Raw genomic sequence first — 72,089 nt, forward strand, 5'->3', positions numbered from 1 at the left:
ACAAAGATGAAACCTCCCACCACAGTAAAGGAAGTAAGGCGATTTCTAGGAATGTGCGAGCTTTACAGAAAACATATTCCATCATTTGCAAAAATTGCTCTGCTGCTCACCAACTTAACTAAATCTCGAGTAACATTGATCTGGATGGACGAATGCCAGAAATCCTTTGAGCATCCTGCCTCATGAATGCCCCTGTCTAAGTTAGAGGTCAGGTAGAACAGCCAATTATCCTCACTACAGATGCTAGTAACATTCATGTTGGTGAAGTCCTGAGCCAGATTCAATCAGATGGTACCAACAAGCCATTCAGGTGTTTCTCTAAAAAGTTGAACCTCTGTGAGACTCAATATTCAGTAATAGATACAGAGGCCCTAGCTGTAGTCCTTGAGTGCCGCAACTTCCATTCCCATTTTACTGTAATTACTGATCACCAACCTCTCACTAGTATATTTAAGCAGAAGACTAAATCACCTCGAATGAATCGTTGGATCCTAAAAATGCAAGAATAAAACTATGACATCCAGTATTTCAAGGGTAATAACAATTTTGTAGCAGATCAGTTGTCACGCCCAGTATTCTTTGAATAATAATTTAGGTTGTAAAGATTCATAATTCTGGAGTTACAGACCCTGGTTATATTTTGTTTGGTTTCATTCACAGTTCGAAGAGCAAATCTTAGGTTAAGTTATTTTGGGTTTAAATTTTGCTATCCTCTAAGGAGTAACAGACGAGACTGAGTAGCCCACAAAGGGTACTAATATCTAAACTGCTCACGCACTCTCAGATAAAATTACACTATCCCATTTCCCATAGTCCCTAAAACTTTTAAATAAGATCACGCTACCCTGTTTTCACATAATCTCTAAAATTTTGATCATTACACTGGTGGTCTAAAATTTTTCTAGCATTACACAGGTGGCATTAACGGTGGCAAATTCTGGACACTACAGAAATTCATGACTAGGCTGCTTGTGCTGCTCATTAATTCACTGGAAAAGGAATAGTGCCTCACTGTATCTGATGTACAATTCCTTAATTGCTATGAGCTAGATTTTTTTTTTTTATATATACGGTACTCAGTGGCCCATAAGATACCAGAAATTAATGGTGTTAACCAGATGTTTTAGCAAACATAAGGTACATTATTATTTAGATGTTGGCTGTACAGTTTACAGAATTAGTAGAATTTCATTTACATATCAACCATGTAGGTATGAATTACTCCAGAGTTCATGGACAGTGCACCCTAAACAAACCTTGCACTTTGGTTCCAGACACCTATGAACAAGCTCTTTGCCTGCCAAACATACAGAGGACATTATCAACACTGGGTCAGATGACAACATTCCACAAAAAAAGAGGAAGAAATCCCAGGAGTATGAACAGGAGGACATCTGCAGTGGTGATGGTTAGTATGAATGAAGTGGTTAGGATTACAGCAGCCGTAATCTTACACATACACTCACGTACTATGATTATGGCACTTAAAGAGCTTGTGTACATATCCCTCTCGCACTGTTCCGACGCAACCTGAGTCCAATCTCTTCCAAGTACTGAGTGACAGTCTCTCGCCAGCCCAGACCTCACGCTTCCCACACTCCTCACTCAATGATTCATGCAATATCAGAAAATTATTTCAATCATTTCATTACCCCGCCCTTATTATAACTGTATTGTTTTGAAACTTGTTTATGTTATATATTAATGAATGATTTTCTTAATGAACGAAAAAATGTAAAAAAAAAAAGGAATTACTATAGTGTATCATTCACTTATTTATTCAATGCTCATTCACTCACAGGCATATAAACATTTCAGCAATGATTATAGAATATTGTACAGCATTTGTCTGCGATCCATTTCGTAAAAAAATTACACTTCTAGCTATACTAGAAAATTTTTTATGGCACACGGAATAACAATAGTCGTTCATCATGCCTGGCCGCTCAGAGTGAACTCTTTCCAGGGTTGTCAGGTGCTCGTGTTTCGCGCAGATTGGGCGACTTTGGAAGATAATTTGCGCTTAAATTTGAACGGCTGCACGTTGTGCTTTTTTGGGGCGATTTTGAAAATGACTGGGAGCGTATTGGGCGATTTTGTGTTATGAATACGATGTTCATAAAAATAAAAATACAAGGACATGGTGCATGCTTGGTGTACAAGTATGACTCAGTAATCCTTACCCTTCCACTCCCCTCATGCATTGTGAAACTTCAGCCAAACAGCACCTCTACCTGACCTGACCTTCCATGATCCCATGTGTGTGTGTGTGTGTGTGTGTGTGTGTGTGTGTGTGTGTGTGTGTGTGTGCGCTAGCCTCTTGTTTTCATCCTCAAGTCCTCAAGACTCGAGGCTCTGCCAGCGCTGTTTCTCATTTCTTTGCCAGCTGCACTACTAGCCACAGCACACAGTACAAGACCAGTAGACTTCACTGAGGGCTACAGTTATTATCAAATAATGGGAAAGTGGGCCAAATACAATAAGCACTACGCACAAGAATGGGAAAAGGATCCAGTCTTGAAGGACTGGATAGGACGCATTCCAGGTGACGATGGAAAGGCTTTTTGTAAATTTTTTAAAATAACCTTCAGAGCACATCATGGTGACTTAATATGGCAAGCGACCACGGACAAACACAAAAGAAATGCTGCCCCTTTCTCGAATGCAAAAACACTTTTCCTGACAGGAATCACCAAACGAGATGCAGATCCATCTGTTAAAGTTGCAGAAACAAGAATTGCAACCCACATTGCATGCCACTCAAGCATTCTAACTGTGGATCACCTAGGAGAGTTAATCAGTGCCATTTCTTGCAAGGAGTTAGCCATCCACAGGACAAAATGTACGGCAATCATCAACCATGTTTTAGGCCCGTCAATGCTCAAGGATTTGTGTAATGATTGGTGAGAGCGAATATTCATTAATAATAGACGAGAGTACAGATATAACAACGAAAAAACAACTCTGCATCATGGTGAGGTACCACAGCTACATGAAGAATATCGTCACATCGTTTTGGGGTCTGCTAAATTTGCCCTCAGGCACAGCTGAAGCCATGACACAAGAACTCTTGAAGTTTCTGGAAAAGGTAGAACTCAATCCAAGAAGATGCGTTGGCCTTGCAACTGACGGGTGTAATGTAATGAGTGGGGTAAATAATTCAGTAATAAGCAGATTTAGAAAAATTAATCCCCATATCATGCATATAAAAATGCATCTGTCACTCACTGCAGCTGTGTGCCTCGTATGCTATGAGAGCATTACAAAAACACTTAGAATTTATGATATCAGCAACACACATATGTTTTTCAGAGCACCCAGTGACAGCAAAAGTACAGTGAGTTGTACAAGACAATCAACGTAGGAGAACCTTTAAAGATACTCCAGCTGGCAGATACACAATGGATGTTCATTGCACCATGCATCACAAGGATTCTGGAGCAGTACGACGAGCTGAAGTTACATTTCCAGGTAATATATATTTATTTATTTTCAAAAGCCTTTGCAATTATCTAAATACATATATACATCCATACAGAGAGAGTATTGATATGTATATATCTACGGTTTTCAGCTGGTGAAAGGAAACGACAAGAGCTACACTTCAGAAGTACTTTGTATGAAGACTGCAAACAGGGCATATTTAGCTTTCTTACAGCCCTTGGTGTGTGACGTGAACAGGGTCAGCAATGTAACGTTAGCAAACTTTTGGACGATCTGATGTTCCTATAACAGACCCTCCTGCAGTGGATTATGATGCCATGCACCTTCCCTACTTGGGACCATTTTCTGTGATACCTATGGGGTAGGTAGGACCCACAGGTACCCCGCGGTTGCGCGGTTCAGTCTGTACTCGGCAGTGGTAGCGAGAGGAGCCATGTCATCTTCCTCGACGTCGTCCGATTCTGTTCCACCGCGCAAAGGGCCGATCGCCTCATCGACCCCCGCTAAAGTCATGCCCTTTGTGCCAGGGAAAGAGCTTAGTGATAGTGCCATAGGACATACCCTAGACGAAACTGTGTCATCTAGGACATTTAGTGAAAGTACGTCGTCTGAGGGTAAAGAGAGCTACCACGTGGAGAGCGAGCTCCCTCGCCCTCCATCCCCTACTCGCTCTTCGATGCCAGGGAGGGCTCTCCAACTTCTACAGGAGGAAGGGATAGCCTATGAGAGTGATGATTTTGGTGATGAGGAGGCGCTAGATGACCCACCAGATCAGGAAAGTGGACGTGGACCTGGCGGACATCTGTGGAAAAAATGCCACAGAGCCATTTCCCCCATGCTTTCCCCGCCTGCTCGCCAATGTATCATCCTCCACCACTTCCCCACACCTCAGCCTACCACTTCAAGGGCAGAATCGCCTCAACCAGGCCCTTCAGGAGTAGTATTGCCTAGACGGGAGCCACGTGGTGATACGCAGCGCCAAGCATCTTCTATGGAAAGTTCCGTGTCAGGTGAGTCATCACCCGCTTACTCCCCCACCTCCCCCTCTCCTCCCTCTCCCTCTCCCTCTCCTCCTCTCCCCCCTGCCCGTGACCGTGCACGTGGTCGTGCACGAGTGATGGGAAAACGCAGTGCAACTGCCAGACGGCCTGCTCTACCACGTGTGGGTAGAGTGGATACATTTGTGTGGGAGGATGGTGCCAGCTTTGACTCTTCTGTGCCGGCATTTGATGAGGAGGGTGCAGGTGTGCAGGAGGATGTACTTCACCCCAGGCCTTGGACTATTAGAAGTTTATTCAAGGCAATTTTCACGACTGCAATTATGCAGTACCTGGTAGATGGAATAAATTTCCACCAGGCCATGTGTGTACGCTGGCTGGACGTACCTGCAAGCGAGAGCACGCACATGCATGAATGAATACCTGTTGAGGTGGGGGAGATGTTTGTGTGGCTCGCTCTGACCATGCTGATGGTGCACGTAAAAATAAACGTGTGGTCCACGACTATTCGTCAGTGGATGAACTTATTGGCACACCTGTCTTCGGGAAGTATATGGCAATGATAGGTACCTGATAATCCTGAGGTTCCTACATTTCAATCAAAATTACAGGCCTGCACCAAACGACAGGTTATGGAAAATAAGACCAATCCTGACAATGCTGAAAGAGTCATTCTCCAGGGTTTTCTGTCCGTTCTAGAAAATGGTTATTGACGAGTTACTGGTGTTATTCAGGGACAGGCTTGCATTTATTCAGTATGTGTCATCAAAGCGTCACAGATTTGGCCTCAAATTCTTTGTGCTTTGTGACTGTAAAACTGGATATGTGCTGGATGTAATAGTTTACTCGGCAACAGATGTTGATATACCTAGCAATGATCCTCATGGATTCTCTGCATCAGTGGTGAAAGTGCTGATGGAAAGGTATTTCAACAGACACCACATTCTGGATACCGATAATTATTACACAGCCCCGGCGTTGACAAAGTATTTGCTTGACCATGGAACTGGGTCCTGTGGAACTGTTAGGACCAACAGAAAGAATTTCCCAGTACTTCCTGCAAATACTGAGAAAGGAGCCCTTCTGACAAAGAAATATGGGAACATGTTAACCCTTCTCTGACATGATAAGAGACGGGTTAACATGTTGTCTACAGTTCATAACGGTGTGCTGGAGGAAACTGGTAAAACGGACTACAGGACCAGGGAACCCATGATAAAGCCAGATGCAGTCAACGATTACAATATCTCCATGCGGCTGGTTGATAATTCGGACTTGCAAATTGGTGAGGGCGATTGCCTACGTAAGTCCTGCAGGTGGTAAAAGATGGCGTTCTTACACCTTCTTGATATAGCCGTCCTGAACAGTTTCATGCTGTTCAAGGAGCTTGTCAGGAAACCTCTCTCTTTACGAGAGTTTGAGAGAGAGCTTGCACGTGAACTCCTTGAGCAATATTCAACTGCTCAAGTGACAGGTGCTAGGCAGGGGACATCGGCTTCAGTGGACAGGCTCAGCTGTCCTAAATATTTCTGTCGGCAGAAGATTGTGGAAATCGGGAGAACAGAAGCAGGTCATCTGGCATACAGTACAGGCGGTGCCACGTTTGCCACACAAACACCGTCTCCCAGCACGAAAAGAGACCTCATACCAATGTGCAGAATGCAAGGTCCCCCAAATGCTTCTCAGAGCACAACTCCGAGCGTAAGTACTGAGCAGGTGTGTGGGGAAGTGTAAATAATGTACAGCAATGCACAAGCTTGCGTATTTTCATGAGTGAAAAGTGTGATAGTATGAGTGAAGTATAGTAAGTGCTAAGATGTAAGTCATTTATATTAAGTTCTACAAGTGCAAATAAGTGATTTGTAGTAAGTGCAATACAGAAATTGATACTGTGTATTGGATATTGGTTTGAAAATTATTGGAAATACTTTGCGTTTGCCTACGTGTTACATGAAATAAAACCACTTGTGAGCGGGCCACAAAGACCAATACCTACTTGGCTATACCTAAATTATTTCACTCAATACTCAGAGAGATTGTGCCAAATGTGAGCATCAGTGTATCTGTGATGTGAAGTACAAATAATGTTAGTTGTGTGAAACATTTATATGATTTTCACTATAACCCTCATTAGTACAAAGCAGTCTGATTTACAGTACAAATAATTACCTCATACTCTACGATAATGTGTGAAAGCACAACTACATTTACTTGTCAAAGTGTAATTACGCATAATGGTGATGTACAGTGCAGTTCAGAGTGTCATAGGAAAGGAGAAATATTCCTTACAGATGAAGTGAATACAGAAAAACAAGATATTTCCTTTCCCACACACCTACGGGGCACAGAGGCATTATGGAGCGAGCAGTAAATCCTTGGGTGAGCCACATGAAGCGGGTGATGACTCATTTTCAAGGCGGTGAGTAAGGAGGAGTAGAAAAAACGAGTGGAATCTTCCGCATTCCTTCCAAGGATGAACAGGCAGTGTTACAATCACCACTCCAGGCAATGCCGCCAACACTAGCCGGCTGGGGCAAGGCCGCGGCCAGTGGCTCACGCTCGGAGCAGCGTGCCACAACATGAAAAACAACTAGTCTTCAACTCATCCCTACTCATCGACGGGACCACCTAAAGACCTTGGGATACCTTCACTGGAAAGAGGAAGAGTTGGTGAGTCTTATGAACTTTCATTTGAATCTCTAGCTATTATAGTTTGTCAGATATAAGGGTTTGAAGTAAGGGTATTTTTCCTAAAATCTCGGAAATCGCCTGTAGGGACACATTCGCTGCGGCCGGGAACCCCCCGGCGGCTAAGGGTTAAAGAAAGTATCAGAGGAAGTCTGTAGTAAAGACATAGAGGAACACAAAAGGTTAGGGAAATATGAGAGAAACAAGTCAAGGCCTCTAAAGGTAACCTTCCAGAGTGTAAACTCTGTGGAGATACTACAAATTGCAAAGAAACTTATGGAAAAAGAGGAGTTTAAAAATGTACGTATAAGAAGATGCCTAACACAAGAGGAACTGGAATTACTGGAAGAGAAGAGGGAGGAAACAAACACAAAAAATGAGTGAAGATCAAAGAAGGAGAAGAATACATTTTTTTACAAAGTAACTGGATTGCAGGTAAGAAAGTTGTACATAAATAGGAGGGAATAAAATGGAGGAAGGTAGTAGAACCAAGTCATGACAAGTATATAAAAATGATAATTAAATTGATGTACTCAAATATGGATGGAATGGTATCTAGATTATTAGAGATCAATGATTATATCAGAGAAAATGAACCACATATAATATGCCTAACTGAAATAAAAATAACACCAAGGATATCAAATGAGATCCTAAACTTAGAGGAATACAATATATGGAGAAGAGATAGTAACTTAAAAAAAGGAGGAATTATAACACTAACAAAGAACAATCTAAAAGTCAAAGAAATAAAACTAGATATACCCTCACAAGTAGAACTGATAGCAGTAGAGATTGATACATCTGAAGGGAAAGTCATTGTAGCCAGTTTGTACATGCCACTCAGATCAAACACATGGGAAAGAGGTGAATATGAGGATCTGGCAGGGAGTACACTTCAGAGTTTAAGAGTACCGGTATTACTACATAGAATGGAAGAGAAATCGGAAAGATTTTACTAACTTAAGATTTTAATACAAGTATAAATTGGAATACTCTAAATATAATGAGCCATGAATGCTGTTGGGACCAAATGCTCCTGGATTTCGTGCAGGAATTTTTCCTAACGCAACGTGTAAGGGAAAGTACCAGAAAAAGAGGACTCGATGTACCCTCAGTGCTAGATCTTATATTTACTAGACAAGTAAACGATATTGACAATTTAATATATCATCCTCCATTTGGCGAAAGTGACCATGCAGTACTAAATTGCAACTTCAGGATTGCATATGACATAGTTAACAACAATGAAAGTTACAAAATGAGCCTAAACTATAAAAAGGAAAACTATCATGACCTAAAGAAGTACTTCTTAGCAACTGATTGGGAAAAAGAGCTTAGAGGACAAGATTGAAACGCTATATATAAAAAATTCTATGAACTTTATGAAACAGGAGTCCAGAAGTACATCCCACAGCACAAAGAGGCAGAACAGAAAATAAAGAAATGGTTCAGTACAAAATGTAAAAAATCAAAAGAAAAAAGAGATTTGTAGTGGAATAGATACAGAAGACACAATAGTGAAAGGGCATATAACAACTATAAACAGGCAAGAAACGATTATACATGAATAAGGAGGGAAGCCCAAAAACAGTTTGAGGAGGATATCATAAATAAAAGTGTGATCAACTGAACCTATTATACAGCTACATCAGAAGCAAAACCAAAGTAAAAGATAAAATACAATCCATTACGGATGAGGGGATCACCTATACACAAAAGAAGGATATTTGTGAAACACTAAATAAGAATTTCCAATCAGTTTTTACAGAAAATAATTTTGAGATGGATTATGTGGAACATGCATGCCCACACATACTACCAGATATATTAATATCAGAAAAAGAAGTACAGGAGGAGTTAAGTAAATTAGACAGAGGAAAAGCAAATGATCCTGATGAAATTTCATGTTGGGCGCTATGTCAATGTGCAAAGGAGTTTAGTAAACCATTATCTTTAAATTTCAAGAAATCCTTGAGACAAAGTAAGCTACTTGGAAGAAAGCAAACATTGTTCCCTTATTCAAGAATGGGAAGAGACAAAATCCACTCAGCTACCGACCAGTATCTTTAACCAGTGTTGTAAGCAAGGTATGAGAAAAGCTTATAAGAAAAGCTTGGGTAAATCATCTAGAAGAACACAATATGATAACAGAAAGACAACTTGGTTTCAGAAAAGGAGAATCATGTGTTACTAATCTGTTGAGCTACTATGACAGTAACAGACATTACAGAAAAAAGAAGGATGGGTGGACAATATCTACTTAGATTTCAAGAAAGCATTTGACAGAGCACTGCATCTATGACATTTATGGAAAAAGTACCATCAAGGAGGAATCCGTGGCAAACTGTATTGTTGGATGGAAGACTGTCTCAGAAAAAGAGAAATGAGAACAGTAATAAGGGGAAATTACTCATCACGGAGAGAAGTGACTAGCGGAGTTCCACAGGGCTCAGTGCTGGCACCAATTATGTTTTTAGTGTATATAAATGATATAGACAGTAACACTGGAAATGAAAGCTATCTAAATATGTTTGCTGATGATGCAAAAATACAAAGGACAATTGCTAATGCAGACTCATGTAAAGAGCTACAAGGTGAATTAAATAAACTTCATGAATGGAGCAATACATGGCAAATGGAATTCAATGTGGACAAGTGTCATGTAATCAAGTTTGGTAAAAGTGGACAAAGACCTGATTGGACTTATAAGTTAGGAAGTAAAACCCTACACACATCAGAAAAGGACAGAGACCTAGGTGTGATTATCAATAACAGACTATCTCCGGTTGACCACATCAGTGAGAAGGTACAGAACATGTATACACTGCTTGGAAATATGAGAATAGCATTCACATTCATAAATGAAGACATGCTAAGAAAGATAATAACATCATTCATCTGACCAACCCTGGAGTATGCATCAGTAGTCTGGAGTCATCTAAAAAAAACACATAGACAAGATTGAAAAAGTACAAAGGGCTGCTACAAGATGGGTATCAAGCTTAAAGGATCTAAGCTACGAAGAAAGACTAGAAAAACTGAATCTGCCTACACTACAGGAGAGGAGGAAAAGAGGAGACATGATTATGCTTATATAAATGCATATCAGGGAAGGAGAAAATAGATATAAATGATTACATAATGTATGGGGATGCATCAGTAAGAGGACACTGCAAAATACTGCATAAAAAGAGAGGCGATAAAGACGTAATGAAATTTAGTTTCCCAAATAGAGCAATTGAATACCCGAATGCACTACCGAATGATATAGTGTGCCAAAACAATTCACATTATTAAGGATATGTACGATAAAAATGATTTAAGACACGGGACAGTACGAGGATGACTCATTCCTGTAAAGATACAGTTAGGTAAGCACACACACACACACACACACACACACACGGCTAGTGCTATATAGTACCGGTATATTACGTTCGTAATTTCATTTTCCTATGCATGTACAAAATGTACTGTTAAATATAATCATCTACTTTTTGTGGGATGTGGGATGCTACACAGCCAAGAGTAATGGTCAATATTTACAATTTCTCGGTTTAGGTATCATGTTGTTAAGAAGTGAGATTTGCCAGTTAGGTGCTCGAGAAATTTCTCGGCGTTTCGCATACAAGTAGTTCCAATATCGGTACGAGTTAGAGTTGCCAGTTTGTCTGCTGTTTCTGGGCTTAGTTATTTCGTATGTTATGCATCTGTTTTTGTGCACTTTTCCTTTATAATGTTTTATTTAAGTGATTGCTTGTTAAATGATTTAGAGTGTTATGTAATGTGAGACAATTCCGCATGTTTTCATGTGTCTGAGTTGGCAACTGTTGCCCGTCGAGAGTATACTCGTAAAATGTAGACGTTTCTCGAATAACGCAAGCTTATATAAGATGGGGTAGATATTATTACAAGTTTAGTCGAGTTTCAGGTCAGTTTGAATGAAGTGCGGTTGGTTTTGGAGTAGTTTGTGAAGAGTTGCTGGCAGGCATTAATGTAATTAGTCAGTGAAGATTATTTTCGGTACTTGTGAAAACAGTGAAGTGTTTATTGAAGTTTGTGTATTGTCAGAACTTGTGTTATAATAACGGTGAAGAGTTGTCACGCATTAAGTGCAATATCAGTGTTGTCAAATAATATGTGTAATAGCAGTTAGTTATGTGTGTATAGCTCCAGTGCTTGTGAGAACAGTGAAGTTTGAAAGAATTAAGTGGAATTATTTAGAAAATAAAGACAGTGAACTTTAAGAAGCCAGTCTTTATTTTTGCCTCAGCTGATCTTGTGTACTGCACACCTAAAGGCAGACCATAGGAAAAACAACTCACTAGGCAACGTCATTCCTGTACTGTACTACTGTTGTTGGAGCCTGTGGCAGTGTGGGGACTGGGACGTAACAAAGAGAATGAATAGGAGGAAGACGGAGGTGGTTAACGGTGCTGCACTCAGAAGTCCAAATGCATGATAAAAGCACAAAATATAACAAACAGCGGCAGATTAAAAAAAAATCACGACTGCATTTGGGGTTAGGCTAAGTGACGACGGTTTGGGCGCGTTTTCGGGAAGGACTGTACGCCGACAGCACCCACCGACCTGGCAACACTGACTGTTTCCTATCATTTCATTCTGGCCCGCCCAGAGCTCACGCTCCCCACATTCCCCACTCAGTGATTCAGCGGCATCGAAAAATGATTACAATCATTTCATTCCCCTGTCCTAATTTTTAACTGTATTGTTATGAATGAATAAATGATGTTAAAATGAATAAATGATCTTCTAAATGAATGAAAAAATACATAAATAAGGGATATAAAAAACATAATTTATCGTTCAGTATTCATTTACTCACTGACATATATACAGTACTAAAACTATTTTTTTTTTTTTTTCACAACAACAAATTGCTGTGAAAAAAGTAGTGTGAAGACTGTATGTGAATACATGTCAGTGAGTAAATGAATAGGCTACTGAACGATAAAGTATGGTGTTTCATATCCTTTTTTTTTTTTTTTATTCATTAGGAAGATCATTTATTCATTTGTAACATGTATCAGTTTCATAACAATACAGTTAAAAATTAGGGCATGGAAATGAAATGATTATCATTATTCTATGCCGCACAAGTCACTGAGTGAGGAATGTGGGGATCGTGAGGTCTGGGCTGGCGACTGGCGAGAATGAAATGATAGGAAACAGTTCACTCAGAAGGGCCAGGCGTGATGAACGACTATTGTTATTCCCTATGGCATAAAAAAAAATTCTAGTATAGGTAGAAGTGTCAGTTTTTAATGTAAAGGGTCGCAGATAAATGCTGTACAATATTCTATAATCATTGCCGAAATGTTTATGTCTGTGAGTAAATGAGCACTGAATAAATAAGTGAATGATACAATATGGGAATTCCTTTTTTTACATTTGTTCGTTCATTAGGAAGATCAAACAACAAATTGTTGTGAATAAAAAAATATAGCAAATTATATGGTAGGACTCAACCTACGTCGAAAGGGTGAGAGCAGTTGATTTCACTTGGACGAATCCTGAGTCAAAAGAGTGCAAGCGGTTGGATTTCACTTGGATGAATCCTGCGTCGAAAGAGTGTGAGCGGTTGGATTCTTCATCGGGCCCCCGTGTATGAAAGGGATATAATGAATGCTAGAGTTGTTAGGTGAGGTTAATATCGCTACAATTCAGTTTAAACTGCAAGAATTTAGTAGTTATGTTTGGTGATATCGTTAGGTTAGAATGAAATGATAGGTTAGGTCAGGTTAGATTACTGATGCTGAAATCGTAGTCCGTGAGTGTATACTTACAGCTGTCATAATCCTAACCATGGACTAGTATAAATTATGTTGATTGGTGCTATACCATATCCATATTGTATTGCCCACTTGTCAAAGTGCTGCTCCCATACAGTATTTTAGACACCTGGCTTTAGTTAGATATACAAACTGTGAAAAATTTTGAATGCATGATTGGTTACACAGTTCATTTATTCAACTTTGGTACTTGCTTCAGATGAAGACAAAGAATGCAGAAGCAAAGAACCTCCAGCAAACTCATCATGTAAGCCAGGATGCCTGCGTCTATTAACCTTCCAAATCCACTTAATTTCAACATTGCAAACCACACAAATGGTAGGTGATTCCTAAATCATAAATTCTTACATTTCTCTGAAATAGAAAACAAAGTAAATATTTCATGATTTAACTATTGGTCCACCAACACAATGGAATAAATAGTACTGTTCACTTTAAAAGTTTTTCGAGTGTGAAACTGAACTTGCTGAGGAACATGACTTCTTCTTTACTAATAAGATGCAAGTATTTTCAGCATATTGTTTATATATTTTCTCTTCTTCAGATGAAGATGAACCTGATGAATACAGGATCAAGTTGTCATCAGTCACACCACCCAGGTCTCAGCCTCAACTGTCAAGTTTATGCTTTCAACTGTGTGTATGTCATAACAGCAATTACCATAACAACTACCTAATGTTAATCGTGGAAAAAGTCAAGTATTTCCTTTAAAATGTATCCCTGTTTAGGCTAGTATTCCCAAGTCGTTATAGGAATCTAGTAAGTCCACACTAGAGACATTTCTTATAGCACTCTGTGTGACATAAGTGCAGTATGATGTCCCTGTTTATTAAATAAGTGTACGATTAAGAAGCCATAATGTTACTGGAAAGAATTCTGAATTGTGAAATGTTTTAGTTGACTGTTACATTAGCCTGATCATTTCACCAAACTCCTGCAGCAGAGAAAAATTCTTTGCATGTCTTTTGTGTTGGCAAGTCAAAATAGAGTGAGGTTCTTTCTTTTTCCAACAGTCCACTTACTTTTTTATCATTTACTTTTCTTACAGAAGAGAGAGACTTGATTGACAGGCCCCATTCATCCACACCAGTTCGTACATACCTAGGCAGGTCCATGGAGTGAGGAGCTCTCAGCCATCCCCAATTGTCGGCCCAAGACAAATGTCTCCTGTGCTCTCAACTTTCCTGAGGGAAGGCGCAGGCAGAACCTATGCCAGTGATCATGGTAAGTCACAAAGGTCCAACCAGTAATTGAGGATGTATATATATTTATTGAAGGGTTATATATATTGGAGGAGGGATCTTTACTTGTGAACAATGAAGTCGTCAGTTGTTAAATTTGTCACATGCAATTTTCATTGCCAGCTTTCTATTCAGGGAAGCTTTACAAATTTAAAATTAAAGTTACCCAATTCTTCTTAAAATATACAGGTGTTTCAAATCAAATGAACCCAGAAACTAAGAGAAACTCTGCATATTTTATATCTAATTTGTCATGCTTTGCAGTTTTATTACATATTTTTTATTTATTTATTTAATTTTTTAGAAAACAAGCTTGCTTGAAAGTCCACAAATGTCTTCAAGCACAAGGACAGATGCTCATAGGACAGATCCAGAGACAGGAAGGCCTCAGTCTCAGGCTGTAGGAACCAGTCAGTTACCTTAACTGGGGGGAAGTTCACTGAGGGAGTCTCCAAACAGAGCTTACGTGGTTGAAAGTAAGTCATTACAGACTGGTTGTATGTTCTGCCATGCATGCCTGTGGTATTTATTTGTTTACTCATTAGGAAATGTGCCTTTTGATTTCTGCATCATTGTGATCATGTTAATTTAGTAGTATTGTTTTGTTCACAAAGCCTCTTGTTTTTGGACAGTTTGTGGATGTTCTAAATTTGTATGGTGATACCTGCCCAAACAGACATCAGGGATTGAGGACAGTTGTAATTATTTATGCAATATTGTTCTTACCGGTATTTCCGATTGATTTTTGCAACAAAAAGATAATCATAGGTGTTGGGAGGACCTTGTACATAGTCAAAACCTGAATCCTGACACTTGACCTGACAATAACAAAGTCACTTCATTAATTATAAAAACAATCATTCCTTGCATTTATTTCTTGTCAGCCCATAGATTGCCCAACTCTTCAGATCGTGCAGTGGACACTTTTCCACAGTTTCTAAAATTTTATCACCATTACTTAATTTGACACACACAAACACACACACACACACACACACACACATACTGAATGTTACATATTGTTTCAATTATCTGTTGTCTTTGGACTGTAACAAGTTGCGTGTTGACGTACTGTAATGAGAAGATCAATGCTTAGTGCTACTTGAGGTTTGGCATTTGTAAATGCTATACCATATGCAACGATGTAGAAAGTTATATGGGATATGGAAGTACTTGTATGTCATATACGGCAACAGAGAGTATAGTATTAAATAAGTAAAGGCTCTTTCATATCATTGTACATTTTGTTACACATGCAAAAGGTCCCTATTATTGTCTTAGAAAATCATTCAGGAAACTGCCAATTCAGAATGTTATATGAAGTAATGTAGGCCTTGTCATTGTTATGTTTGTCTCTTAAACACACTCTGGACAGGTTCATCCTGTGGGACGCGTCCAGGTCAGTACTGTAATATCTTATGCCTCTCCAGCATCCCATCCTCTCCAACACTCACTACAACGCCTCTCAAACCATACGAAACACTTCCATTGAAATTTCCCCTGGCTGCACCAAAGCTACCCCCATACCTCACCTACACTTTGAAACTAAAGTCCTACCAGTCAGAGATTCTCTTGACATGAGAGACACACAGTTCTATACAGCAGCCTAAGCACACACCTTCCACTTCTCCCATCTGCTCCAAATCATATTTAGTCAGTCGCTCTCCACTTCTCTCCTATATTCTGCCTTTTTTCCATCCTCTTGCAACCTTTCTGCCCTCCTTGTATGTATGTATGTATATTATTATTATTGTTATTATTATTATTATTGACACTTCCAAGTCAGTGTTAGTTTGAAGTATGTTACCACCAAACTAATATTTTTCATTTATTATATTTTGTAGCAACCATGGCTCAGTGGGTTGAAGTGCTCCACTCTGGCCGAAGGGTCAGAGGTTAGAGTCAACCCAAGGGTCATTGGTAGACATCAGGAAAGGCATCCGCTCATAAAGTGTTACGCACTCCAAACTTAAGTCCTCTGCCCAGGGGCAACACCATAGCCCTTCTTGACAAAAGGGGATAGTGGGAAAAATTAATATGCTGGCAAATTATTTTAATTTAAGCTAAGATTACCTTTAGGATAACACTAACTACTCCCTCTTGCTCCCAGCCAATCATGATCCCTAAAGGACCCCAATGGAAGTGTGCTGTAGAGGCCTTATTGGGTTATCCTTGGTTGGTTTTGGGCATGGCTGATACTTATAAAGAACTTGTTCTGTGGTTAATGTGCCACTGTGTGTGTAAATCCCAAACCGATGATCCATCCAGCCATCCATCATCCAATCCTATGTTGCACCATGAGGAGCGGAGGAGCCCAGGGTTAGGGAAGTTGGTCCTGACATTTAAGTTGAAAGTTTATTATTATTATTATTATTATTAAGACGTGGCAAGACTGTATGAACATTGACTGGTCTTATTACCGGTTGTATTTTTCGGAAATTTCTGTAAAATAAAAATATAATTTAGAAAAAAACTCTTTGCTTATTCCTTTTCACAGATACACAGATATGTGTTGGTTTTGGTAAGTTGTATCAAGGTTGCTACTGGGTTACATGAAGTTGTGGCAATGTTTCCTGAAAGTTGCAAAAAACGTTTTACTGCCATGTTGTGGCAACTTTAAGAAAACTATACAAGATTACACTGTCAACGTAGTGCCATAACGTTGTGGCAACATAAACACAATGTTGTGGTGACAATGCTGCAACGTAATATTTGTTTGCTGGGAATAACCAATTGTAATTCAGAAAAGTTATAATACAATGCATAATCTAATTTTCATGTAAAAATAGAATATTCAAGATCATTGATCGACTAACCATTCTTTGTTTCAGTGTTCTCTGCCGAAAATTAACTTTAAAATTGTAAAATTTATATACTTAGGCAAACATTCAACAAACAGCTGGAAATGGCGTGATAAGGGTTTGACTATACAGACCCAATTCATGTGTGCTAGCATTGGCAACAATATTCTGTTTCACTTATGGTTTGCCAGAACTGGAATGGAAGAGTGTTGAGTGTATTAAGCCAATGCAGGTCACATACGATTTGCTGCAACCCTGCAGTGTCGATGCTAATCCGGAATGAGCTGATATTGGCCCAATAACCCCATGTTTTCTGGGAAAACATAATTCTGAAATAATCATTTACATATCAACATGGTAAAATGATTTTAAAGAAAAAACAAAACATGAATGCGTTTTCATGATTAAGAACCACTAGTACATTAGTTGTTTAAGTAACAAATACTCTATTGGCATTTGTTCCTTTCTCATGTGTACTGGAATATACTTAACAATGTGTTCAAGAGCAATATATATATACACAGTGGAGTCTCTTTTATCCGAAATTCTTTTAACCGTAATGTCATTAACCGTCAGTTTTTCTAAAACGTTCTCATTTTGATTAAGGGCAAAAATCTGAAATCCATCCAAAAATTCAAACACAGCGGGCTTGTTTCGCGCCACTAGCGTTAGTTTACGGTTGCTCCGCTAGTCACTCCCTCACCTGCATCCACCACCTCGGAAGATTTGTATGATGTGGAAATGACTGAATAAGGAAACAAAATATGAAAAAAAAAAAAAAAAAAATAGGTTTAAGACTTGATTTGTTCGAATTGCTTACAGTGAATTATTTAATTGTTTTGCTGAAGGTTTATTTAAGATTATTTGAGTGAAGATTTATTTAAGTTGACAGTTTCTATTACAGTTACAAATGTGCAGTTACATACATAGTTACTTCAGTGTATTAAGTGTTTTGGTGATGGATGAGTGGCTTTTGGGGTGCTGGTGGTGGTGGTGGGCTAGACGTCACCAGAAATGGGTGATGGGTGAGTACAGTACTGTTCCCTTGTATCGTACATATTATTACAGTATATTTTATCTGAGAAAAACGATTTAACGAAACTTTGAAAGTCCCATGATTTTCGGATAAGACTCCACTGTGTATATACTGTATATATATAAGTCATTGGCCATGCATGCGTCTCGGACTCTGGTGAGTGTACTGTAGTGGTGATACACGAATCCATCTCATTCAGCTGCTGTCTACTGAGCATCAAGTCACGGCCTTCCCAACCAGAGCCAGTTAAGCTGTATATAATTCACTATGGTCTGATGGACATTATGACTTTAAATATTATTACAGGTTGAAGAAATTATTATAATACCCAGGAAATTTCAAAGAGTATGCCGTATAAATCAATAAACTTATAAGAATATGCACTTAGGCTCACAAATGGCTAGAATATGCATTTGCATATGCACATTAGGGTTATAATTTTTTTTAAAACAAAAAGTAGCCTGTATCATAAATTGATGAACTTTGTTTAAAAACAAAGAAAAAAGTCCTTATTCCTCTCAGTTTTACAAAAAGGTCACCCCAGTTAAAAAAAAAAAAAAATGGATTACCATATATTTAACGTTACCAAACACAAGTTTTGCAGGGGTGTAACCGGTAGACTCATGGGATACAGACCGATATGCCATCAGCAACGCAGGTAATTTCTGGTCCCATTCTGTTTGTCCATCAGTGCAGTACTTAGCCAGTTCTTGTCTCAGGGTCCAGTTGAATTTCTTTACCATCCCATCTGACTGTGTCCTTAGGGTGGTCGTCCTGATCTTCTTGATCCCCAGTAGCTTCCAGCGCTCACAGAACAAAGCATACTTGAAATTTCTACCCTGGTCTGAATGTAGCTCTTGTGGCATCCCCAAAAGACAAAAACTGGTCAACCAACACCTGAGCAACAGTTGCAACCTCTTGATCGGGGATAGCATAGGCTTCTAGCCACTTTGTGAAGTAGTCCATGGCGACACATATATACTGGGTTCCCTCTTTCAGTGAGTGGCAGAGGTCCAGCAATGTCCACCACAACTCTTTCCACCAGTGCACCCACTAGGTACAGCTGGAGAGGCGCGCAACCATGTTTCTTGGGTCCCTTCTTGGCACAACATACATCACAGGCCCGACACCACTCTTCAACATCCTGACACATGCCAATCCAGTAGAATCTCTTTCGCAGATGGCTTAGAGTTTTCTTCACTCCCAGGTGCCCATTAGTGATCTGGTTATGAGACTCATTAAAGATCTTGGACCTCATCTTCTTTGGAATCACCAGTTGCAAATACTTGCTGACGCCATCAGGTGTCTCCCACCGATGCTCCAGTAGTCCATTGTTGAAATGTAGAAGGTCCCACTGACTCCAGTAGCTCTTGGTCACAGGGCTTAACCTGGAAACTTCTTCCCAAGATGGTCGCACTGTTCTCGATGCAGCCACTCTAGCACTGGTTGTAAATCTGTATCCTCCATCTGTGTCTTCAGGTTTTCTGCATCTGATGCTGGACCTGTCACAACCGTACGGCGGCATTGCTTCCCAAGATTCCCATTCCTACTTCACTCATTGCCGTCTGTTCTTCCATCTTCTCACGCACTATTCATCCAGGTTCTCCTGCATTTCTTCAGTGATGAGGCTTCTTGGGAACCATTGGCTGGTTGTTGCCTCTCCTCACCATCCTACGCTAGTTTACCCTCATCCCTCTCAACTGGACACTCATAGCTGGAAGTCTCACCTCACCACATGTCCAACACCTGTCTGTTGCAGTCGTGGGTTTCCTTGCACTGCTTCATTCTTGCTCCTTCTTTCATTGGTAACAATCCATGTTCTGGTGTCCCAGCTTCGCGCAGAACCAGCAACCTCCTCTGATCTTCTCGTGTTCTCTCTTTCACTTCTTGCAATCCACTTTCCGATGGCCTGGCCTTTCACAGTACCAGCACCTTCCCTCAAATTATTCTGTTTCACATATCTGCCCCTTTCTTGTCTTGAACTGCATTACAACCTGTCTGAAAGGTGGATGTACTCGACCTGATGTAGAACTCAAATTCTAGAGCCCTGGCTAATGTTTTTTGCATGCATCTTGGTTGTGACTGCTTCACTTGCACTTTCAGTTCTTCACTGTCAAGAGCATCACTGAACTGGTCTCTCAAAAGAATAGCCAACAGGTTAGGTGCAGCTCCAGGGTATGCTTTATATGCCATACTGTCCAGGTCACGAGCAAGCTGCTGTAGGGATTCTCCTCGAGCCCGTACATGGCTCCGGAATCTTGCTATGTAAACCCCAGTCTGGTACACTCGGCAAGATTTCCAACTGGACCACCTGGTTGCGGGATTAGGCTAACGTGGCACAGCGCGCCGTGTGTGTGTGTGTGACAATTTTTCGAATGGCTAAGCTTCATCCTCTGAATTATATTATGTGGCCATTGTTTTATCTTATGATATAGGCTAATAAATATTATGTAATTGTTTGGGATAATGGGCTGTGCATTATACTGTTTATAGTCTGAGTAATATAAAATAATTTTCTTGCCTTGTAGCATGAACCACGATACAGGTTGAGTTGTGGTTCAGAAACAGAGGGCAAGTTCACCCAGAAATGGCGTGATGTAGGGGGAAGGAGGGAATATGGGAGTGAGTGGCCAACAGTTATATATGATTAGTCGTTACAGTATAGTTGGTAAGGTGTCAATGATATCCTGTATCCTAAATAATAATAAACCTATTTATTTTTATTATCTTTATAATTATAGACCCGATTACACACTAGGATACCCCCTCCCTCGTTAACGGAAAACATGCAGCCGTTTCACTGCCTCGACTCTCTCTCTCTCTCTCTCTCTCTCTCTCTCAAACTCCTCAGCTGGCTATCAGTAGACACACACACACACACATTATCAGTTTGTGCTGAAGAGTAATGACTTTGCATTTAGTATGTTTACCTAAAATTTAATATTGTGTCAAACTATAAGTGCAATACATAACCACCTCACATTAAGAAAATGGAAGAAATTTAATCTCTCTCTAAGTACGTAGAGTTTCTTCCATTCTTCTGAAATCAATTTATTTTTCTTAAAGATATGAAGATAATCGTCTGGCTCACCCAGCATTGTGTTAATTAGCTTCCTAAACGTATGCTATGATTCGCTATGAGTCATGGAAAAATTGATAAAGTTACGGTGCATTTACCAAATGGGCGAAAACATCTGAGATTAACCGACCGCCTGACTGCTTGGAATCGTAGCGTAGAGTCGTGTAAACATACCAGTGACCTTTGTTCCCTTCCCATAATTGTTCAGTTTTCTTTATAGCTCACACTAACTTGACATCACTGACATCGGTACTGTAAAGGGTTGTTCAATGCCGGAAGTTATTAAGGGGTTAATGGGATATATTACTGTTTGCATCAACACTCTCTCTTTCACATGAAACACAAAAACGAACAAAAGAATGAGCGCTAAATGTATGTTTAACTTTCATCGCAGAGACCTTAGCAATTCATATTCCTCCAGTTTATTTTTAAGTATTTTTCTGACTTTAGGTTAGGTTAGGTTTGATTAAATTATTAGGTACAGTTAAACTCGGTTAGGTTAGGTTTAGTTAAGCAGGACAGTCCCTTCCACCCTTATGCTGAGGAATAAAAACACTAGAGCTGTCACAGCCGTACAGCTAAAAACAACGGGGAAACTGATTTAACAAGCAAAATTTATTTATGGGTAATGCATTACAGTATCAGTGGTTCATGGGCTATGCAATTACCGGTAAATGTCATTTTCAGGAAGGCGTCAAGAATGAACGAATTTCAAGAATTAGCGAGGGTGCTTGGAACGTAACCCTCATTAATTTGGTGGGGGTGGTTACTGTACTGTATGATACCGTGCAACAGTGTAATCAATACAGTACTATACCTGAATCTGAAAAATATAGAAACTAGTGAACATACGGAAGTGTAATGAAACATTAGGCCTACAAGTCAAAGATAACATTTCCTGGACTGCTGAGATGATTCCGGACATCTGTCAAACAAAGATTTTCGTAAATGGGACTATTTCTCTAAACTGCCGAAATATTGGATCTACCGAATAATCAGCTGCCGAATAATAGGACTTTTACCGTATACTGTATATATATATATATATATATATATATATATATATATATATATATATAACTTTGAAAGCAGTGATAAGAAACGGGGAAGTGAGCATGGAAGTGAAAAAGTTACTATATGACAGTATTGTGATACCAACTCTAACGAACGGAAGTGAAGCTTGGACATTGTTGGAAGGACACAAGTCAAGAGTGAGAGCAGTGGAAGTGAGTTATTTAAAAGGAGCCTGTGGAGTCACGTGGAGAGACAGGCTGACGAATGAGGATATAAAGGAGCGTTGTGGTGTTGATGTGGATGTGATAGGAAGCGTTATGAGGAACACACTGAGGTGGTTTGGCCATGTGAAGAGGATGGAGGGTGAAAGATTGACGAAGAGAGTATATTTGAGTGAGGTGGAGGGGGGAAGAGGGAGGGGAGGCCGAGGATGAGATGGAGGGATGGGGTGGAGAGGTATACGAGAGAGGGGGGTGCGAGTTGGGAGCAGGGCAGTGAAATGGCGGGGGACAGGGGGACTTGGAGGCGATTTGCTTGTGGCCACCCCAAACGAGATTGAGGCGTTTGGCAATATATATATATATATATATATATATATATATATATATATATACTGTATATATACTGTATATATATATATATATATATATATATATATATATATATATTTATATATTTATATACTGTATATATATATATATATATATATATATATATATATTATATATATATATATTATATATATATATATATATATATATATCTCTATCTATATATATATAATATATATATCTATCTATATCTATCTATCTATCTATATATATATATATATATATATATATATATATATATATATATATATAGTGTGTGTGTGTGTGTGTGTGTGCGCGCTAGTATAAAAAAAGAATGCACCTCTTTTTTCCGTTTGTTATTCTTTTTCTAGTGAAGTCCATAACTTTCTCTATCGTCAACGTTGACAATTGGCGTCGTAATGATTTTTACTTTTTTTTTTTTTTTTTTTTTCATTTCCACACCATTTTTTTTTTTTATTCACAATGTTATCACTTCGCCACGAATGATTTATTTATATTACGTTTTTACTGCTAACAGAGGACAATATTCACTTTAAGCCTAGTTGTGAAGGGATTTGAGAAGGCTGTATGTAACCTCTCCATATATATACCAAGTAAAACATCTGCAGGCGATCTTGGACATCGCAACTTCCAAAACAGTACCAAATTAATGTTGGAAATACTCTTATCATGATTCGAATTTTCGGCCCATCTCAGGCCATCATCAGATATTACAGTTGTCCTATGTAGTCAGCATGACTTGATGAAAAGAAAAAAACAGGACTTTATTAAACCCTAAAACTAAATAAAAGCAAGTATAATCAACCCTCCTCGTATAAAACCTCAAAAAGATTTTTTTTTTTGGCCATCACCCTGAAGGGGCATTAGGCCAGCAAGAATCAATAATCATGAAAAACAAAATAATGATATGAAATATTTGCATCTATTTCATACCAATATTAAGTTATTATTCATGATTATCAAACATAATAAGTAATAAAGAATACATCAGTATGCATGGATAGTACCAGGACAAATACTTCCATCTATACATCACATGTAGACTCATTACTATACTACTACAAAATAATCAAATAATTATCAAATTTATGTAAAAAAAAATACATAAAAAGAACAAATACAAATTTACTGCTCCTGAACAAAAGAAAAAATCATACACATTTATATAAATGTAACCTCCTCCTGCGGTTCACAAATCTATAAAAGTGTATTGACGTATTTACATATGTATAAAAACCATATCCGTATATACAAAAAAATAAAAATAAAAAAATAAATATAAATAAGGAAACCACAACCGAGTTCATAAAATAAATCACAACTCTCTGAGTAATCTGGTCTCTTTCAGGAAAGTCATCAATTTATTAGTCACACCAACATCCTCATCACCCAAGACAGAATCAAGCATGAAACGGAGCGTGTTTGTCCGACAGTAGGCAGCCAGAGAGGTACGTTCCCCGGCATACCTACTGCAGTACAAAAGGATGTGACTAATAGATAACACCGCATCACAGGTGGTACAATGCGGTGGAAATTGTCTGTTAATATATGGTAACATATGTGTTATTAGGGTGGAATTCATGCGGAAGCGGGCTAAAGCGACCTCCTCCCGTCTGTTTCCTCGGGAGGAACTGGACCAATCATATATGGTCCTTTTGACTGATGGAATTGCCAGGTCGGTCCACTGACTTTGCCACAGAAGATTAATTGATTTCTTTCCGAAAGAGAGACTAGACTGTAGTTCACGAGGAACGTCCAAAGTCTCCTCGAGTTCTACAGCCGATTTAGCTAGTACGTCAGCCTGCTCATTGCCGTTAATACCGCAATGACCAGGCACCCAGATCAGAGAGAAGGATTTAGCACATGTGTGCAGCTTATTGATAATGTGGCCCAGGACCTCATGTGAATCAGTCCTACATGAATGAATTGCCTGAAGGGCGGACTTAGAGTCCGAAAAACTGACAAAACTGTTGTGATCTGAACACAAAGCAAAGTCTATAGCTTGATCTATGGCAAATAATTCGGCTGTGAATACAGACATATGGGGGGGCAAGTGAAAACGGATCCAGCATTCCGAAGACCACACACTTGCACCCACACATTCATCCATCTTAGAGCCATCGGTGTACAAGTTGAATGATGCTAGGTTTCTAATGAGGATCATCCGGAACAACTGTCGTACCTCCACCTCCGGCGCCTTGTACTTTGTGACGGGGAGCCAGTCAGTGTTGAATGTGGTGGCAAGTGACTCCCAGGGCACTATTTTTTATGTTAAAACCTGATCCCCATTAGAAATGTCGTACCCTAACACCTCACAGAGGAAGTGAAGCCTCACAGCCACCGGCTTGAGGGTCGCATACAGCAAGTATTCCCACTGTAGGAGGATCCGACAGGTCAGAAGGCCAAGTGAGCGTTTACGGTGGGTGGTGATACCATAAGAAAATAACAGGAGGTCACGTCGTAGACGGAGGGGAGGCACATTAGCCTCCACTTCCAAACGCTCCATACGAGTACATCGAAGGGCTCCGAGACATATACGCAAGCATAGGTTCTGAAGCACATCAAGTCTACGGAGGACAGCATCCAATGCCGACCCATACACCTGTGAGCCATAGTCAAGCTTAGAACGGATAAGGGACTTATACACCATCAATAAAGACGTTCTGTCTGCTCCGCACGATTTACCGGAAAGAAACTTAAGGACGTTTACTTTTTTACTACAAGAAGCAAGCAAATGATTAATGTGTGCTCTCCAACTGAGCCCACTGTCAAAATGTAGACCCAGGAATCTGACTGAATTTTGAAAAGGTATCTGCTGATTATCTAAAGTTAATTGCAAAGGAGGTACGTTAAGTTTACGAGTAAAAACAACACCGACACATTTAGGGACAGAAAATTTAAATCCCCACTCCAGGTCCCAATGCTGAACAGATTCAAGTGCCAGTCGAATCTGCTGTGCCGAGGATTGTGCATTGCAGGAAGAGTGCCACACTGCACAATAATCAGCATAGAGTGAGTATCCAAACATCCTGGGGACGGAAGCGGACAACAGAATGTCATTAATGGCAACGCTGAACAAAGTAGGGCTAAGCACACTTCCTTGTGGTACCCCATTCTCTTGGACAAATATGTCTGAAGTTACGTTACAGGGTAACCTGACAGAAAACGTTCTGTCAGTAAGGAAGTTCCGAAGGAAAATGGGCAAATTACCTCTTAAACCATAAGCGTAGAGTTTACATAGTATTCCGTTTTGCCAGATCATATCATAAGCCTTATGAATATCCAGAAAAACTCCTATCATGAATTCGCGATTGGCAAAAGCCTCGGCTATGCAATGCTCCAGGTGCATTAAATGATCCAGAGTGGACCTATATTTACGGAATCCACTCTGTTGATCATTTAACACACCCTTCAACTCTAAAACAAAAAGTAACCTTTTATTAACCATACGTTCAAAGACCTTGCATAGACAGTCAGTTAACGCAATAGGTCGAAACGAGCTGGAACTCACAAGGCGACTGTCTTGGTGAGGTATCGGTATGACGTGCGCGTAGTGCCATGAGTTTGGGAACGTGCGAGACGCCCAAATCTCATTGTATACCGCTAACAGCTTACTCAGGTTGGCCTGAGTAAGATGCTGGATCATACCATACGTAATGGTGGATGGACCGGGACTGGAGCCTTTACAGGATTTAAGGGCAAGGAGAAGTTCATCTAACGTAAATTCGGAGTTGTAGCTGCTCTCTCCGTCTTCCGTGGCAAAGTCTAAGTTTTGCAGCTCAGCCGTACACTTATGGTGGAGAAAGCGAAGATCATAGTTGGTTGAGCTGCTTACCTGGGCAAAATGGTCAGCGATAGTATTGGCAATATCCACGGGATTGTCAATGACATTCCCAGCCACCTGAAGTGTGGTGATTGGTGACTGGGTGTACTTGTTGTTTAGTACATTTATGGTGGACCAGACCTGACTTAGTGGGGTGGAGCAATTCACCGTGGACACAAAACTACGCCAGTTAGTCCGTTTTGCCGCTTTAATTGTCCTCCTTGCCTCAGCCTTAGCTGCTTTGTAGGCAATAAAGTTTGATTCTGTTGGCTGTTTCTCAAAAGTTCTGTATCTCCTATTGTGCTTTGTGAGTGCTTGTCGGCAATCTGGTGTCCACCACGAAACTCTATGCTTGTTTGGAATTGTAGATGTCTCGGGAATAGCAGCCTCAGCTGCGTGTATAATGGAAGTCTATAGTGTGAAACTTTCTCGTCAGTGTTATCTCCTGATATATCTAGATTGGCGACCCGTGAGTAGTACCCCCAATCTGCTTTCTTAAAGTTAAATTTAGGTGGTGGGGGAGGCCGAGAATCGACGCGTGCATAAGAAAGACAGATTGGAAAATGATCGCTACCCATCGAGTCATCATATGGGTCCCAAGAGATGTTAGTGTGTATATCGGGAGATGACAAGGACAGATCTATACATGACATGTTACCAGTGCGGTCATCTACACGAGTCACTCTACCATTGTTTAGAAGACAGAGGTTTGACTGCAGTATGAGGTCGGCTACTTTCTCCCCTCTGCCATCACTCCTCAAGCTTTCCCATTGACAGTGATGGGCGTTAAAATTGCCTAAAATTAATTTATGACCCGGAAGTTGATGGGTTAGTGAAGTGAAAGCATCACCATCAATGGGACCACAGGGAGGACAGTAGATAGAGCAAATAGACAGATACGTGTTATTAAATTTTACTCTGCACGCGACAGCTACCAGAGTAGAACTTAGAATCACTTCCATTTGTGGGTGTGATTTGTGGGTTTATATGGCGACTCCATGACCATCATATCTTCTATACGAATGGTAGTGTTTGAACTGTGGAGCATCTGGGTGATCCACCAAGCACGACTCCTGTAAACAAACAACGTCTGGCCTGTGTATAGATAGCAAAATTGCTATATTGTGGAATTTATTCCCAAGAGTCCTACAATTCCATTGTAGCACAGTGAATGTGGCGGTTTAAGATTTACGAGAGGGGCCAATGTGCTTAGCTTTTTTATACCGCCCGCCGCCAGGTGAGTGGCTACCGGGGGACCTATCCCGGTGCTTACTAATGGAAACCTCCATACATTGATCATCAATAACTAGGCTCCCAGAGCTCCCCGAGGAAGAACTAAACTTTTTCTCCCTCGCTGGACCAGGAGCAGGAAGGACATGAGGACGTGGCTGTTTTGAAAGGGTGGTCATATTACTCTTACTAGAGTTGTCAGACTTCTGTTTAGGCTTTACTGACTGAGAGGCAGCAGCAGCCTGAGAGTAGGAAGTTGCAGTGGGGATGTCAGTTTCAGAGCTGGATTGGACAAGAGGCTGAGATGGAGAAGTAGAGTGTGAGGCAAGAGGAACAGGTTCAGGGTCAGTCTGTGTTTCAACAGAGCACATCACGGGACGGGACATTACCGCCGAAGCATAGGACCTATTCGGCGTGGGAGTTGCATGCAACTCCTTCACCTTTTTCCTAGCTTCGTAGTAGGAAATGTCGTCAGTTGCTTTCACTACACAGACCTCCTTCTCCTCCTTCCACTTGGGACAATCCCTAGAGGAAGTGGAGTGTGCACCCTTGCAGTGAAAACAACGTACCGTCTCCGATGGGCAGTGTTCAGCATCATGTCCCTGTGTTGCACATTTGCCACACACTGACTTGGAAGCCCGACAAGTCTTGTCACTGTGCCCATATAATTGACACCTTAAGCAATGAAGTGGATTGGGGATATAAGACCTTACGTTAACAATTTCGTAGCCAATTTTGACATGGTCCGGGAGTGAAACTTTGCCAAAAGTCAAGACAATAGTAGCAGTCTTCGTCCTCATGCCTTCGGAATATCTAGTAATAAACCGGGCACCGATTACGTCCTGCTGAGCAAGTTCCCATATGATCTCGTCCTCTTCCATAACCATGAGATCCCTGCAGGTGATAACACCTTTGCAGGAATTCATGGAATACGGGATCCTCGGCTCGACATCATATTCGTGGAACTTACGCAGTTTCATTAAGTCTTTAACCTGGGATGTGTTTACAGTTTTGATAAGGTCTCCATTACCAAGTTTTTTTACTTGTTCCACCTGCCCAACACAGTAATCAATCACTTTCTTGATGATGAAAGGATTGATACTGCTCAAGGAAGTGGAACTGAAAGCATGGAGAGTCACAAACTGGGCATTATGTACAGGAATGTCAAGGGTGGTTCGAGTCTGGGGCAGTTCTGTCTGGAGGCTGTCAGTCTGTGGTTCAGTTGGGGGTCGGTCAGGACTGCCTCCCCGGCAGTAGGGGCGTCCGACATAGTACCACTCCCCCCTAACGGGGGAAGTGGGAAGGAGGAGAGAAAACAATCAAGGGACAATCAACCTGGGACCAAACACCTATGTCTGAGGTTGCCCTCTCAAACCACTCCAGGGAGGCCCGACCGTGTCAATTCACGCCCCAGAGCGATCAGTGGGGGGGACCCTCCGTGGGCAATAAGCAAAGGTAAACTTAGAAAAAGACACAAACACCTATTGTGTCTCTAACAGGGAGGGGAGGAAAATGAGTACTATTTAGCCTAACTTTATTTAAAAAACACCCTAGTGGCTGAAAAAAAACAAAAGCTAATGCCGGTGAGGCAGCCCTATGCTAGAGGAGAGCTAGAAAACACGTCCACACTCTCCGCGACCATGCAAAAAAGTGCATCCAACAGAAATGCCAAGAATCACTCATGGAAGACCCAAAGAAAACTACTCAAACCCCCAACTGAAGCAACACTCATCTGTTCGAGCACGAAACTCAACCCCCCTCCCCAAACTGGAGCAAACAAACCAAACCCACCTATAGGTTCGAACAGAGAAACCATTAAGTACTATTAGCTACATTAATTTCAGGTCTATACTTTTCTATTAGTAATTTTTCTCCTAGTAAAGCATCAGTTGAATTACTGAATTTAGTTACTATCTGAAAATCACTAAGAGAAAGGGTGGTCATGGGTTAATGAATGCTCCCTAATAGCTGAAAATGCCATCTGATGTAAATATTGCCCTGTCCTATAGCTCTTTCCCATATGTTCAGATATTCTTATTTTGAATGAACGACTTGTACATCCAATATACCCAGCCTTACAACTAGGACATGTAAATTTGTAAACAACATCTGAACACAGAGGAGTAGGCACTCTATCTTTGTGATTGAAAAAAATTTTTAGTTTAAAGTCATTGGTAAGTATAATCCTAAAATTTACAGAAGGAAACTGTTTTTTTTTTTTTTTTAATTCTTTGATTACCAGATTGCGAAACTGATAACCGATTTTTCCATAGAAAGGTATTTTAACATATTTTACTAATTTTTTCACCTGATGATGGCCTGAGGTGGACCGAAAATTCGAATCATGTTAAGAGTATTTACAACATTAATTTTGCTACTGTTTTGGAAGTTGCGATGTCCAAGATCGCCTGCAGATGTCTTACTTGGTCGATATGGAAGAAGTACTCTGACATCCTACCGAACTTTAGAAAAGTTACATTTTAAAATCAGCAAAATAAGACATGACAAGTTTTTTTTTTTGTTTTAAATGTTGGGAGAATGACATCCTTCCCAAATTTTTGAAATTTAAAGTATATACTAGAGATTTTCTTAAGACAGATATTGATAAACAATGGCAATTTATTTTGTTGGAAAGCGAAATTAAAGCACAAAGTCGTAAATTAAGCAGTCATTTAGAAAAACTGGAAAGATGCAAACTAGCATTCAAATCTCAAGTTAGCTTTAGATTATTGGGTGTTTTTACATAAAATCTATGAGTATGTGGGTTCTGTATCTCACTAAATTAATGCCAGGCACTCCAAAAAGCTACAAAATTTAGGTATACAAAATATTCATTTTAATGAGCAAAGCATCTTCAATATTTCAAGCAGAAGATTAACACAAAGGGAGAGGAAATTATTAATGTTGGGTCTGGATTTTTGTATTCCTTTCTATAAGACAGATTGGTTGAAGCATTATATTTCTTTAGAGAAACTTTGTAATAATGTTCTGGATTGTGCCAAAGGAGGTCTCATGTGTATTGGATTAGATAAGAACAGAATCATTGACAAGATCAAAGATCTGGGTAACAATAATTACAGAATAGGGAGGAGGAAAGCCAATGATGTTCATTCTTCAGTATTTAGGAGAGAGGATATTGATTTACTTAAACAATTAGGGCAAGATGACTCCATCATTATTGTGAAACCAGATAAGGGGAGGGGAGTGGTTATAATGGATAAAGTAGATTATCAAAGAAAAATGTCTTGCATCCTTGTGGATCATACAAAATTTAGACCACTGAAAGGAGATATTTTTAGTAACGTTTTTAGAAAAGAAGATAAATCAAACAGAATGTTAAGGAATGTTTAGGGCAAAATTAGAATAGATAATTTTAAATCACTGTATGCATCAGGTTCAGTACCAGGAATAATGTATGGTAATCCAAATATTCATAAACCAGATGTTCCACTTAGACCTATTGTTTCCTCTATAAAAACTGCTGGATATAATTTAGCTAAATTCTTGCTTCCTGTTGTGTCTCCCCTGCCTACTAATGAGTATACAATTTCTAATTCAAAAGCATTTGTGGATGAAATTTTATCTTTAACACTTCACACTCATTATATTATGACCAGCTATGATATAGTCTCTCTGTTTACTAATGTCCCTTTGGCTGAAACCATAGACATAATTCTTGGTAATTATAAACGAAGTAATATTTATGGTTTGGATGGAACCCAGGTTAGACAGCTATTAGAATTAGCTACATCAGAATCATGTTTTCTTTTTAACAATGTTCTTTACAATCAAGTAGATGGTATTAGTATCAGGACATGGTCCTGACCATCCCCCTTTGCTGAAAATTTTCAGTGCCTTCACTTATGCATAGAGTAAGTCAGCATACTCTCATAATACCTCGACCTTCAACTGTCTACACCACATTACATGCACATTAGGTAAGACACCTTCAATTTCCATTTCCCTTCCCCCAACAATGGTCGCTGCATTAATATCTGCAAATCCGGTGGTATCTCGGATTGCCACCACCGGCAGGGTAGGGCTGGCGGCACAGGGTCCTCACGGTCGCTAACAAGCAACTGTGCCGACAGGAGCCATTGCAAACATAGTTCATGTTCATCATCAAGGAAGTGCAGGTTTGGCTCTATACTTCATCAGTACCTGTGGCCTTAGTACCGATTTGAACGCAGTTCACTTTTTTCATCAATCATTAGCCCTTATAGCCCTGTTCCTCACCGAACCCCAAATCTATCCCGGTACAGAAATACCTCCATTTTGTTTTCCTGGCTATCTCCTCACAAACTTCCATAATAAGGGTGGCACCTGTTGTTATATTAAATCTGAATTTGCAGTTGAGACTTTTGAACTTCACTTCGACTAATTTTGGTTATTCACTGTATAAACCAGATTATCTAAATATTACCAAATATACCTGTGTGGTCTATTGCTTCCTCATTGCTTCTTCTGAACCCAGTGTACTTGACTGCATAATGCATATCCATACAGTTGACTAATTTTAACCTCACCCTTAGCGCTGAAACTACCATTTTGGGTGATTTTGACGTACATAATTTAGAACAGTTATTGCATTCTGCCAGGACTGATGATATTGGTCTAGAATGCAAGCTGTTTGCAGAATCATTTAATCTTACACAGTTGGTAAAGCAACTAACCAGAATACCAAATAATCCTGACCATAATGCCTATCTCTTGGATCTGTTCTTGACAAATAATCCAGATCAATACAGGATAGAAGTAATGTCACCACTTGGGTCCTTCAATCACGATATCATCAAAACCTCATTAGTCGGCTTCCCCAGACCTCCCCGTTTTGAACCTGTCAGGGTGACCCAGTGACACTTTGATGGGGCAAACTTGGATGGATTCAGAAATTATCTTGCCATGGCAGTTATTCTTCTCTAGCAACATCAATTCTACCCAGTCCCACATTAATAACTTACAGTAATACAAGCTGGTATGGAATTGATCATACCAAGTCAACAGTTCACGAAAAGACTGGACTCCCCAAAATGCTTCATTGACAGTTGTGCCAGAGTGACAACCCAAAAGCCATTAGCAAATAACTTACTTTAAAGTGAAAAAAAAAAAAAAATGAATCACTCAGTCAATTTACAATTGCTAGAAACCATTCAAAAATAGTAATAAATCTCACTAAATCAAACTTTCTTCACATCCAAGCATCCAAACTACAAAACAGTCCTAATGACAATAGAATATTCTGGTCAACTCCCAATTCTTTCAATAATAATTTTAACATGTCATCACCCATTCACCAACTAAAATCATCAACCGGTAACATTCCCAATGATCTGCATGGTAAAGCAGATATCCTTGTCAGTACATTTGCTGGAAATTCTACCTTGGAAGTCAGCCAGATCGTCGCAGTACTAAACTTGACTCTCCCCAAATTGCTTCACTTGAAAAACAGATAATTTACCAACCAACAAATTTGCAGGTCCAAATGGAATTTCTCCAACTGTTTTGAAAAAGTGCTCCCCAGAACTTCTTCCTTTCCTGTCTAAATTATTCTGACCATGCATATGTACTTCTTCATTCCCTAATTCTTGGAAAGAAGCCAATATCCATCCAATTCCGAAGAAAGGAGGTTCCTCTGACCCCTCTGATCACAGACCAATAGTCATCACGTCATCTCTTGGTAAAGTATATGAAATTATAACGAATAAGCAGAGTTAAACATCTTGAATCCAACAGCTTAATTAGCGATTGACAATATGGTTTTCGGCACGAAAGATCCATCACTGATATACGCGATCTCCTGACTAACACCATCCATCAGTCAGTTGTCCAACATGGAGAAACTTATGCAGTAGCCCTTGACATTTCTAAAGCTTTTGGCAGAGTGTGGCACCGTTCCCTGGTATCCAAACTCCCTTGCTATGGACTAACATCTTTTGTTACTCTGATTTCCTCATATCTCTGTGAGAGAAAGATAGAAGTAAAAGTAGATGATGTATATTCCAATTTCCACTCAGTGGATGACGGTGTGCCACAAAGAACTGTTCTTGCTCCAACTCTATTCCTAATTCATATTAATGATCTCTTATCTGTCACCCATAATCCCATCCATTCATATGCCGATGACTCAACACTTCACAATTCATTCACATTTAAACACCCATTCACAAAGTTTAATATCTCAAACTCACAACTCAGTACAGACGTATCCATAAATCAAGACTCATCTAGGATCACTGAATGGGAACAGAATAACCTTTTCTCATTTGATGCTAGTAAAACCTATTATATACAGTTTACCAATGGACAGATATTGCCGGGTTCCTGTATTACCTTCAATGCTGCTACTGTTCCTGTCTCTGAAATTATTGAGATACTCGGTGTTTCACTTATCAATGCCCTAAGCTGGACCTTTCATGTCAGATCACTTGCTAAAACTGCCTCAGAGAAACTTGGTTTACTGTATAGAGTTTGTAGCTTCTTCACGGACGAGCAGCTAGCTATAGTTTACATGAGTCATGTGTGCTCTCAGTTGGAATATTGCTCACCCTTGTGGAATGGATGTGTAGAGGTTGCACGAAAACAACTAGACATAATTCAGAACAAAGCTGTTAGAATTATCAGTAACCCTGCTATTACAAATAAACTACCTTCCCTGCAGGTAAAAAGGAATGTTGCCTCCCTTGCATTATGTTACAGATTGTTTTGTGGCAAATGCTCGGAAGCTTCATCCATTGTGCCATCTCTCCATGCCTTCCCCTGTGGTACACAGGTATCTGGTAGCGGCCATGACTGGAATGTCACACTGCCATATTGCAGAACTTCTGCCTATCAGAAATCTTTTATTCCCCAAGTTATATCTCTTTGGAAAACGCTTCCCCAGAGTTGTTTTTCTTCAAACTTCACCCTACATCTGTTCAAGTCCAACTGTTACAAATTTTCTATGAATGGAGGACACCAGTAATCTCCTGTATGGATTATTCTTTTTATTCCTGTTTTTCCTTCCTCGCTTGTGTTACTAAAAAAAAAAAAATAGCGTTTGAGTCGTTTTATTCACAAGGTTCACACCACAAATATGATTGCCTCAGTTAAGATGAATACTTAGCCTTGAAAAATCTTAGTTTTCATTCTTCATTAATAACTGTCAGACTGGACAAAGGGAGTGGTGCAGTTAATTTGGACAGGAATGACTATGTTCACACAATGCTAAATATTCTGCATGATGCAACTAAATTTACTAGAGTAAATGATGGCACATTTAAATTAATACTAAGGTCTGAGGACGAGGCTTACAGGTTACTCACAGAGATGGTATGACTGAGTGGATCACAACCAGGTATAAAACGTAGGCTCCCCAAAGTCCAAAAAGTGGACAACCAGTTTTATCTACCATCTTTATCTCTTTTCTATCGCTACTTTAATGGTCACTGCTCCATTGAACTGTCTGCTTGCATTCCTCCACCTCTACGACGGGCGCGTAGCACCCGTCTGGCAGCAAACTCTCATCCCTTTTCTGTCCAACTCTCTAATGCAAGAGTTAACCGTTACTCCCAGTCTTTCATTTATGCAACAGGTCAGCTCTGGAACTGTCTCCCTCTGTCTGTAATTCCTGCTGCCTATGATCTCCAGTCTTTCAAACGCAGTGTGTCCAGGCATCTCAAAACGATCGGATCTTGAATTTGGCTCTCTATTGTATTTTGTTTTTCTCTTGGAGGGAACTGTTACTGCGGGCTCATGGCCTTTGGTTCCCTCTTCCTCGCAAAAAAAAAAAAAAAAAAAAAAATAGGAACCTACAATTATAACATCGCTAAATATTTTATTCTGGTTTTCATCCCCATTTCAAATAACCACTACACCTGCAGGGACACCTTTTCTTTTGTTAAGGAAGTGACAGACATAAACATAAATAGCTGTGTGACTGGCATGCCAACCTAACATGATGCCAAAGAAACAAAACCTGCTCTGACCTACTAAATTATCCTAAGTGACTAACAAACTAACCTAGCCTGATGCTTAGAAAACAAATCCTACCAAGCCTTGATTCCTGAATAAGAAAAGTGCCCCCCCCCAAAAAAAAAAAAAAAAAATAATGATAATAATAACAGCTACTGAGGAGAGAAAACAGTGATTCGTAATAGCCTTAACCCAGCTTATAAATCGAACCCAGTGTGTAGGAATGGGGTGGGATTCTGTGACGTATTTACGATCGATTTTTTTTTTTTTTTTAATGTTTGAGAGGGACGCCTTCATGAGGTGGCACCGATATGGCCAGGCAGTTCCACTGCCCAGCTACACAAGCGTCCTTCAACTCCCTCCCTATCTCCCAAAAGGATGGTGGACTGCAGGACAAGGGAGATTCAGCCTGCAGACCACCGGGTTCACGCCCAAATAAGCCTGGGGCCACAAGAGCAACAACTTTGATTTGTTCTTGCAGGATGGACGAAGAGGGTATACAAGAAATTGAAGTCTCTTGTTCCTCCTGGGGGAAAAAATATAAGCAGATGGGAATTATCACAAGCTGTTCATTTATTGGATTTTATTATTATTTACTTATTCATTTATTTTTTTCAGGGAGAACAAAGAAAGTATTACCGTACATATAACTTTCGATGTCTCTGTGTTATTATTATTATTTATATTTTTTTCTGCATATGAAACTTATTTAAGAGAGGGTGTTCAGCATAAGCTTTTATTATCGCCAGGCTTTAGGAAGGCGATATAGTTTTTGTCGGTGTGTGGCTGTCCTTGTGTGTATTTTTTTATGCAAGAAAGAAGGAACCAAAGGCCATGAGCCCGCCAAATTGTTCCCTCCTTGAACAAAAAAATTGGAGAGCCAAATTCAAGATCCGTTTGTTTCGATATGCCTTGACACACTGCGTTTAAACGGCTGGAAATCATAAGCAGTAGGAAGTACAGACGAGAGACAGTTCCAGAGCTGACCTGCTGCATACAAGTAGGACTTGGGGTAACGGTTAACTCTTACTTGAAAGAGTTTGACAGAAAAGGGATGAAATTTTGTTGCTGGAAGGGTGCTATGCCCCCAGCGTACTGGTGGAGGGATCCAAGCAGATAGTTCAGAAAAGCAGTAACCATTAAAGCAGCAATAGAAAAGAGATAAAGGTGCAACAGTGCAGCGAAGAGACATGGGTTGAAGGGAGCCAGACTTGAGACTAAAAGCCTTTGACTCCATCTTGTTGAGAAGAGCTGCATTTGGGGAAACAGCAACTCTGTGGATCCAAAGAAACCTATTACCTTTGGTGAGGATTTGATCAAAGACGACCAAATTCCAGCCACTATATTTTTGTAACATTATTTATTTATTTATTCTTTGAAACACGGTGACTGCCTTCCATTACCCACGCGAGACGATATAGATTTTGTGTGTGTGTGTGTGTGTGTGTGTGTGTGTGTGTGTGTGTGTTCTTACCTAATTGTATCTTTACAGGAATGAGTCAAGCTCGTACTGTCCCTTGTCTTAAACCATATTTATCGTACATATCCTTAAATTTATATGAATTGTTTTGGCACACACTATTTCATTCGTTAGTGCATTCCATTGATCAATTGCTCTGTTTGGGAAACTGAATTTCCTTACGTCTTTATCACCTCTCTTCTTATGCAGTTTTTTGCAGTGTCCTCTTGCTGATGCTTCCCCATATGTTAAGTAATCATTTATGTCTATTTTCTCCTTCCCTGATATGCATTTATATAGCATTATCATGTCACCTCTTTTCCTTCTCTCCTGTATTTTTTTTTTTTTTTTTTTTTTTTTTTTTTATGTGTCCGACTCTGGGCATAGGCTTCACAGCCTGCTATCAAGGCCCAGCAGTCCTCCTAGTGTTGGTAGATTCAGTTTATTTAGTCTTTCTTCGTAGCTTAGATCCCTTAAGCTTGGTATCCATCTTGTAGCGGCCCTTTGAACTTTTTCAATCTTGTCTATGTGTTTTTTGAGATGAGGACTCCAGACTACTGATGCATACTCCAGGGTTGGTCTGATGAATGATGTTATTATCGTTCTTAGCATGTCTTCATTTATGTATGTGAATGCTATTGTCATATTTGCAAGCAGTGTATACATGTTCCGTACCTTCTCACTGATGTGGTCAGCCGGAGATAGTCTGTTATTGATAATCACACCTAGGTCCTTCTGTCTTTCTGATGTGTGTAGGGTGTGTGTGTTTTGCTAAAAATAACTAGAAAAGTTCTGGTCGAATTTTCACCAAATACCCAGGAAACAGCAGCTATGTGCATGTGCAGAAGCAAATTACTTTTGGCGAGGATTTCATCATAAATGACTGAATGGCAGCTGCTATTTATCTAATATCGATTGTTTTTTTTGTGAAACGTGGAGATTTGAATCCATAGAGCATTTTTTTTTTTTCCAAATTTTGTTCGTAGGTATCTTGTACTTTAACCAACACCATATTTTGGCGAACGGTTATCATTCGGCATCCCAGTGCTTTTGTTTTATATTCACTATGGATTTCTTTTAAATGCGACGACTGAATTCCTTAGAGGTTTGTGAATTTTTATCGTCCGCTTTTACATAGGCGAGAAGAAATAGTTTTTATCAGTGTGTGTGTGTGTGTGTGTGTGTGTGTGTGTGTGTGTGTGTTGCCATAGTGTCTTGTCTTCAAATATGGTTTGTAGGTAGCCTTTACAATCAAAGACAAAAATCGTGTCCCGGTTTCGTCCCAGGATTAAGTGGAACACGTGAAACATGATGAGAGCTCTACCACAGTTACATATTCGTGGTTGGCTAACCTCACTTCTTCAAGCCTCGTATCTGCTGCTGATGGGTTACCGATAAAAATGAACCCAGGAAAATCTGAAACCTTTTCATCGATTTCCAAGAATTATTCCGTTGGAGGGATGAAATGTGAACCATATTCTGTGAGGTCAGGCGATGATCGCTTGGCCGATATATCTTATGTCAGGACTCCATATTATAATAATACAACTCATAGATAGATACAGTGATAGATAGATAGATAGAAGCATCAAGCCAGGCAATGTGATAGGAAGTGTGTCAGCAACCCCTGCAACTCTTAAGTGAAGGATTGCTGGACGTGCACCGGAAGCTGTACATACACACAGACATACAATGTTCTAGAAGTTTCACAACAGTATAGCCCACGTGAGACGACCCCTGCTAACGAGAATGTAGGAATCAGAGCTCAGAACGGGGCAAGCCATAGAACCGGCAGGTAGTGGAGAGATCAAATATGAAGAGGGGTCCGACCAGACTTAGTTAGTAAATTAAGTCCCTCTATAATACATACGCTGCTCAACTTAGACTTTCAACACATAGTACGGCAAGGATGCCTCATAGCTCCAACGGCCAGGTGCAACTGTTCCAAAAAAATCTACAGTACATCATTTCTATCTATCTATCTATTGCCAGACGCCTCAATCTCATTCGGGGTGGCCACAAACAAATCGCCTCCACGTCGTCCTGTCCCCCGCCATTTCATTGCCCCGCTCCCAACTCACACCCCCCTCTCTCATATACCTCTCCACCCCATCCCTCCATCTCATCCTCGGCCTCCCCCTCCCTTTTCCCCCCTCAACCTCACTCACATACACTCTCTTCGTCAGTCTTTCATCCTCCATCCTCTCCACATGGCCAAACCACCTCAGTGTATTCCTCCTAACGATTCCTATCACATCCACATCCACACCACAACGCTCCTTTATATTCTCATTTGTCAGCCTGTCTCTCCATGTGACTCCACAGGCTCCTCTTAAATAACTCATTTCCACTGCTCTCACTCTTGATTTGTGTCCTTCCAGCAACGTCCAAGCTTCACTTCCATACGTTAGGGTTGGTATCACAATACTGTCATGTAGTAACTTTTTCACTTCCATGCTCACTTCCCTGCTTCTTATCACTGCTTTCAAGGAACCAGCGACCTTTCTTCCCTGCTGCACCCTTTCAAGCACTTCACCCTCCAAACCTCCATCATTACTCATCAAACTACCCAAGTACTTAAACGTACTCACATTTTCCAGTTCCTCACCATCCAACCTCGCTGTACATTCACTGACTTCACCTCTCTCAAAGACCATCTCTTTACTCTTCCCTACATTCACCTTTAGATTCCGTTTCTTACACACTCTCTCAAACTCATCCACCAAGCCTTGCAGGTCTCCTTCGTCTTCACTCAACAACACAGTATCATCTGCAAACAACAGTACAGGGAGTTTCCAAACACTACCCTCTCTCACCAGGGCCACTCCAACATCCAATACCCTATATTGTACCTCTTTTATTACCCCATCCATGTACAGATTGAACAACCATGGAGACATGACACATCCCTGTTTCAACCCAACCTTCAAAGAGAAAAATTCACACAGTTCACCATCCACACGCACTGCAGCCTTAGCACCATCATACATACTCTTCACAGCAATCAACAACTTCCCATCTACTCCATATATTCTTAATACTTTCCACACTCCTTGTCTATCCACCCTGTCATATGCTTTCTCCAAATCCATGAAAGCAGCATACAACTTCTTTCCCTTCTCTAGAAACTTTTCCACTAAAGATCTAAGAATGAATAACTGATCTACACAACCTCTTCCCTTCCTTAAGCCTCCCTGTTCTTCTCCAACTAATTCCTCTGTTCGTTCTCTAACTCTGCCAATAAGTATCCTACCATACACTTTTCCTATTATACTAAGAAGACAGATGCCCCTATGACTACCACACACTTCTTTTTCCCCTTTTCCTTTGTACAAGGGAATAATTATACCTGACTTCCAATCCTACGGGACTCTACCTTCCTCCCAGGCCAATCTACACATTTTCCACATCGATTCTACTACTATCTCTCCCCCATACTTCAGCATTTCACCACACACTCCATCAATTCCTGGGGCTTTCCCCAATTTAACTTTCTTCATTGCTTCCACAACTTCTATCCTACTGATTTCTTCCTGTCTTCTCACCTCCCTCCTACTCCCACCCATTCCCCAGCCACTTATACTTGCATTACTTCCATCCTAAATGTTCAACAATTCCTTAAAGTGATCACTCCATCTGCTCACTTTTTCTCCCTTCTCCACTAGTAATCTACCATTTTTATCTTTCACTTCCCTACTAACTTCAACTCCACCCTGTCTTACTCTTTTCACCTCTTTCCAGAACATTTTCTTACAGTCCCTCCACTTTACACTCAAGTTCCTTCCAAATTCCTCATCCGCTCTCTTCTTACTCTCTCTTACTAATCTTTTCACCTCTTTCTTTCTACATATAACTCTCTCTTCCGCCTCTCAACTAATTCCATGCCCCTATTTCTCATCCATTCATTGTATGCTTTCTTCTTTTGTGCCACAGCCTGTCTTACCTCTTCATTCCACCACGCTGTTCCTTGCCCACCCCTCCGTCTTCTCTTCATCCCACACACCACATCACATGCTCCACATACTTCTTCTGTAAATATCCTGCACACACCTTCCACGTCCCCCATCTGCTCCAATTCATATTTGCCCAATCGTTCCTCCACTTCTCTCTTATACTCTGCCTTTTTCTCATCCTCTTGTAACCTTTCCACTCTCCTTACAAATACTCCTTCTTCCCGTCCGTCCCTTCTTCTATTTCTCCATCCTAATTGGACCTTGATTCTGGCCACCACCAAGCAGTGGTCAGCAAGTCCACTCCTCCAACCTCTATAAGCTCTGGCATCCATTACACATTTTCGCATCCTTTCATCCACACACACATAATCAATCATTGCCTTCCTTTCATTCAGTTCACCACCCACCCTTCTCATCACTCGCCATGTATACCTGTGGATCATCTTGTGCCTTATTTACGAGATTTAAATATCAGTTTAAACTCCTTCTATAAATGAAATAATCAAGTTTTTGTTCTACGTTAGTCAGCCATAACGCACATCATCACTAGCATCGACCACAGCATGACCATATTAGAAAATTAATAGATTTTTTTTTTGTCGGTAGGTAACGATGAAGGGACTTACGCTATGGATTCTTCTCTATATAGCAAGAGGATATGCTCACTTAGACCCCCAACACATAGTACGGCAAGGATGCCTCATAGCTCCAACGGCCACGACGTCAATCGTTAAAGATGTCATGAGTACTGAAATAAGTTTGGATTACTTATCTAGAAAACATCACCAGACAAATGAGGACCCTGGACTTCATAATAGAAGGCTATGTTTCACAGGCACATCACACAAAGGAAGTGGATGAAATAATGAAGTTAGCGAAATGGAAGATAGAACAGGCGAAGTCAACTATGCTCATCGTGATCCAAGATCTCCCATCTCATGGAACAGAGGTATTGAGCACCACGAACAATATTACACGTACTCGCCAAAAGCGCGGTTTGTTCGACCTGGGTGGTGCAGTTCTTGGGAACATCTTTGGATTGGCTACAGAGGAAAACCTTCAAGAAATAAACAACAAATTTAATAAAATAGCTCAGGTACTAACATACCAAGATGAATTCAACGCAGGACATACTCAGCAATGAAGACAATCGTGAAAAATCTGAAAAAAGCGGAAAACATAGCTCTCGAAAATGTAGATAAAATAAATGACATGGAAGGGAACATAACACTTTTCCAACACTTCTCCATCATCACGGAACACATTGACACAATTCTACTCCAATTAGACAACACTAGAGTTTGTTACAGGGCACTTATGCAAGGAATTTCGAATGCCGGTGATGGCAAGATCACAATTGACCTACTTCCAGTTCATGAGCTACGTCAGATAATTAGTCAAGTCATACATAAACATAAATTGAAGCCTTTGTTCCTAAGTAGGGATTTCATGCAATATTATCCATATTTAGAAGCAACACTAACACCAACATCAGTAGTAGTTCATGTACCATTCATAACTGACGACCTGTTCACAGTATACGAAATACACCCCTTCCCTTCTAAGAATAATAACAATTTTGTCATCATCAACATCAACACAGACACCGAACTCATCATGGTCTCCAAGAGATGGAACACTGTCACTTTCGCAAGTGACAGTGTACCATTCATAACTGACGACCTGTTCACAGTATACGAAATACACCCCTTCCCTTCTAAGAATAATAACAATTTTGTCATCATCAACATCAACACAGACACCGAACTCATCATGGTCTCCAAGAGATGGAACACTGTCACTTTCGCAAGTGAATCAAGGATCGAACGAAAGTGCCGCACATCCTTACATGCTGTTCACCTTTGTCCTGCGTACATTTTCACATTTCAGCCTACTGAAACAGTCCCTTGTGAAATGGCTATCATATAAAATCACAATATTCATAATCATTACAACTTCACTTTTGCACCAGATAAGCTTGTATACCATCAACGCATCGGACACTCACACTCATAACACATCAGTTTACATAGTTTGTCCAGATATACCACCATCTCATACTTCAGCATCAGGATTATACATAGCACCAGACTACTGTGCGGTATTTACACCATCCATGTCCACTTTATCCACCATCAGTCACTATGCCATCCTCAATCATACACACAAACATTTCCACCCACTACCTAATATGGACTTAAACATGAGCACATGTATTAAGTTGACTTCACCCAAGTTTGAAACTATGCAACTGATCAATGAATCAATGAAGCCCTGGGAAGATTTGAGTTTGAGTATGTTTAACCCATATTATGTGTATAGCCCAGCACCTACTGTCTTTATAATCTTCTGTATTGTATTTGCAGTAGTGCTGTTCGCAATGCACAGAATGCATGCAAGAATTGCAAACCTGGAATCAGTATTTAGTGGGAGTAAGGTGCGAATTCAAGTAAACCCCCCTGAATGAACTGTACATATATTGTGTATAGCAATAATTTTACAAAAAAAAAAAAAAAAAAATGACATGATATAGAAGTATACCAGTATCATTATCTCTATATGAAATATTAATAGCCCTTACCATAATCTTAACTTTGAACTATTGTTTTTTTTGCATATATACATTTTACTGTTATACATACACATCTTACAAAATGTCATACAATAACCAATTTAACCATATTGCATTTGTTCAAGTATGTATACAACTTGTTTAAAATGTAATATTTCTGGATCATTGCAATATTAACATGAATATTATATCTTTGCAATATTACAATCAATGTTATGTATTAATAGACTAGCATAAGTCAGTGATGATTGCTGTCAGAGGACCTCCAAGCACAAGTATTAAACTCCCTGTATTTATCTTTAACTCCTCCTGCTCTTCAGTTACCAAAATATCTTTAACCAAATCTCAAGACTTACCTGTTACAAGACTAAAGAGTTACATATATACAGTATAAATGGTGGCTGTGAAGTTCAAACACTTACACCTTACCAGAAAACGTCAAGCAGACCTTGTACATACCTATGGTAGGTATGGGGAGGGCAAGTAATAAACATCCAACTACTAGGATTATAAGAGGAGTTATGATCTTCCTTTATTGAGGGTGAGAGAATCCTGAAAAGAATATGTAAATATTCGGTGTTGGCAGAATCGTAGAAAGGTGGGGTAGGTGATTTTGGGAAGATGGCACAGTGGAGAATAGTCTTTGTTTAGGTAGCACTTGCATTTCTACACCACTACAGGACCAGGAATTTAATCACAACAATGGAAAGCAACACTGAATTTCTACAAGTAGTGCTTACTCTGTAAGAGACGAAATGCACCTAGAATGAAGCACACGAGTAGTTGTGGTAGACTTCGGTCTCCTGGGATGTGTTCGAACTCCAGTCTGTGGGATTCTTCACTCTTAGAGCATTCAGGTATCAATATACAGTAACTCTGTCCTCATGTGTAGAACAGTTGGGCAGTTTTGTATTATAACATTTACAGGTAGGGTCCGTCAAAACTCGGAATTATCAACTAAAGCTATACTGAAGTTAAATTTATATTGAAAACTGACTTCGGTACCCTTACTTAGTTAAATGAATTGTATTGCTGCTGACACATCAGTAAAAAAGAGAACAGATGGGCATCACTTTGTATATATCAAACAAAAGCGGCAGTCTGAATGGCGTAACATACTGTATAGACTTGTTTCCCTTAGTCACAATAAATATGCTCTCATCCAAAAAGGTTCATCACTTAGAGAGAATGGCATCTCAGGTCAGTGATACCAACCGCCCATATGGCACAGTGCAGAATGCACCGAAACTTCAGCCCTTTAGTCGATGTTTTCACCAAATATCATGACACGACTTTTGTCTTTGATGAAGGCCTAGCCAACAATAGATATTGGCGGGCGATTAGCATTTGGCCCCCGAATGTTTTTGTTTCAGTAATTAATTGATTTATTTATTTCGTTTTTTGGTTAATCCAAGCCACATTTTCTACTTCTGACTCCCTCCTTTCACCCTCTTTTCTTGCTCTCTCCCTCCTTCTTTCCACTCATCCATTCTTCCTTCTTCTTTCCCTTATTCACCCTCCTTCTCTCCCTCATTTCTTCTTCCTTCATCCCTGTTTCATTCTCCTCTCCCTGCCCTTCCTTCCCTATTCCTCTTTCCTTCATCCTCCCTTCCCCTCCTCTTCTTCTTCAGCCTTACTTCCATTTCTTCTTCCACCCGTTGTGGCATGTTAAAAATCCAATATGGCGTGCGCCATTAACATCACATGCACAGAACCAGGAAAATAAGTTAATCATATCTTTATGGGATTTTATGGAAAGGGAGGGTACTGAGGCAACGGCTTTCTCTGTTCTCATATATATATATATATATATATATATATATATATATATATATATATATATATATATACAATCCTACGTCGTGTCACTTTCACCTTACTTTTTCATCTTTCTCTCCTCACTCCAGTCCTCCAGATTTTCTTTTTTCATTCCTCCCTTATATTGTCTCCCATCATGGTGCTCCTCTTATTTTACCTCATTTCACTTTTTTCGTTCAATGTACAATACTCATCATACGTTTTTCTCCTATTTCCTTATCTTTCTTTCTGTCTATATTCAGCTATATATATATTCCATCCTTAATTTCCTTATAGATTTCATTTCCTCACGGCTACATTATAATCTACGATATTTTTTGTGGTTGTTATTACTTACTATTATTTCTCCCTTTCAGGTTTTCTTTCCACTCCTACCTCATTTTATTTTCTTTATTAGTTCACTCCAGCTCTTTTCATCAGTTAATTTTTGCTCATTTTTTCATCCATCCATGCAGTGCTCAGTCACGTATTGCCCCATTAGTACAGCCTAGAGTCCATGAGGAAAATTATACGTCACTGTAGTTAAGGTGAGGGGGAATCATTCGTCCATCCCTGAGCGGCAGTGTCAAGAGAAAGAAACAAGCAAACAAAATCAAACAAGGAAACAAACAACAAACACCCCTTTGACTGAGAACCTGATGGGCCATGTATATTTGGTAGCTCTTAACCCACTAGGCCAGCAGGCTTTCACATGTTTGTCATATGGTTACCACCCACCGTGATACATGGATTCCTGGGACACAAGAATTCATGTAAGGTGATTCCCTTAGGTTTTCCTTCACTACTGTCATCTTTCTCTTTTCTCTTCATAATTCTTCTGGCTGGTTATGTTCCCTCTTCATTATATATATATATATATATATATATATATATATATATATATATATATATATATATATATATATATATATATATATATATATATATATATATATATATATATATATATATATATATATATATATATATATATATATATATATATATATATATATATATATATATCATCATCATCATCCGGACCTCCTCTCCCACCCTAGGGCAGGGTGAGGAGTAGCAATGTCCAGACAGCCCAAATTTGCCCAGTCCAATAGGCCATGCTTCCATTCACTCATCATTTAAGCCCCCGGAATCCTGGCTTTATCGGATATGCCAAAAAAATTCACCTCATTTTATAGCTTCACATAATCGTATCCGATCGAGTCAATTCAGACGCTGCCATGATAAAAAGGGGTGCCAAAATCCCTGATCACAACATTCATCCAGCCAGCTCGATCTCCTGTAAGTTCCCTAGCCTCACCGACTTCCAAACCTCTCTTCCTCACACATTCATCCACCATATCTCTCCACCTTCTCCTTGGCCTGCCTCGCCTCTTCCCTCCTTCGAATTCGCTCAGATATACCTTTTCACCACTCTATTGTTATCCATTCTCTCCACATGACCATACCGTCTCAGTACACTCTCTTCGATTCTTGTGTCCACCGACTTCCTCACTCCGCATCTTTCACGAATCACATTATTTCGTATCCTATCCACCCTCCGTACTCCACATACATCCCTCAGCAGTTTCATCTTCACTGCTCGTACTCTTGACTTTTCATTTTCAATCCACACCATAGTCTCACATCCACATGTTAAAGTTGGCACTAACACTCCTTCATGTAAGCCTCGTGCAGCTGCAAACTCAAGCCTCTGTTTCTTATCAAGGCCTTCATTGCACCAGCTACTTTCTTCCTTGTGTCACTCTACTTTCAACTTCTTTTGCACATTTTCCTCTCTTTTCTATCATTGTATCCAGGTATTTGAACTCACCAATTCCAGTCTCTCTCCATTCACTGTTACATTGCACTGGGAGTCAATAACCATAACTTTACTCTTTTCTACATTTACTCTTTAGGCACGACGCTTACAGACATCAGCAAACTCTGCACTAGCTTACCAAGTTCTTGTCCAATACTTGCAAGCAGTACTGCATCATCAGCATACATCAAATTTGAGATATTCCATCTATCACCATTCATTACCAACACCATCCCTCTCTCCATTACTCGTGTTTTACTTCTCTCATCACCCCATCCATATATATATTGAACAACCATGGGGACATCGCACAACCTTGTCGCACGCCCACACCGATCGTGAACCATTCACTTAGATGCCCATTAACTCTTACACATGCTTCACTCCCATCATAAAAACTCTTGACGGCACCAAGCAGCGTACCCTCTACACCGTACTTGCGCAAAACTTTCCACAATCCTTCTCTATCCACTTTGTCATATGCTTTTTCCAGATCCATGAATGCCATAAACACCCTATAGTCCTTCTCACAAGCCTTCTGTACTATCTGTCTCAAAGTAAATATTTGGTCCACACATCCTCTGCCACTCCTAAAGCCACCCTGTTCATCAGTCACTAGGACTTTTGATATCTCTCTTACTATCTCTACAATAATTCTTCCCTATACTTTCCCTACCACACTCAATAAACTTATACCCCGATAATTCTTGCACTCACTTTGCTCTCCTTTATTTTTGTACAGGGGTACAATCACAACCTTCTTCCACTCTGCAGGCACCGTTTCACTCATCCATGCCTTCTTACATATCTCGAATAAGCACTTCATTCCACTCTCTCCACTACACTTAAGCATCTCTTCATACACTTCATCAACCCTAGCTGCTTTCCCATTTTTCAGCTGCTTCACAGCACTCTTCATCTGTGTGAGTGTCACATCTCCTGGTACTGCATTCCTTCTCTGCACACCTCCAAAACCAATCATGTTTACAGTCGCTCTGCTCTCTCTGTTCATATTCATCAGACTTTCAAAATATACTTTCCATCAGGTCCTTACTTCATCTCCATGGGTTAATAAGCACCTACATCCTTCACACCATCACATTTCTGTCCGCTTTCACTTCTACATTTCTGCACCTCTTTCCAGAATAACTTTCTATTTTCAGAGTAGTTTGCATTCATTTATCTTCCTAGATCCTCATTTACCTCATTCTTTTTCCTCTTCACTAGTCTCTTTACGTGCTTCTTGCTCTCAACATATTCATTTCTTCAAAGTCAAAGTCAAAGTCAAATGTTTATTTAGCCATAGATTACAATAGTTGACATAACACTTAGTCTACTAGCGGCTGAGCCTTTTGAGAGTCCAGGAACTCTCTTTACAGGGACCTTGTTTTTCTTTCACTTTTGGTAAACATCAATTGTCTAGTAAGGCTAAAACTACGATTTTACTAAATCAGCTGTATGACTTTTAAGTAATAATGGTCATCTCCGAATGACAATAGTTTAAGATTTTAATAAGGGGTATATACAAGATAGCACTACAACAAAACAGAGGTAATTTTTATATTAATACCAGTAATAATAGTAACAATAATAATAACTACCACAATAACAATAATAATAATAAATAATAATAATAATGAAAATCAACTAATTTAAAGAATTAGTACTTTGATAGTACGTAGGATTTACAAGCAGATTTGAAAGATACAGCCTCGCTTAGTTCCCGAATGGCCACTGGGATACCATTCCAAACTTTGGGTCCCTGATAAGTGATATGTGACTGGGACTGGGTTGAAGCCATGAGCGGTATTTTTAGATTACAGTTACTTCGGAGATTATACCGATCATTCATATTAAAATCAAAGTAACTGTTAAATGACAGGTTGTGCAGAGACTTGTAAACAAACAAATCAGTGCAGTAGGACTTTATATCAGGCAATTTTAGGATACCCAGTTTCTTGAAAGATGGATTAGTGTGGTCATATTTACGTAAGTTTTCCATTATACAGACCGATTTCTTTTGGGCTATAAATAAGCGGTTTAGCTGTGTCTTATAAGCACCACTTCATACATTGTTACAATAAAACAATAAAGGAAAAATCAGTGAGTAATAAATGAGCTTAAAAGACCGTGTTGTTAGTTGATTGCGAATTTGGTACATGATACCACACTGTTTGCTAATCTTTGTATGGAGATACTGGATATGTAAAGGCCATGACAAACGTTCATCAATTATAACACCAAGGAATATTATACTGTCCACTCTTTCAATTGACTGGGCACCTATGTAGATGTCGGGTTGATTTGCAGTGCTTTGTTTCCTTCTAAATATAATGTAATGAGATTTGCTTACGTTTAGGGTGAGTTTGTTGCTTGTTATCCATTTTTTAATATCTGTTAGGCTGCTATTTACAACATTTGATAGTTCATTGAGATTTTGGTGGCTTGCATAAAATGTACTATCATCAGCAAATAGTACTGGCTTCATATGTGAGGTAGCGTACACGATGTCATTTATGTACAAAATAAACAAGAGTGGTCCTAAGACCGACCCCTGGGGAACTCCAGATTCTACTGGCATATAGGTAGACTGGCACTGTTTGTATTGCACAAACTGTTTGCAATTGGCTAAGCAGGAAGCACACCATTGATTTGAAGTGCCTCGTACACCATAGTGGTCAAGCTTCTTTAGCAATATAGAGTGATTAACCGTATCAAATGCCGTGGCCAGATCCAGAAATACACCCATAGTAAATTTATTTTCATCAAATGAAGCCTGCACGTCCTTGGTGAATGACAGCAAAGCACTCTCGGTAGACAATTTTTCCCTAAAACCAAATTATGAATCAGTGATAATATTGTTGGTGGTGCAAAATTAAATTAACCTACCATAAACCAATTTCTCTATTATCTTACTGATTGCTGGCAGGATTGAGGTAGGACGATAATTGCTTAACAGCTTACGATCACCAGCTTTAACCCTTTAACCGCGGGTGTCATTCTGGAATGTTTGTGAATATTTTGAACACCGCGCGTTTTTCCTGTGCGCAAATTGTCTCACGCAAGAGTAGCTGTTGAGTTCTTTCACGCCAGCCATCCTACACCTCCCTCCTCCCACCCCAAGGGGGCCCCCCCCACCCCTGCCCTGACACGCATCAGTCAGTATCTGTCCAGCTCTGTGCGTGATAATGGTGCTCCGTCTTGACTCATCGTCGCTCGCTTCCTCCTCACAAATGATTAGTGCTAGTGTGCCTTCGACCTCTACACTGGTGAAGGAACTGCCGATGGCGAGGCAGAATGGGTTGAGCACTCCAGAAATTAGAACAGAGCTGGACAAAACTGTAAGTACAACCCTGGATTGTGGCAGTGATAGTGATACACTTACAGCAAGTAGTGACGATTTTGCAGTGATTGGTGGTGAACCCTTTAGCATTGACAGCGACAGTGATGAAAGTGAGCATGTAGTTTCCCCCCCACCACCCCCAGCTTACTCTGGAAAAGGGAAGGCGCCTATGGGGAAAATTGGTGTTGCACGTGGGAAGGGAGTGAAGCGCAGACTTACGTCTCCTACACCAGGCCCTAGCAAGCATTTCCCACCACTTTCCCGTTCCCCTAGCCCTATTGCCCTCACATCATCTTCATCTTCTGCCGTGCCCTCTCCTCAGTCTACAACATCTGAGGAATATGAATTCCCAGAGCCTGCACAGCGAGGGAAGGCAGGCCGTGCAGGCCGTGCAGGCAGGGTAAGCAGGGCAGGCCGGCCTAGAACAAAGGGGATGCGTGGCAGTTGGAGGGCAAAGCTGGGTGATAAGCGAGGTGATAAGCGGGGAAGAAAGGGTCAAATTTCACCACGCACCAGGTCAGTAACCCCCCCACCTGCCCCCCACTCAGCTCCCTCACCCTCGCCACCCCCCCACTCACCACCCCCGCACTCACCCCCCTCCCGCTCGCCTCCTGCCTCACCCCCCTCCCTCTCGCCTCCTGCCTCACCTCCTGCCTCACCCATTGCCTCACCCATTGCCTCCACCTCAGCTCCTCACGGGGAAACGAGTGCAATGCGACCTGCCACTTCCACTGAACCACCCACAGGGAAAGTTGATGCATTTGTTTGGTCTGACGGTGCAGATTTTCAGCCACACAATCCGCCGTTTGATATGACAAATGCTGGAATACAGCCTGCCTTTCCATGCAATGCAGGAGATGATTTTGTAGACTACTTCCTGGCCTTCATGGATGACGAAATCGTGCAGCATGTCAGCGATGAGACCAATAGGTTTGCAGCTCAGTGTAATTCACCGGGTCAGTCAGGATCACTTGATGGTCGTGATCGTCAGCTTTTACCCTCCCGGAAGGGAGCTGAGAGCTCATATAGTCCGATCTAAGGGCAAGGCTGTGACCTTCACACACGCACACACCCGTCCCCTTGCTCAAGGGGGACAGTAACCACCCACTTCGTCAGTGAAACTTTTCGCAACCTGAGCGAGGCGCGAACTCCTGTCCACCAGTTGGCAAGCGGGAACGTTACCACTGCACTAGCGAGCGGTGTGCAGCAGAAGAGCTGGGACCTATTGGCTCACCAAAGCAAGTGTCGTGGTTGCCTGTCGGGATCAGAGAGCTGTATGTGTTCTTTGCACTGATGTTCTTGATGCCCCATATCAAGAGACTTGAGTTGGAGGAGTACTGGCTCGTGGATGACATTACTTCTATCCCAACATTCGGGAAGTATATGTCACGGGATCGGTTCCGACAGCTGCTAGGATACCTGCGCTTCGCTGACAATGGAAACCCGTCCCAAACTGACCCTTTGTGGAAAGTGAGGGATTTTCTCAACAGGATTAGGGATCGATTTATGCGATTTTTCCGTCCTATGCAGAAAGTCGTCATAGACGAATCCCTGGTATTGTTCAGAGGACGTCCCAAATTCATGCAGTACATCCCCAGCAAACGCCACCGTTTTGGGATAAAGTTCTTTGTGGTGTGTGACTGTGAGACGGGGTATATCCTTGATTTCGTCATCTACTCTGCAAGCACAATGGACGTGAACAGGAAAGACCCCCCTTGGCTTCTATGGCTCCATTGTAAAAGTGCTGATGGAGAGGTATTTTGGTGGGAATCATGTGCTGTACACAGACAATTATTACACAGCACTGAAACTCTCCAAATACCTGGCTGAACACGGCATTGGCACTGTTGGCACTGTACGGAACTATAGGAAAGAGTGGCCAAGTTTCCCAGAAGCATCATCCTCATCCAAGGGAGATGTGCACCTGAAGAAGTCAGACAAGCTTCTGGTGATCAGGTGGCATGACAAGAAGGTCGTGAATATGATCAGCACCATCCACAAGGGGGAATTGCAGAGAACTGGGAAGGTCAGCTACAGGACGGGAGAGCCAATCATGAAGTCTGATGCCATCATTGATTACAATGTGAACATGAGACTTGTTGATAAGTCTGATATGATGATTGGCGAAATAGACTGTCTCAGGAGAAACACCCGATGGTACAGGAAGGCTTGCTTGCCTGCACATGCTCGATATGTGCATACTCAACGCCTTCATCCTCTACAAGACACAAGTCGGGAGCATAAGGCAACCATCCCTGAGACAGTTCTCCAAGACTGTCATGCAGCAGCTGCTTGCACAATATGGTCAGGTGACAGCATTGATCCCGAGGCGACACTCTGACACACAACCTGACAGTCTTGAGTGCCGCAATTACATGAGCCGGCGCCAGCTTGTGAAATTACCTCTTACCACAGGCAGCACGTTGTCACAGGGCCGCTGCAGAGTATGTCATAACACCACACGGAGGCCTCGGAGGAGAAAAATGAGCACACACCAGTGCCAGGAATGCCAAGTTGCTCTCTGTGTGACTTCGTACTTTGCTGAGTACCACTCTCTGAGTAAATACTGAAAGTGACAGTGATATACAGTGATGTGACAGTGACGTGCTTTACCAATAATTGTATAATGGATAATGTAGTAATAAGGGATATTTTGCCTAGAAAAAAATGTAAATACTGGCCAGTATAATAAGTGATATTGTAATAAGAGAATCTGCGGCACTTGTCTAATTCTGCAGCACTTGTGTAATTCTGTGATGCGACAGTGACACAATATAGTAATAAGTGCAGTGTAAATATAATGTATATTGCCCAGATTATATGTAAAATAATATTAGAAGTTAGAAAAAATGAAAACATAGCCGCTAACCAAACGTCAGTGAGCGGGTGAAGCCGCAGTGAAGTGCGGGCGAAGCCGCAGTGAAGTGCGGGCAATTACAGTGCCTTTTACCTACCTCAGTGAACACAGAGTGGGTGTTTATCGTATGTGCAGTGTTCATATATGTTTATATTACTATTATCAGAGAGTGGTTGGCATTTGGTACTGGTGTGTGGGGCGTAAAATAGTGATTTTACACCCCTCACTTCTAACGGCACTGCCCGTCCTGTGAAAGTCAACAAAGTCATGAAACCTACATCAATGGAAAGCTGAAGGTTAGTACTTTCTAATGGTACCTTATTTTTTTTTCTCTAGCTTTATTCTGTGCAGAGTTATTAAGGTTTAAATGTTTGTTTACATTTGGCTGAAACCTCCGCGGGAGAGGACAGTCAGGCCAAAACAATGCCCGTGGTTAAAGGGTTAAAAACTGGAATGACTTTGGCCAATTTCAACATGTCAGGAAACTTTCCAGTCTCAAAAGATAAATTAAAGAGGAAGACAAGTACAGGAACTACATAGGCCATTATTTCCTTAATGATGGACATGGGGATATCGTCATATCCGGGACCAACATTCCGTAGATTTTTTATAGTCTGAGTAACTTCATGTTCAGTAGTAGGTGACAAAACGAATACACTGTCTTGCCTATTGCGTAAATATGAATAGAAATTAATCTCAGACTCTCCAACAGACTCAGCAAGTTTCTTACCAACACTGACAAAGTGATTATTAAAATGGTCAGCTACTTCCTTAGGTTCATATACCTCATTATTGTTTACTAAACAAAAGCAATTATTTCTTTGTCGTGAAGAAGGCTTATTAAGGATAGAGTTTATTATACACCATGTTTTTTTACTGTTACCTATATTTTCACTTATTTTATTCTTATAGTAATCTGACTTTGCCTTTCTGATTTTAGCTGTGATTTCATTGCGCAGTCTGCGATACTCTGGACCGTACGTAATGGGTTTCTTGGCACACTTTCTTTGAAGCTTGTTTCTTTCTCGGATCATCTACCTAATATCTGCAGTAATGTAGGGCTTATCAGCATGGTTAGATTTAATTATTTTTTGTTTTAACGGAAACTGGTTGTGAAATATATCAGAAAGTAGGAGATTAAAATCACAATAACCTACGTCTGGGTCATTAGTACATAAAACAAGGTCCCAAGACACTTGACTATTTTTTTCTTTAAATGTATTTATACTACTTTCGTTAAAGTCTCTGTACTGGAGGACAGTTTGTTCACATTTCGGTAAATATGGTGCGGATTTGAACACCGATACAACAGGAAAATGATCTGAAATTTTAATATATATAATATTGCTTGTGAAGCAGTTTATGTAGTCATTAGTCCATATATGATCTATTAGTATGGCGGATGTTAAAGTTACGCGTGTGGGTTTATTAATAGTGTTATAAAAATTATGAGAATAGCACATAGATAAAAGGTTACTGACATGTGGGTTTGCTCTACTTTTAAACAGGTCGATATTAAAATCACCCCTGATGTAACAAGATTTACCTTCCGAGCTGACTAAATCAATAATGTAGAGAAAGTCGTCAAAGAACCTTGCGATATTAGTGTTTGGGCGTCTGTAAATAATCCCAAAGACTATGGAATTAGTACTAAGATAAACTTCAATAAATATGGTTTCAATATGTTCTTTCTAAAATATCAAGTCATTTCGCACGTTACATGAAAAATGTTGTTTTATAAACAAAGCAACTCCTCCACTGTTTCGAGAGCAGTTTTTTGCGTAGACACTGTAGTTTGGGATACTAAAAAGATTCTCAGTATCATCCGTTAACCTTGTCTCGCAAAATACTAAAGCGTCAAAACGAAATTGAATAGGATTTATGCACTGATCCAAAAATTTTTCAAAATGCAGTGATAGGCTTTCTATATTATAGCAAAGCAATGAAAAAATATTTGTAGACTGATTTATGTGCGTAAAAATGTGAATCAGCTAAATAGTATTCAGTTGTTGGGAGGTTCACGTTACGAAAATTTAGAATAAAATTATCCGGATCACTGACAGATGTATGATTATCATTATTGAAATTTAAGGGAGTAAAACACATAGTATCAAGGCTATGCAACGAAAAAATAGGTTCTCTAGTATCATTTACGAAAAGTGTGCATAATTTTGCGTCATCTAAATTATAAAATGGTAGAACATGGTTATCCTTATTTAATAGTTTGTAACAACAGGGTTTTACTCATTACAAAATTTTAGGACCGCTTATTGACACTACTCTCCTTTGTTTCGGCGGCCGTTGTGCTGACTTTATTAGCACGACTTGGGGTGGTTGGCTGGCGAGAGTGTGTCAACTGCTTAAATGGCTATGGTAACTTAGTAGGTGAAACGGGGGTGTTCAATCGTTGAGGTAAAGTTGGAGTTTCTTCCTTCATGATCCGTTCCTAAGGGGATGGGGTGCGGTGCCATTGCTTACGTTGAGGTGTTGTAGGGTAACGGGGCCTGGGTGAGACTGGGGTTGGCAGGGCAAGCTGAGAGGGGACAGCCTGAAGAGTTTGATCATACTTGCATCGGTCCCGGACCACCAGAGTCCTGTAGTTGAAATAGACAAATTTTCCCTGCTTTCTGGCTTCGTGGTAGGAAGGCATCTGTGAACGACGAGCCTCTAGTGATCCAGGACATAGATCCTCATTTATATAAATGCTTGTCCCCTTTCTTATTTCAACTGAACCCCCTGTTCTGTAACAACTTTAGCCACTTCTTTCTCTTTTCCTCCACTGCCCTCGTTACCTCCTCATCCCACCATGCCGTACCTTTCTTCTTTGTTGTTACTCTTGCCACACCACACACTGCTTTAGCATTCCTAACTAAGCAATCCCAATATGCATTCCACAGGCTGTCCAGATCCATTTCATTCCAATTCAGTATATATATATATATATATATATATATATATATATATATATATATATATATATATATATATATATATATATATATATATATATATATATATATATACAGAGAGAGAGAGAGAGATACAGATATATATATATATATATATATATATATATATATATATATATATATATATATATATATATTTATTATGCAAAGAAGAATGAACCGAAGGCTAGGAGCCCGTGAACTATTCCTTCCAAGAAAAAAAAAAAAAAAAAAGAAGAGCCAAATTCAAGATCCGTTCATTTCGAGATGCCTGGACACACTGCGTCTGAAAGAAGTAGGAAGTAGGATATACAGATAGAGGGAGACAGTTCCAGAATTGACCTGTTGCATAAATGAGGGACATGGAGTAACGGTTAACTCTTGCATTAGAGAACTGGACAGAAAAGGGATGAGGGTTTGTTGCTAGACAGGTGCTATGCACCCGTTATAGTGGTGGAGGGATGCATGCAGACAGTTCAGAGGAGCAGTGACCACTGAAGTAGTGATAGAAAAGAGATAAAGATGCAACAGTGCAGTGAAGAGACAGAGGTTGAAGGGAGCCAGTAAGAGGAGGAGAGATAATGAGACGAAAAGCCTTTGACTCCACCTTATTGAGAAGAGCTGTATGTGGGGAGCCTCCTCATACAGGAGAGTTGTTCTCTAAACAGGGGCTAATAAAACCCGTGTATAAAGTCTCCACCCTATTGAGAAGAGCTGTATGTGGGGTGCCTCCCCATACATGAGAGTTATACTCTAAAGAGGGGCGAATAAAACCCGTGTATAAAATCAACAACTGTGCAGGGGTAAAGAAGGCATGGAGTCGGCTTAGCACACCTAATCTCTTGGAAGCAGATTTTACAAGAGATGTAATATTATCTTTCCAAGATAAGTCATGTGTGAATGAAACCCCAAGCATGTTCAAGGATGATGCAGGATTGAGCTGGGTGTTACTGAACATTAGTGGGTACTCCTGTGGAAGATTTTGTCAGATTGATAGGTGTAAGAACTGAGTCTTTGATGCATTAATAACAAGATTATTTTTGCCCCAGTCAGAGATATGAGCGAAGTCAGACATTAGGTGTTCCACAGCCTCATCCCTTGTTTGATGAAGTAACTGCTGAGATAGACGTTGCGAGAATCGAATGGAAAGGTGAAGGGTGCAATCATCAGCGTACGACTGGATAGGGTTAGATGTACAGCTTAGAAGGTCATCGATGAATAAAAAGAAGAGAGTTGGTGATAGGACAGAGCCCTGATGAACACCACTGTTGATAGATCTAGGAGAGGAATGACGGCCGTCTACCGCAGCGGCTATAGAACGACCAGAAAGGAATCTATAGATGAAGGCAGAGACAGAAGGATAGAAATCGTAAGAGGGCAGTTTGAAAATGAAAGATTTATGCCAGACTGGATCGAAAGCCTTTGAGATGTCAAGTGCAACGGCAAAGCTTTCGCCAAAGTCCCGAAATGAGGATGACCAGGAGTGTGAAAGGTAGGTGAGAAGATGGCCAGTGGAGCGTCCCTGACGGAACCCATTCTGACGATCAGAAAGGAGGTTGTAATTTTTTCATTTAAGAACTGACTCTAAAACTTTTGACACACAAGATGTTAAAGTAATTGGACGATAGTTAGAGGGTTCAGAATGGCCACCCTTCTTTGGGACAGGCTGAATGAAAGCAAACTTCCAGCAAGAAGGAAAGGTACAAGTTGACAGACAAAGGCGCAAGAGTTTACCTAGGCAGGGTGTAAGCACAGGAGCACAGTTCTTGAGGACAAAAGGAGGGACTCCATCAGGCCCACATGCCTTGTTAGTTTCTTTTATTCACCCTTTTCTTCCTTCCTTCTTTTATTCCTTCTTTTCTCCCTCTCTTACCTGTTCCTTGTATTTCATTTATGGTTTTCGCTTTTCACTATTTTTATTTCCTGAACAAACTTACACTTGGCATTATTTCCACTCATTTATTTTATTTATTATTTTTTTTTTATCCATTCCTCTTCTAGTCTGCCTCAGTTCTCTCATTCGTTTTACCCCTGTTCTCTCTAAATTCATTCTAGTTCATATATATTTAACATCAGTCTCTTATTCTTTTCCTCTCTCTCTCTCTCTCTCTCTCTCTCTCTCTCTCTCTCTCTCTCTCTATCTATCTATCTATCTATCTCGACGAACAAATCCCATATTCTGACTTGATGAAATCTTGGAAGAAATTAGTATGCCAATAATAGGGGTATTATGAAGTCCGGTGTGTATGAAGGAGGGGGAGTGGAAGAAAGGGAGGAAGAGAGAAGGAAGGGAAGAAGAAACTGAAAAAGGGAACGGGATAGAGAGAAGGAAAGGCGAAGAAAGGAAAAGAGAGAAAGAAAAAAAGAAAGGGCCTGTCGAAAAGAAGTGATCAGGGGACAGGAAAAAAGAGAAAGCAGGGGGTAACGAAGAGGAAGAAAGGAGAAGGAGTGAGAAAGAACATAAAAAAAAAATGGGGGAAGCGCGGTGAAGTGGAAAAAATTATAAGGAAAAGAGGAGGAGAGGTAAAATAAGAGAGAGAGAGAGGGGGGGGAGGAGAAAGAAGAGGACGAGAGAGAAAGGAAAGGATGAACGGAAGATGAAAGGATGAGAGGAGTAAAAAAGAGACGGAAGGTATGGAAATGGGAGGAGAGAGGAAGCATGGTGAGGAATGACGAAGGGAGATAAAAAGAAGCCTGTTAGAGGGAAAGGCATAAGGTAAATGATGAGGAAGGAGACGAGGAGGAGGAAAGAGAAGAAAAAGAGGAGAGAAGAAGGAGAGAGGAAGGACGCTGTGAAAAAAGCTAGGGGGAAAACTGGAAGATAAATGGAGGGAAGAAAGAACAAGAGATGAAGAAGGTGACAGAGGAAGGAGGAGGAGGAGAGAACCGAAGACAGAAAACAATAAGAATGAAGAAAATGTGTTATTAGAAGAAAAACTATGAAGTGAAAGTTGATAAAACCTGGTGCAACGATTGGCAGGACAGAATCATCATTATTGAAATTCTGTTGCTATATTGTTTGAAGGAAACTATTTCGTTCTTTGGCAGATAAGCCCGATTTTTGTCGTGTGTGTGTGTGTGTGTGTGTGTGTGTGTGTGTGTGTGTGTGTGTGTGTGTGTGTGTGTGTGTGTGTGTGTGTGTGTTCTTACCTAATTGTTCTTGCCTAATTGTATCTTCACAGGAATGAGTCAAGCTCGTACTGTCCCGTGTCTTAAACCATATTTATCGTACATATCCTTAAATTTGTGAATTGTTTTGGCACACACTATTTCATTCGGTAGTGCATTCCATTGATCAATTGCTCTGTTTGGGAAACTGAATTTCCTTACGTCTTTATCACCTCTCTTCTTATGCAGTTTTTTGCAGGGTCCTCTTGCTGATGCTTCTCCATATGTTAAGTAATCATTTATGTCTATTTTCTCCTTCCCTGATATGCACTTATATAGCATTATCATGTCACCTCTTTTCCTTCTCTCCTGTAGTGTTGGGAGATTCAGTTTATTTAGTCTTTCTTCGTAGCTTAGATCCCTTAAGCTTGGTATCCATCTTGTAGCGGCCCTTTGAACTTTTTCAATCTTGTCTATGTGCTTTTTGAGATAAGGACTCCAGACTACTGATGCATATTCCAGGGTTGGTCTAATGAATGATGTTATTATCCTTCTTAGCATGTCTTCATTTATGTATGTGAATGCTATTCTCATATTTGCAAGCAGTGTATACATGTTCCGTACCTTCTCGCTGATGTGGTCAGCCGGAGATAGTCTGTTATTGATAATCACACCTAGGTCTTTCTCTCTTTCTTATGTGTGTAGGGTTTTATTTCCTAACGTATAATCCCAATCAGGTCTTTTTCCACTTTTATCAAACTTGATTACATGACACTTGTCCACATTGAATTCCATTTGCCATGTATTACTCCATTCATGAAGTTTATTTAATTCTTCTGGTAGCTCTTTACAAGAGTCTGTGTTAGTAATTCTCCTTTGTATTTTTGCATCATTTGCAAACATATTTAGATAGCTTTCATTTCCAATGTTACTGTCTATATCATTTATATACACTAAAAACATGATTGGTGCCAGCACTGAACCCTGTGGTACTCCACTAGTCACTTCTTTCCATGATGAGTAGTTTCCTTTAGTACTGTTCTCATTTCTCTTTTTATGAGAAAATCTTGCATCCAACAAAACAGTTTGCCTCGAATTCCTCCTTGATGGTACAGTTTCCATAAAAGTCTTTCGTGTGGTACTGTGTCAAATGCTTTCTTGAAATCTAAATAGATACTGTCCACCCATCCTTCTCTTTCCTGTATTGTGTCTGTTACTCTGTCATAGTAGCTCAACAGATTAGTAACACATGATTTTCCTTTTCTGAAACTAAACTGTCTTTCTGTTACCATGTGTGTGTGTGTGTGTGTGTGTGTGTGTGTGTGTGTGTGTGTGTGTGTGTGTGTGTGTGTGTGTGTGTGTGTGTGTGTGTGTGTGTGTGGTCATTTTTACGTTTTTGTTGTGCTCTCTGGGTCAGGCTACAACTTTTGGCTTATGCACATTCCTTTATGAACTTTTTTCTTTGGTATGATTCATTTTTATTTTTTATTTTTTTCAAAATCATCATCGTCACCATCATCTAATCCTGTGATATCCCATGAAGAGCGTAGGAACCTGGGGTTAAGCAAGTTGGTCCTAACATTTAAAATGAGTGACCAGCCTCACTCATCCCTGAGTGGCATTACGTGAACAATAAACCCCAACAATCCCTTGGATATAAACCTGCACAGGCTCAATCCGATTGGAGTGCCTTAGTTACCCACTAAACCATCAGACGCCATAATTTGGCTATATGGTTACCACGCAGTGTTGTAAATGGCATCCTGGTGTACAGGATACCATTTGTCTTGTCACTCAATGTAGAGTCACCCGTAGACAGAAGAAATAGGAAGGAATGATGGAAAAAAAAAAAAAAACAGAAGGGGAAGAAAGGAAAGAAGGAAGGAAGAAGAGGAAAGGGCAGGCAACCGGGCAGCATTACATCGAGCGAGAGGTTGGTAAGGGCCCCCACCAACCACTCTTCTCCGTAATTTATCTTCTGTGCTCTCATCCTTCATTCTATCCATTATCATTTTTTTTTCATTACTCCATGGTAAATTTACGACCCCCCATCTTTCAACCTCTCTCATGTCATTTGATTTCATCTTTCTTCCAGTCGTCTTGTTCTCGGCACTTTTCTTTATATATATATATATATATATATGTGTGTGTGTGTGTGTGCCATTATAAAGCAGAGTTGTTACTCACATCGTGGATTTCCTTTATTTTATACTTAATTTTACCTTACATACAGTTTGTTTGTTGGCCCTTCATAGATTACTTTTCGTTTATAAGCCTTTTTTCACATATTTTTCAGTACAGACTTAGATTATTATTTTTTGTCTTCTTTTCAATGCATTTTGTGACACTACTCAGATTTTTAATATATTTTGTCAGGCTGCACTCCGAAGTTACTTTTCCGGAATTGTTTTCATTCGTAAGTCCTTAGGTTTTGCATTACGAAGCTCTTTTGTGGGAAAAGCTATTTCATTTTATTTTATTTCAAACTTGTTTTTCCTTGTTACTGCATACCGGTATTTGTTATCTTCCGTCATATATTGCCTAGATATTGTTTTGATATTTCATAATTACCTCGCCGGGAGGGAGTCCGGCGAGATATTAGCCTATTTCTGGTCAAGCTTCTTTGTTTGATTGTTTGTTAGCAAAAGTACGGAATAACAGTTGATTGTAATTACGTGAAACTTTCAGGATATGTGGGCACTGGTCCCAAAAGAAAGTGATTGAATTTTGAAAGTAATCGAGTGTACCTGAAAGGTCAAAATCAAGGTCACGGTTTTTCAGAGGGCTATAACTTGAAACCGGTCGAAGATAGAGATATTTACAATTAAGAACATACAGGAACTCGTACTATGGGTTTTCATTTGCCACCAAGACCTTTGACCTTGAGTGGCCCTGAAAGGTCAAACTCAAGGTCATTGTTATTTAGGAGGCTGTAACTAGAAACTGGTTGATGATAGAGAAATAATTGTTATTATCAACATATAGGAGGCCCAAAGAAAGTTTTTAATTGGTACCAGGACCTTTGTAAGCGACCTTGAATGGTCAAACTCCTGATCACGGATACTCAGGGAGCTATAACTCGAAGCTCGTTGAAGATAGATATGTAACACTATCACGATACAGGAAATTTCATATTGGTTTTAATTTGGCACCATGACCTTTGAGCTTGAGTGACCTTGATAGAACAAATGCAAGATCACGGATTTTTACAGGACGTACCTTGAAAATATTTGCGCCATTATGTTACACTTTGTGTACCGTACTGACACTAAATTGCAGTACACTTTGTGTACCGTTCTGACACTAAATTGCAGTACACTTTGTGTACCGTTCTGACACTAAATTGCAGTATCGATTCATTATTTAACAGCAATAAAACAAATGCTGTTAGGCAAGGTTTCCTGTGCCTAGCACCATTTGTCAAAGTTTGCCTTTGACCTGGGATGGGATGAAAGAGAGATAAGCATCCCTAGCACTCGCTGCCCACACTACAACGCTCAACCCACAACCCTACAAGAGTAAAAAGTAAGTTGCTACCTCGCCTGGACTGAGTCTGGCAAGGTATTGTTTTTGGTAGATTTTGTTTGTTTGTTTGTTTGTTAGCAACATTACGGAAAAAGGTCTGTATAAAATTACATATAAATTTCAGGATATTGGACGCTGGTCCCAAGAGGATGCGATTAAATTTTGGAGGTATTTGAATGACCCTAATAGGTCAAAATCAAGGTGGCTGACTTTCAGAGGCCATAACTTGAATCCGGTTGAGAATAGATATTTACTACTGTCAACATGCAGGGACTCCCACATTGGCTTTCATTTGGCACCAAGACCTTTGACCTTTAGTGATCTTGAAAGGTCAAGTGCAAGGTCACTGATATTTAGATGGTTATAACTGGAAACTAGTTGAAGATAGAGATAATTATTTACTGTTATAAAGATCTAGGAAGACTCGTATGGGCTTTCATTTGGCACCACGACCTTTGACCTTGTGTTACCATGAAAGGTTAAATGCAAGATCACGGATTTTCAGAGGGCAATAACGTGAAAACTGTTGAAAATTAAATAACTGTTGTCGGGCAAGGTTTGTTGTGCCTGGCACCATGTGTTTTACTTTTTACTCTGCGTTTACGTACATTTCCCAAATCAAATCTTTGTTGAATATGTAATTTCTTCTTCTTCTTCTCATTTTCGTTTTATCCTTCCTTGTCGTCATCTTCTTCTTCATATTCGTCTTCTTCCTCTTTTTTCCTTTTTCTTCTTCTTCTTCTTGTCTTCGTTTTCTTCTCGTCTTCGTTTGCTTCCTCTTCTCGTCTTTGTTGTCTTCCACAGCTTTGTCTTCGTCTTTTCCTCCTCCTCCTCCTCCTTCTTCTTCATCTTCTTGACAGTGCATAAGTCCTACAGTGGTGCAGTGCCGTAAACTTGCCATCGTCGACAAACGCATATTTTAAACCCAAACTTCTCGCTCTGGCTTCCATGTTTCTCAATCCTATCTTCCTTCTTCCTTCCTCTCCTCTTGTCTTTCTTCCTTTCTGATATCCTTCTAACTTCTTTTCTACTGTTCCTTTTTATTTCTCCCTTATTCCTTTTTATATTTCTTCTTTTTATCTTTCTTCCCTTCTATCATCGCCCTCCTCCTGCTCCTTTGTTACTTCTTTCTCTGCATTCATGTTTCTCACTATCTTCTTCCTTTGTACATTCTCTCTCACGCCTATTATCTTTCTCTCTTCCCTCAGTATATCTTTGTTTTCCTTCTCTCACTTTTTTTGTCTACCTATTCTCGAGTTCCTTTCTTATTTCTCTCCCTCCCTTCATCTTTCTCTATCCCTTCTTTCTTCTTCTTTTTATCATTCTCTTTCCCTCCTCTTTTCATTTTCTCTTCCTCTATTTATCTTAGATGCATTAAAGACAACCATATTATTTTTACCCCAGTCAGAGATATGAGCCAAGTCAGACATTAGGTGTGCCATAGCCTCATCCCTTGTTTCTTGAAGTAACTGTTGAGATGGGCGTTGCGGGAACCGAATGGAAAGGTGAAGGGTGGAGTCATCAGCGTATGAGTGGATAGGGTTAGATGTACAGCTTAGAAGATCATTGATGAATAAAAGGAAGAGAGTTGGTGATAGGACAGAGCCCTGAGGAACACCACTGTTGATAGATCTAGGAGAAGAACGATGGCCGTCTACGACAGCAGCTATAGAACGACCAGAAAGGAAGCTAGCGATGAAGGCACAGATAGAAGGATAGAAACCGTAGGAGGGCAGTTTGGAAATTAAAGATTTATGCCAGACTCGATCGAAAGCCTTTGAGATGTCAAGTGCAATGGCAAAGCTTTCGCCAAAGTCCCGAAAGGAGGATGACCAGGAGTCTGAAAGGTAGGTGAGAAGATCGCCAGTGGAGCGTCCCTGACGGAACCCATACTGACGATCGGAAAGAAGGTTGTGATAGGAAAGATGCCTTAAAATTTTTCTATTAAGAATTGACTCGAAAACTTTTGAAATACAGGACGTTAAAGCAATTGGACGATAGTTGGAGGGTTGGAAGTGGTCACCCTTCTTTGGGACTGGCTGAATGAGAGCAAACTTCCAGCAAGAAGGAAAGGTACAAGTTGACAGACAATGACGAAATAGTTTGCCTAGGCAGGGTGTAAGCACAGAAGCACAGTTTTTGAGAACAACAGGAGGGACCCCATCAGGCCCATATGCCTTGTTAGTACTGAGGCCAGTAATGGCAGAAAATACATCAACTGAAGAAATTTTAATGTCAGCCATGAGGAAGTCAGAGGGGGGAAGTGATGGAGGAACAGCACTGGAATCGTCTAAGGTGGAATTGGAGGAGAAAGTCTGTGCGAAGAGATCTGCTTTATCAGTAGAAGAAATAGCTACAGAACCATCAGAGTAGAAAAGAGGAGGGAAGGATGATGAGGTAAAGTTGTTAGAAAGATTTTTGGCAAGGTGCCAGAACGAGCGGGAAGAATTCGAGTTGGAGAGTTGAGAGCATTTAGTATGGATGAAATTATTTTTAATAGAGCGAAGAACAGACTTAGCACGATTCCGGGCAGAAACGTAAAGATTATGTGATTCAGGGGTGGGTTGGCTCCGGTACCTTTTGTAGGCCTTCTCCTTGTTGCGGACAGCATTAGAACAAGCGTGATTAAACCAAGGCTTTCTTGCGTTAGTCAAAGGATATGAGAAAGGAATGTATGCTTCCATGCCTGAGAGAATAACCTCCGTAATGCGCAAGGCACACTCAGATGGCTCACGGCCATGGAAGCAATAATCATTCCAGGGAAAATCAGAGAAGTACTGCCTGAGGGCCTCCCAGTCCGCGGCTCCAAAATGCCAGAGACGACGTTTCCCTGGAGGGTCCGCAGGCCGTACTGGAGCGATAGGACAGGTTAAGGTAATAAGGTTGTGATCGGAGGAGCCCAACGGAGAGAAAAGATTAACAGAGTAAGCAGAAGGATTAGTTGTGAGGAAGAGGTCAAGTATGTTGGAGCTCTCTCCAAGGCGGTCAGGGATACGGGTAGGGTGCTGTACAAGCTGCTCTAGGTCATTAAGGATAGAAAAGATGTAGGCTTGTTCACCAGGTGGATCCGTGAAAGGAGAGGAGAGCCAAAGGTGGTGGTGAACATTGAAATCTCCAAGAATGGAGATTTCAGAGAAAGGAGAAATGGACAGAATGTGTTCCATCGTAGAAGTAAGATAGTCGAAGAATTTTTGATAGTCAGTAGAATTAGGGGATAAGTAAACAGCACAGATATATTTAGTCAGAGAATGACAGGAAAGCCGAAGCCAGAGAGTGGAGAATTCAGAAGAATCAAGTTCAGGAACACGAGAGCAAGATAAGTCGTTGCGTATGTATACACAACAGCCACCTTTGGCTTTGAAATGAGTATAGAGAAAGTAGGAGGATACAGAAAAGGGTTTGCTGTCAGTTGCCTCAGACAGCTGAGTCTCTGTTAGAAAAAGGTGAGGTTTAGAGGAGGAGAGGTGGTGCTCAACAGAGCGAAAGTTAGATGAAAGGCCGCGAATGTTGCAGAAATGAAGAAGAAGAGAGTCAGACAGTGGTTCCAGGCACCTCGAGTCGTCACCGGGAGAGGGGCAGATGGCGGGGGCATTTATGGTCCCCCCCCCTGGGGACTCCGAGGCTTGGTGAATTGATGCCATTTTGGTGAATTTTGAATAGGAAGTGTAGTGTGTACTGTGCATGTAGTTTGGTGAAGATAGATAGAGAAATTTGTACTGGAGAGCATGCTGGCCTACTCTCTGTGTAACTGAGACACTGAAAAAGTTCAGCAAAGGGGGATGGTCAGGAACTAGTCCTGAGGGCTGATGAAACGGGAGCTCCAGCACTCCCTGTCATCAGCTTTCCATCCACCTCGGGAGTACTGCCCTGCTCGACTGGTGCTACAGTCTACTCCTCAAGTCTCTTGAAAGGGGGATGAAATTTTTGTTGCTAGAAGGGTGCTATGCCCCCAGCGTATTGGTGGAGGGATCCAACCAGATAGTTCAGAAAAGCAGTGACCATTAAAGCAGCAATAGAAAAGAGATAAAGGTGCAACAGTGCAGCGAAGAGACAGGGGTTGAAGGGAGCCAGCAAGAGGAGGAGACTTGAGACTAAAAGCCTTTGACTCCACCTTGTTGAGAAGAGCTGCATTTGGGGAAACAGCAACTCTGTGGATCCAAGGAAACCTATTACTTTTGGTGAAGATTTGATCAAACACAACCAAATTCCAGCCACTATATTTTTGTAACATTATTTATTTATTTATTTTTTGAAACACGGTGACTGCCTTCCATTACCCACGCGAGACGATATAGATTGTGTGTGTGTGTGTGTGTGTGTGTGTGTGTGTGTGTGTGTGTGTGTGTGTGTGTGTGTGTTCTTACCTAATTGTATCTTTACAGGAATGGGTCAAGCTCGTACTGTCCCGTGTCTTAAACCATATTTATCGTACATATCCTTAAATTTATATGAACTGTTTTGGCACACACTATTTCATTTGGTAGTGCATTCCATTGATCAAATGCTCTGTTTGGGAAACTGAATTTCCTTACGTCTTTATCACCTCTCTTCTTATGCAGTTTTTTGCAGTGTCCTCTTGCTGATGCTTCCCCATATGTTAAGTAATCATTTATGTCTATTTTCTCCTTCCCTGATATGCATTTATATACCATTATCATGTCACCTCTTTTCCTTCTCTCCTGTAGTGTTGGTAGATTCAGTTTATTTAGTCTTTCTTCGTAGCTGAGATCCCTTAAGCTTGGTATCCATCTTGTAGCGGCCCTTTGAACTTTTTCAATCTTGTCTATGTGTTTTTTGAGATGAGGACTCCAGACTATTGATGCATACTCCAGGGTTGGTCTGATGAATGATGTTATTATCCTTCTTAGCATGTCTTCATTTATGTATGTGAATGCTATTGTCATATTTGCAAGCAGTGTATACATGTTCCGTACCTTCTCACTGATGTGGTCAGCCGGAGATAGTCTGTTATTGATAATCACACCTAATTCCTTCTGTCTTTCTGATGTGTGTAGGGTGTGTGTTTTGCTAAAAATAACTAGAAAAGTTCTAGTCGAATTTTCACCTAATACCCAGGAAACAGGAGCTATGTGCATGTGCAGAAGCATATTACTTTTGGCGAGGATTTCATCATAAATGACTGAATGGCAGCTGCTATTTATTTAATATCGATTGTTTTTTTGTGAAACGCGGAGATTTGAATCCATAGAGCATTTTTTTTTCCAAATTTTGTTCGTAGGTATCTTGTACCTTAACCAACACCATATTTTGGCGAAGGTTATCATTCGGCATCCCATTGTTTTTGTTTTATTTTCACTATGGATTTCTTTTAAATGCGACGACTGAATTCCTTAGAGGTTTGTGAATTTTTATCGTCCGCTTTTACATAAGCTAGAAGAAATAGTTTTGATCAGTGTGTGTATCTGTGTGTGTGTGTGTGTGTGTGTGTGTGTGTGTGTGTGTGTGTGTGTGTGTGTGTGTGTGTGTGTGTGTGTGTGTTGCCATAGTGTCTTGTCTTCAAATATGGTTTGTAGATAGCCTTTACAATCAAAGACAAAAATCGTGTCCCGGTTTCGTCCCAAGATTAAGTGGAACACGTGAAACATGATGAGAGCTCTACCACACTTACGTATTCGTGGTTGGCTAACCTCACTTCTTCAAGCCTCGTATCTGCTGCTGATGGGTTTCCGATAAAAATGAACCCAGGAAAATCTGAAACCTTTTCATCGATTTCCAAGAATTATTCCGTTGGAGGGATGAAATGTGAACCATATTCTGTGAGGTCAGGCGATGATCGCTTGGCCGATATATCTTATGTCAGGACTCCATATTATAATAGTACAACTCATAGATAGATACAGAGATAGACAGATAGATAGATAGATAGAAGCATCAAGCCAGGGGATGTGATAGGAAATGTGTCAGCAACCCTTGCAACTCTTGCGTGAAGGAATGCTGGACGTGCACCGGAAGCTGTACATACACACAGACATACAGTGTTCTAGAAGTTTCACAACAGTATAGCCCACGTGACACGACCCCTGCTGAACGAGAATGTAGGAATCAGAGCTCAGAACGGGGCAAGCCATAGAACCGGCAGGTAGTGGAGAGATCAAATATGAAGAGGGGTCCGACCAGACTTAGTCAGTAAATTAAGTCCCTCTGTAATACATACGCTGCTCAACTTAGACTTTCAACACATAGTACGGCAAGGATGCCTCATAGCTCCAACGGCCAGGTGCAACTGTTCCAAAAAAATCTACAGTACATCATTTTTATCTATCTATTCCCAGACGCCTCAATCTCATTCGGGGTGGCCACGAACAAATCGCCTCCACGTCGTCCTGTCCCCCGCCATTTCACTGCCCCGCTCCCAACTCACACCCCCTCTCTCATATACCTCTCCACCCCATCCCTCCATCTCATCCTCGGCCTCCCCCTCCCTTTTCCCCCCTCCACCTCACTCACATACGCTCTCTTCGTCAGTCTTTCATCCTCCATCCTCTCCACATGGCCAAACCACCTCAGTGTGTTCCTCCTAAAGCTTCCTAACACATCCACATCCACACCACAACGCTCATTTATATCCTCATTTGTCAGCCTGTCTCTCCATGTGACTCCACAGGCTCCTCCTAAATAACTCATTTCCACTGCTCTCACTCTTGACTTGTGTCCTTCCAGCAACGTCCAAACTTCACTTCCATACGTTAGAGTTGGTATCACAATACTGTCATGTAGTAACTTTTTCACTTCCATGCTCACTTCCCTGCTTCTTATCACTGCTTTCAAGGAACCAGCAACATTTCTTCCCTGCTGCACCCTTTCAAGCACTTCACCCTCCAAACCTCCATCCTTACTCATCACACTACCCAAGTACTTAAACGTACTCACATTTTCCAATTCCTCACCATCCAACCTCGCTGTACATTCACTGACTTCACCTCTCTCAAAGACCATCTCTTTACTCTTCCCTACATTTATCTTTAGATTCCGTTTCTTACACACTCTCCCAAACTCATCCACCAAGCCTTGCAGCTCTCCTTCGTCTTCACTCAACAACACTATCATCTGCAAACAACAGTACAGGGGGTTTCCAAACACTACCCTCTCTCACCAGGGCCACTCCAACATCCACTACCCTACCTTGTACCTCTTATATTACCCCATCTATGCACAGATTGAACAACCATGGAGACATGACACATCCCTGTTTCAACCCAACCTTCAAAGAGAAAAATTCACTCAGTTCACCATCTACACGCACTGCAGCCTTAGCACCATCATACATACTCTTCACAGCATTCAACAGCTTCCCATCTACTCCATATATTCTTAATACTTTCCACAATCCTTGTCTATCCACCCTGTCATATGCTTTCTCCAGATCCATGAAAGCAGCATACAACTTCTTTCCCTTCTCTAGAAACTTTTCGACTAAAGATCTAAGAATGAATATCTGATCTACACAACCTCTTCCCTTCCTAAAGCCTCCCTGTTCTTCTCCAACTAATTCCTCTGTTCTTTCTCTGACTCTGTCAATAAGTATCCTACCATACACTTTTCCTATTATACTAAGAAGACAGATGCCCCTATGACTACCACACACTTCTTTTTCCCCTTTTCCTTTGTACAATGGAATAATTATACCTGACTTCCAATCCTACGGGACTCTACCTTCCGCCCAGGCCAATCTGTACATTTTCCACATCCATTCTACTACTATCTCTCCCCCATACTTCAGCATTTCACCACACACTCCATCAATTCCTGGGGCTTTCCCCAATTTAACTTTCTTCATTGCTTCCATAACTTCTATCCTACTGATTTCTGCCTGTCTTCTCACCTCCCTCCTCCTCCCAGCCATTCCCCAGCCACTTATACTTGCATTACTTCCATCCTCTATGTTCAACAATTCCTTAACCCGTCACGTCCCGAGGTTTTCCGCACCTCCGACATCCCCCAGTCCCGAGGTATTTTCGATTTTTTTTTTTTGGCTAAAACCTTCGCTTTTGGTGAGAAACATTGAAAATTCATAGAGAAATCGCTCACCTGAGATTTAAAGTGCCCAATCCAGGTAGGAGTTCCTCCTTACCTGAGTGGGTTTTCTAACATGCTGGCACCAAAGAAAACGAGTTCTATGGGAGGGTAACTATTTTATCCACTCATAAACGGTATTTATTTATTTACTTGGTACGAATGTATATGTAGTATGACAGTATATTGGTTTTCAAGCAGTAATAAAGGCATTATAAGCATTGTTTCACCCACTAACTAATCACCATACCTGACCTATTTTTGCCACACTACCTGATCATTATTTCTGGCTGTTTCTTCTTCTAATGCTATGTAAACATTGTCCTCCACATTGTCATCGATTGGGGAATCACTCTGGCCCTGAATAACTTTACTAGCCAGGTCACTGGTAACAGGTCCTTTGCCAAGACAATGGCGTGAGGGGGGGAGGGGGGAGGTTATGCAGTGTAAGGCATTGTCCCTGCTTGGTATCTTGTACAGGAATAGAGGAAGGTGTCCCATGTATACATACGAAAAATCACGTGCAAACATTGAAAATTGTGAAAATTAGGTACCTTGCAATTGCACGACGTACTGGTACGTCGCCGGGACTGGCAAATGCAAATCGTTGCAACGTACCCATACGTCGTTGGGACGGGGCGGGTTAAAGGGTTCTCTCCATCTGCTCACTTTTTCTCCCTTCTCCACTAGTAATCTACCATTTTAATCTTTCACTCCCCTACTAACTTCACTTCCACCCTGTCTTACTCTTTTCACCTCTTTCCAGAACATTTTCTTATAGTCCCTCCACTTTACACTCAAGTTTCTTCGAAATTCCTCATCCACTCTCTTCTTACTCTCTCTCTTACTAATCTTTTCACCTCTCTCTTTTTTTCTACATATAACTCTCTCTTCCGCCTCTCAACTTCTTCCACGCCCCTATTTCTCATCCATTCATTGTGTGCTTTCTTCTTTTGTG

Source organism: Coenobita brevimanus, chromosome 5 (genome assembly GCF_032717465.1).
Source record: "Coenobita brevimanus isolate Jiangsu-jjx chromosome 5, ASM3271746v2, whole genome shotgun sequence".
NCBI lineage: Eukaryota > Metazoa > Arthropoda > Malacostraca > Decapoda > Coenobitidae > Coenobita > Coenobita brevimanus.